The 72089-nt window shown below is 44.6% G+C and overlaps 1 protein-coding gene across 1 annotated transcript; it reads right to left on the bottom strand.

Moving 5' to 3' along the window:
- Positions 1-27003: 27003 nt before the first annotated feature.
- On the bottom strand, positions 27004-55353 carry LOC127238494 (NACHT, LRR and PYD domains-containing protein 4C). The gene is made up of 11 exons (XM_051207112.1): positions 55069-55353; positions 49735-51307; positions 46943-47101; positions 46389-46556; positions 44040-44207; positions 41133-41303; positions 38318-38488; positions 36765-36935; positions 32676-32765; positions 29995-30155; positions 27004-27242 (listed from the first exon to the last, which is right to left on the bottom strand). The coding sequence occupies exons 1-11, from the start codon at positions 55343-55345 to the stop codon at positions 27004-27006; spliced, it is 3348 nt and encodes a 1115-aa protein (XP_051063069.1). The 5' UTR covers positions 55346-55353.
- Positions 55354-72089: the final 16736 nt, after the last annotated feature.

Below are 72089 nucleotides of genomic sequence, written 5' to 3'. Positions count from 1 at the left end.
AAGGAAATAAAATAAACAAATAAATATAGTCACTATATATGGAAACGGGCTGCATCTGAGCCAACTATGCCTGATCTGATGATGAGACCTATACTAGACTATGTTTTTTATTTCTGGTGTTTAACACTCTGTAAATAAACCATATGAAACTCATGGTTCATCGAATTAGACTGAAGTAGAATCTGTACTGTGTTCCATCACCATTTTATTACCTGGGAAGAGTAGTGTGTAAGAGAAAGTTTTGTCACACAGCAAGATCTGACAGATGGGAAATATTTTAACGTGTAATGAGTTTTTTAAATTATAGAGGCAGACAGATCTCTGTGAGTTCGAGGCCAGCCTGGTCTACTGAGCGAGTTCCAGGGCAGGCTCCAAAGCAATACAGAGAAACCCTGTCTTGAAAAACATATATATGTATGTATGTATGTATGTATATACAAGCACCCCTAACATGGCATGGTGACACACACACCTTTCATCCCGGAACTAGGGAGGCAGAGGCAGGAGGATCTCTGAGTTGTAAGTCTGTCTATTAAACAATGAGTGTTGCAGAAAAGCCAGGACTACACTGAGAACCCCATCTCATAAAACAAAGAATAAAATATTATGAAAATTCAAACTGGCTGGGTGTGTGGTACACGCCTTCAATCCCAACACTCAAGACTCAGGGGCAGGAGGATATCTGAAAGTCTTGCACAGCCTGGTCTACATAGAGGGACCCAGGACAGCCAGGACTATAGAGAGTGACCTAGCCTCAAAAACACATGAACAAAACACCTTCAGCATCTTTAGCTGTAAGATCAATGAAAATTAAAATCACTGTGAGAATTTAGTCTTCCACAGAAATGCCAAGATTAAAAAAAAACAACAACAACAACAGCTCATGCTGGTGAAGATGGGGTGGGGTACGATCACTAATTCATTGCTGTTGGAAGTTCAAAATGGTACAGCCATACAACCCCCACCATCTACGCAGAAGCCTTATTGGCCGACTTACCCTGGCTATCAGCAGGCTGTCCTGTCTTCACAAGATCACTGCTGTTGTTTGAAACTGCATTCCAAGGACCTGACCTTAAATCTCTTCTCTGTCTGGACCCCTCCTAGGTTCTCCATTTTTCAAAATCAACTCCAACAGACCCTCTCACTCACTGGCTCCGCTCAGTCTACAGCTTCACACTGTAGAGGGGGGCATAGTTGAGGATGTATTTCATTACTGAGCACATATACTCAGTGGTGGTATTTGGGGCACCTAAAACACTCACACATCCTTTGCCACACCCTCTTAGTTTTCTAAGCTTCGAGCTTGAGCCCAGTAGAATTTTGACCTTCATTAGGTGATGACCATCTCAGTGAATGAGCCTCAACCCAGGCTGCCGAAGTGACTTCTTGTGTCTTCTGATTGCCGTCACCCTTCCTTTGTTTCCTCTTTGAGACAGGGTTTCCCTGGGTAGCCCTGGCTGTCCTAGAACTCATTCCGTAAACCAAGCTGTCCTCAAAATCATATATTTGCCTGGATATTCCTCTGCCTCTGGAGTGTAGGGACTAAAGCTGTGTGCCACAATGTCCTGTCCCTTTTTTGACCCAGGGTTTCTCCTTATAGACCTGGATGCCCTGTATCTCACTATATAGACCATCTTGGCATGAGCCTCACAAGGATCTGTTGCTTCCGCATCCTTTTAGCTGGGATTAGACTGTGGGTCCACCACACCCATCTTGCTCACCACTTCTTGATGGAGAAGGACTGGTTCCACCTAAGAACTTCCTGGCCGTGACACTTTCCAGCCACGAGACTGCCATCACCCACCTCCAATGTTGGTCCACCCAGAGCCTCCTTCTTCACCCCAGGCCACTGGATGGGCTGAGGTCCCAGTTGTCCCTGTACAAACTGAATGAACAAGGCACAGTCCTGATGGTGGCTTCTCTGCTCCCAGATTGGCAGTTCAATGAATGGGTATTCTGTATAATTCCACTAGATGCATTTTTGTGAGAGAATGAACCAATTTCAGTCCACCCCTGGGATCTGTCACCTTAGTGCTTGGGTGCTTAGTCACTCCCACCTGCCGTGGTGCGGAAGGTATATGTGTGATCTTGACTCATTCTGGAAACCTGAGTGCGGGCAGAGCTCAGCTTGTGGGTTCAGCTCCCAGGAAATTTTCTTGACATGTACAGAGATTGAAACTAAGGACATTAAATTATTGCAAAAAAAATTAACCAAACAGGGCTTGATGGGGCACAGGGACTGAGCTCTTTTCCAGTTTTGGGGGAAATCCTCAGATAAACCCCCAATACTGAGTGGAATATAATCAAAAAAGAAAACAAATGTATTCAAAGAAATGTATTGCAATAAATATATATTGAAAAGCAAGCCTCTAGGCTGTGGCACCACACACTTTGAATAGTACTCAGGAGGCAGGTGTACCTGTGTGAGTTTGAGGCCAGCCTGGTCTACAGAATAAGTCCAAGATGCCCATGGCTACAGAGAGAAACCCTCTTTGTGTCCGTGTTTATATATTTTTATTTTGTGTATGTGCTCTAGACACACTGTTTCTGGGGCCCACATGTAGAGGTCAGAGGACAACATGTGTATGTTGCCATTACCTTTCCATCATCAGTGGCCTGGAGTCAAAAGTTAGGTTCACATATTTGATGGCAAATCCTTTACTAGCTAAGTCATCTCCCAGAACCCAGATCTTCCAATTCTTTCTGTTTTATCCCAATATTTCTTCCCATAGTTTTGTATTCTCCCCAAGGACAGAGCTTGACATGGGGTTTCTGTTGTTCAGGCAGGTCTCAAACTCATTACATGACAACAGAGGACCATGTGTTAACAGCTGACACCCCTGTCTCACACACACTGAGATTTCAGGTCCATAACCCTTGATTGTGTCTTTACCGCGCTCTTCAGCTGTTTCATCCTGTCCTAATTGTGTATTTATTCTGCTTCCTCTCTGAACACCTTTGTGCTACATGGTCATTTTATCCTGTTCCTTTTGCATCTGGGAAAACATTGGTCCTGCAGCTGCTCTTGGTATAAGCCAGAGAGAGGGGAGAGAAATATTGTTCTAGAAGATGTTATCAAAGTTCTATCTATTGGTACATTTTTTTAATCATTCCTTTCTTTTGAGAAAGGGCTTCTCTGAAGAGACCTGGCTGTTCTGGTACTCACTCTGTAGACCAGGCTGAAATTAAACTCCGAGATACACCTGTCTCTGCCCTGCAAGTGCTGGGATTAAAGGCGTGTCCCATCATTGCCCCAAAACTTTTTTAAAGATGAGGCTTCATGTCTCCTTAATTGGCCTTGAACATTCTTTCCATTTACTGGTGACCTATAGGAGTTAGGATCGCCCATTAGCAACATGACTCACCACACACGGGATTTGATGGATAGGGTGTCCCAATCTGCCCACTGAACTATACCTCATCCATTTGAAATCTGTTGTTTGCTAAAGCAAATTAACAGTCTACAACTCACACGGTCCTGTGATTGATGAGCCTCTGTCATGGTAGTATTAAAACTGTGAGCCATCATACCTGGCTCTTTTTTTTTTTTTTTTTTTTTTTTTTCATTCCACTGATTTTTATTCTGCCTTTGTAATCTCATTGAATACAAATTTAAATCAAGTATTTATTTCTTTCAGGCTCTAAGGACTGACTGTTCCAAATGTTAGGGACTTTACTCATTATGTATGGTATTCAAACTAGGACAGGTGGCCCATACCTATACTCATCATTTTGGGTCAAATTCAGGTGGATCCCTGTGAATTTAAAGTCATCCTGGTATACAAAATGAAGCAACCATTACAGTAGGAGGGAAGGGGTCCCAGAGTCAGAGCCACCTCCACCCCCACTGTTAGGAGTCCCACCAGAACAACAAGTTAGACAATTATAACATATATTCAGAGGACTTATCCTATTCTCTGACGGCTCTGTGATTGCCAGGAAAGGCTCTGTGAGCTCTTATGAGCCTTGGTTATTTTACTATGTGGAATACAAGACACTGTGTTTTTATGGTGTCTTTAACCACTCTGCCTCCTAAAATCCTACAAAGACGTGTTTGTTGCATCTCTACAGGAAAGGTTATGTCTCAGATCATAATCTGACAGTGGAGAAATAGATATACAACAAATATTTTTAGATGAACTGCAAAAACAGGTAGTCCCTGACACCTTATAGTAACACTTGGGAGGAACAGGCAAGTGGCTCTCTGGGACTTTGGGACACACTGGTCTACCTAAGGAATTACAGGAAAGCCAGTGATACAAAAAGAAACCATGTTAAAACAATGAATAAAAAAACCCTAGTATTCAATTTTTAAAATAGCATGTGGAAATAAAGACAGATTTTCAAGAGACAGAACACAGGGCTGGAGAGATGGCTCAGAGGTTAAGTGCATGGGCTGCATTTCCAGAGGTCCAGCAACCACATGGTGGCTCACAACCATGTGTAATGAGATCTGGTGCCCTATTCTGGCATTCAGACATCTATGCAGGCAGAACACTGCATACATAATAAATACATCCTTTAAAAAGTTCTCTTTGAGTAAAACCAGAGATAGATGCATGTCATCATTAAAGAGATTTTTCTTTATTTTTTTTTTAAAAAAGGAGTAACAGTGCTCTTTAAAAAGAAAAGAAAAAGAGAACACAGATGCTGTATCCCTAGTTTTGAACCATGTTAAATAGACTGGGTGTGGTGGCTCACTCCATAAATCCTAGCACTCAGGAGTCAGAGACAGGCAGATCTTTGTGAAGGTCAACCCAGACTGATCTACACAAATATGTCCAGGACAGCCAGACCTATTTGTTGAGAGACCTTGTCTCAAAACCAAACCAAAACAAACAAAAACTGAAAAAACAGGCTGGGCAGTGGTGGCTCATAACTTTCTTTCCAGCATTCAGCAGGTTAAGGCAAGCAGATCTCAGCGTTCACATCCAGTGAGTTTACCTGGTTTAAAATGTATCCAATGCTACACAGAGATACCATATTGCTGAATATATGTGTTTAGCTATCCGGGGTGACTAAGACAAAGTCATCTTACGGAGCTGAATATATGGCCAAAGAGAAACACTTATTTCTTCCTGGTGGGAGTACAAACTGGTATAGCCACCACAGAAACAGTGTGGATATTCCCAAAACCCTGAAACACATGGGGAGGGTTACCGGCCTGTGGCGCCAACCACTCTCAGAATGAGGCATCCAGACTGCAGTTCAGAGCTGTCTTTCCCTCTCATATCTGCACCACTATAGTGAGCTGAGTCCTGGAGCCACACGAGCTGAAATATACTTACATCTGTGGTATTTACAGAGCATTTACAGCATTTACATAGCATTTACAGAGTAGATATATCGCTTTGTATTAAGTGATTGCACGTTGTGCTGAAGTATAAGTGCACAAGGCGTAGGCAAAGAGAACAGATTATTCGAATGGAGTCTGTGTGTTGGGGGCTGTCGCAGGGGACTCCACACATGATTTAAAACCACCATCGCTCTATGGAACTGGAGAGAGGGAGAGAGAGCTCAGTGGGGGAGGGCACTTGCTGTTCTTGCACAGAACCCAGTTCAGCCCCAAACCCCAACCTGTGGGATCTCAATGCCACTTCCAACACAATACAAGCGTTCTGAACCAACCTGGTATGTAGAGAATTGATACGGGCCTGACCACTGAAAAGTTGCAAATAACAGGAAAGAACTGCAAAGAACTTTTAGTTGGATGTGACTACGGGCCATACATGTTTTAAGATTGTAGTTCAAATGAGAAGCCAGCTTCTGCTCTTCCTGGTGACATAACGGTTCAAGAGCTCTGAAGCTCGGGTGATAGCACACCAAATCACTTACCACCATGCCTGAGGACGCATGTTTGTAGCCATGGTTTACATGGTACCACCTCATGTAGGTGCTGGCAGGACCCATGACTACATACATATGGGACGCAAGACATGTAATATTGTTTTTTCAGTATTTTCCCTTGGTTTTCTTCTTTATTGTACCACTTCTCACTGCCTCTGGAGCCGCTGTTGAAGTTGTTCTGGATTCTGGAGGGTTTTTTTCTTTTTTTTAAAGTGTAGTGACAGTGTGGTGGTAACCCACCACTTAAAACATTGATTTCTGTTGAGTTTGAGAGGCTCTTTTGGTCCACATATCTAGTTCCAGGATATACAAGGCAATGCAGTGCTAAGAACTTGTCCCAACAAAATAAGGGTGAGAGGGAAATGGAATAGCAAAATATTTGAAAGAAAAGTAAAACTCAAAAACCTGCAGTAAGGTTTCTTGAGCCCAGTAAATACACATCTCTATAGCTCCATAAGTCACCAAAAGTGACCGTATCCCACAGACTCCCTCATTCTCCAAGCACATAGAAGAAGTAAGGGATGCTCAGAGAAATTCCAACCAGCCAAGTTCCCTGGAAGGAGCTCATATCACATGAGATACCAGGAAACGACACTTTGAAGAAATTCATTTAACTACGTGGAGATATATGTTTGCTTATGTTGTGGAATGTTAACTTTAAATTTGTTAACTATAAATGTGTCTGTTAGCTATGTAAAGATGTCTTGCGTTTCTACCTTGCCTACCTGAGGCACCCGTTCACTCTAATTAAAAAGCTCAGTGGCCAACTGCATTGGAGGAGGTATGGCCGAGAGAGAAAGTAGGAGGAGGAATTTAGGCTCTTGAAAAGGAAAACAAGATTCTAGGGGCCAGTCAGCTAGACATGGAGGAAGCAGGAAAGTAGGACATTCAGAGGGAAAGAAAGGGAAAGAGCCCCAATGCCAAACACAGTTGAACAGAACCAAGTTAAATGAAAACAGGAATTGGGACAAATCTGAGATAAAGTCAAGCATTAGCAAAAAATACTGAGTCCCCATGTGTTTATTTGGGAGATGACTGGCGGTCCAAAGAAAAGTTCAACTACAGGACACTCTTCAGCATGGTGTGAACTGCCTGTGGGCTACGCAGTGCTCTCCAGGTTTTCAACACTCACGAGGTGTCATCCTTGCTGATGTGGGCTTTGAATTTTGAGTGATTTCTGCTCTTGTGTGGAAAAAAAAAACATTTACTCGTGTTCCTGTATCTCCAAGAGAAATCATTGGAGAACCAAGTTAGCCTTTGGGGATATCTGCACTTTGGCCATCTCTCCCTACATGGGGTAGGAAAACATTTGTTCACATCTCCACTGGAAGAGTGTCACAAAGCACTCTGGGAAAACTACCCTAAGGATAAATTGTGACTCTTAAAACTTAGGACAACCAAGCAGCCATCTATTTGAACATAAGCTCTCAGAAATAAGGGAATTAATGCCTAGGTTCTATAAACCTAACCAGTGACCTGAAGCTACTGAGTTCATGGACCACAAATGAAGCTACTGTCGTTGTAGACAAAGAGATATCCTGGGCCCTCCTTTATGCACTGCCCCCTCTTATTTGTACACTAATGTCTTCCCAAGAACAAAATTGTTCCAACAAATAATCTTGAGATGTTTAGGGTTGGCCAAGTCAGAAAACAGTGTCTAGGGAGATGGCCATTCTCTAGAGGCCATGAACCCAGAAATTGCATGGGACTGCAGGATTCAGGTAAGCATTATGTCCTTGTGGAGCTGGGGTTGTGCCTGCAGGGTGCACGTTTGTTGGAGTTTGAGATGTAGGTGAATCTACAGTGGGAGAAGGGTACTAGACCTTTGGCTGAGACTGGATGTTATCACTGGAGCTGAGTCTATTATTTATTGAAATGCTACCAACTCTGCTCCATACTCCACCCAGAACCTGCATTCCCCCGCCCCTTGTCCTGCTGGGTCCACTGCTTTGGGTGAGCATTGGGCCAGAGTGCTGGTCCAATAACTGCCCCACCTCTGTGGAACTTCCTGGGACTGCTCTGAGCACATTGGACCCACCTGTCCACCCGGGACCACCTTGAGGCCACAGACACCTGATTTTGGACCCCATTTCCTCCAGCACTCTGCCAGAGGTGAGTCTGGGATCAGTTAAGGCCAAATCCACCACCACATCCTTCCATGGTAATACCCTTGGTTACCTCCGCATCTTGCTCCCCTCCCCCCGAATCCTGGCCCTGGATAATAAAGTCCTAGTACTCTACTCCTACTCCACCCAGAGCCTGCCTTCCCCCCCACATTTTTGTCCTGCTGGGCCTGCTGCTCTGGGTGAGCATTGGGCCAGAGTGCTGGTCCAACAATCCCTCCAACTCCTTGGGACATCCTGAGTCTTCTCTGAGCACTCAAAACACACCTATCCCTGCAGGACCACCTTAAGGATGCACTCGCCTGATCTTGGACCCCATCATCTGCCCTCTACCAGAGAAGAGACCTCCAAGAAAGCTTGGGTCACCCAAAGTTGCAGACATCAAACTCCTGGCCCACCTACACCCACTGGGAGAGCAGGATAGAGAGATAGAGACTCCACCTGCACCCACCGGAAGAAGCAATGGGAAAACGACAATACAAGAAAAAAAATAGAAAGACCAGTATGACACCACAAGAATCTAGGGACTCCACACCAAATAGACATAAACACACCAAAGTAGATGAAGCAGAAGAGAACGACATAAAAAAATAACTTCAGGAAATGGTAGAGGCCCTCAAAGAGAATGAGAAAATCTCTTAAAAATGGAAGAAAAAATAAACAAAAAATTTGATGGAAATAGAGGAAACCACCAAGCAAAAAATGGAAGAAATGAACAAACCTCTTAAAGAAAGTAAGGAAAACCAAGAAAAAAACAATCAAACAAATGAAAGAACAATTTAAACAGTTCAGGACCTGAAAACTGAAATAGATACAATAAAGAAAACACAGAGAGAATGCTGGAAATAGAAAAACTAGGTAAATGATCAGGGACTACAGATGCAAGCATAACAACCAGCATACAAGAGATCAAAGAAAGAATCTCAGGCACTGAAGATAAACTAGAGGAAATAAATTTATAGACCAAATAAAAACTAAAATCCAACAAGTCCTTAATACAAAACATAGTAAATGTGGAACACTGTGAAAAGGCCATAGCTAAGAATAATAGGCATAGAAGGCAAAGAAGCCCAGCTCAAAGGTACAGAAAACATATTCAACAAAATCATCCAAGAAAACTTCCCCAATCTGAAGAAGAATATGCCTATGAAAGTACAAGAAGCATACCATACGAAGCATACGAAGACAGAATCCATCCTTCTCCTGCATACAAGAAACACATCTAAGCACCAATGACAGACATTATCTCAGGGTGAAGAGCTGGGAAAAGATCTTCAAATCAAACAAATGAACCCAAGAAGCAAGCAAGTGTAGCTATCCTAATATCTAACAAGTTAGACTTCAAACCAAAATCAAAAGAGATAAAGATGTTCATTTCATATTCATCACAGTAGAAATCCATCAGCACAAGTCTCAATTCTGAACATCTATGCCCCAAATACAAAGGCACCCACATTCGTAAAAAGAAATGCTACTAAAACTCGAAGCTCACAAACTCATAGTGGGAGACTTCAACACCCCATTCTCACCTCTAGACAGGACCAGACAGAAACTGAACAAAGAAACAAAAGAGCTAACAGCAGTTATGTCCCAGTTGGGTTTAACACACATCCATGGAACATTCTATCCAAACACAAAAGAATATACCTTCTTCTCAACTCTAAATGGAACCTTCTCTAAATTTGACAACTTACAAGGCAACAAACAAACCTCAACAGATACCAAAAAAATGGAATTGCCACTTATATCTTATCAGACCACCATGCTTTAAAGTTGGAATTCAATAACAACACAAATTGCAGAAACCCTGCAAACTCATGGAAAGTGAACAATTCGCAATTGCACCATTCCTGGGTCAAGGAAGAAATAAAGAAATTAAAGATTTTCAGTGCAAAATTCTACCAGAAATAGAAGAGATAGTACCAATACTCCTCAAATTTTTCTACACAATAGAATCAGAAGGTTCGTAACCAAACTCTATTTGTGAGGCTACAATTACCTTGGTACCCAAGCCACAAAAAGACACCATTAAGAAAGAGAACTAAAGACTAATATCCTTAATGAACATTGATGCTAAAATACTGGCAAAACTAATCAAATAAAACATCAGAGAAATCAACAGGGATGCAGGGATGGTTCAATGTTATCCACCATATAAACCAACTGAGAAAGAAAAACCACATGATAATCTCTGGGTGCTGAAAAAGCCTTTGACAAAATCCAACACCCTTTAATGGCAAAGGTCTTGCAGAGATCAGATATGACAGGAACATACCTAAACATAATAAAAAGCAATATACAGTAAACCAACAGCCAATATCAATCTGAATGGAGAGAAGCTTAAGGTAATATTTCTGAAATCAGGAACAAGACAAGACTGCCCACTCTCTACATATCGCTTCAATATTGTACTTGACATTCTAGCTAAAGCAATAGGACAACAAAAGGAGATCAAAGGGATACAAATTGGAAAGGAAGAAGTCAAACTTTCACTATTTGCAGATGATATGATAGTTTACATAAGCGACCTGAAAAACTCTACCAGGAAACGCATACAGCTGATAAACACATTCAGCAAATTAGCAGGATACAATTATCTCAAAAAGTCAGTAGCTCTACTATATACAGATGAGAAAGGGCCTGAGAAAGAAATCAGAGAAACATCACCTGTTACAGTAGCCACAAACAACATAAAGTGTCTTGGGGTAACACCAAACAAGTGAAAGACCTATATTGAAAGAACTTAGTGTCTTTAAAGAAAGAAATTAAAGAAGATACCAGAAAATGGAAAGATCTCCCATGCTCTTGGATAGGTAGGATGGCAATCTTGCCAAAAAGCAATCTACAGATTCGATGCACTCCCCATCAGAATTCTAGCACAATTCCTCACTGAACTTGAAAGGATAATACTCAACTTTATATGGAAAAACAAAAGACCAAAGATAACCAACACCCTGTACAATAAAGGAAATTTGGGAGGCATCACCATTCCTGACTTCTAGCTCTACTATAGAGCTATAGTCTTGAAAAAGCTTGGCACTGGCACAAAAATAGACAGGTAGACCAATGGAATTGAATCGAAAATTCTGATATTAACCCACACACCTATGAGCACCTGATTTTTGACAAAAAAGCTAAAAGTATACAATGTGAGAAGGAAAGTATTTTCAACAAATGGTGCTGGCACAACTGGATGATGGTGAGTAGAAGACTGCAGATAGACCCATGTCTATCGCCATGCACAAAACTCAACTCCAAATGGATCAAAGACCTCAACATAAATCCAGCACACTGAACCTCTTAGAAGAGAAAGTGGGAGGTACCCTTGAACAAATTGGTACAGGAGACCACTTCCTGAACATACTCCGGGGCACAGACACTGAGATCAACAATTATTAAATGGGACCCCCTGAAACTGAGAAGCTTCTGTAAAGGACACAGCTGACAAGACCAAATGGCAGCCCACAGATTAGGAAAGGATCTTCAGCAATCTGACGGAAGGCTAATCTCCAAAATATACAAAGAACTCAAGAAACTAGTCACCAAAACAACAAATAACACTATTAAAAAGTGGGGTACAGAACTGAAGAGAGAATTCTCAATAGATGAATAAAAATGGCTGAAAGACATTTAAGAAAGTGCTCAACATCTTAGGGAAATGCAAATCAAAACAAGTCTGAGATAGCATCTTACTCCTGTCAGAATGGCTAAAATTAGAAACACCAATGACAGCTTATGCTGGAGGGGATGTGAAAAAAACGGGAACACTCCTCCACTGTTGGTGGGATTGCAAACTTGTACGGCCATTTTGGAGATCAGTATGACGGTTCCTCAGGAAAATGGGAATCAGTCTACCACAGGACCCTGCAATCCCCCTCTTAGGCAAATACCCAAATGATCCACATCCATGCAACAAAGACATGTGTTCAACTATGTCCGTAGCAGCATTATTTGTAATAGCAAGAACCTGGAATCAACCTAGATGCCCATCAACTGAAGAATGATTAAAGATGTGGCACATTTACACAATGGAATACTACTCTGCTGAAAAAAAATGGAATCTTGAAAAATGGAATCAGGGAAATGGACGGAACTTGAAGAAACCATCCTGAATGAGGTAACCCAGTCACAAAAAGAGGAACATGGTATATCCTCACTCATATATGGATTTTAGACATAGAGCAAAGGATCACCAGCCTGTAATTCAAACTGCCAGTGAAATTAGGATACAAGGAGGAACCTATACAAGGTCCCTCATAGACAGGGAAATGAACAAGATCTCCTGAGCATATTGGGAGTGGGTGGGGAGGCAGTGAGTGTAGAGGGAGCTAGGCAAGAGAAGGGGAGGAGAGGAGAGCTAGGAAGGTTGAGTCGGGGGAGGAATAGACAAGAGAAAAAAGAGAGATAACAAAAGAGGGAGCCAGTATAGGTTTGAAGAGAAAACTGACTCTAGAGAAATGTCCAGAGACCTACAAGGATGACCCCAACTAACAATCTGAGCAACAGTGGAAAGGCTACCTTAAATACCCTTCCCTGATAATGAGATTGATAATTTATATGCCCTCATCTAGTAGCTGATGGAAACAGAAGCAGACACCCACAGCTGAACACTGAGCTGAACTCCTGGAATCCAAGTGCAGAGAGGGGTAGGACTGATGAGCAAAGGGTCAAGACCAGGCTAAGAAACCCACAGATACCTGACCAACGGTGAGCTAATGGGCCCCCACACTCATAGCTGGGAAACCAGCATAGGACCTTCTCGGACCCCATGAACATGGGTCTCAGTCAGAAGGCCTGGGCAGTCTAAGCTACTTCTGACAGTGGAACCAGGATGTGTTCCTGGTGCATGAAAGGAGTTTGGGAGCACATTCCCCATGGAGGGATACTCCCTTAACCTAGAGGCAGGAGGGAGGGCCTAGCCCCTACTCCAAATGACTTGAGAGATTTTGATGATCCCTCCTGAAAGGCCTCACCCTCCCTGTGGAGTGTGGGGTGGGATGGGAGGGGGGGTCAAGGGTCATGGGAGGGAGGAAGAGGGACCTGTGATCCATATGTAAAATAAGAAAAAATAATAAACATTTATTTTTTATTTATTCACATATATACATATATATATATATGTATATGTAAAGAAAAAATGCTACCAATTGAAGTAGGTCTGCAGATTTTCCTGATGGAAATGGGCCAGAGGTTGCTACAGCTGGGGCTTGGCCAATAAGTACCACACCAAAGATTTCCACAGAAGCCATATCCAGATGGGAGAAGTAGGGGGGCGAGGAGCTATTAGTGGACATGGATTCAGGACATGGATTCAGGAAAACAGCTAACATAGGTCTGGTCACACGCGACTACAAGTGGCAGCGGCATCGATGGGAACTGAGTGCCTGTTCTGATGCACTGACAGCCAGCTCCTCCTCAGTTCCCTGGCTTTGTCTTTTCTAGATGTTCGCGGGATTATCCCAAGAGTGTCTAGCCATCCGGTTCCTCAGCAGCAGCTGGAGGGGCAGAGAAAAAGTGTCAAGGTCAGAGAGAGTGGAATCACATCACACAATATTCTATGCCCCATATATGAAGCTTCCCAGCTGGGGTTGAACTGGGCAATGTAGCTCACAGTAGATGTTTTGAAGAGATGAACTCTACATAGCAGAGGCAAGGACAGAAAAGTTAGCATGGGATTAGGTTCACCCAGAAACAGCTTTACCATTTCCTGTTGACTCTGGTACTTCTTTAATAGTCTGTGATGCCATCCTTTTGTTCTTAGCACGTTGGTTCTTAAACCAGATCTAAAAAAAAACAAAACAAAAATGTCAGAAGGACACCTGTGGCTATGGTGAACATGCAGGATGGAAAACTCTAGGAACTACTACTTAATCACAAAGTTCTGTGTACATAAAGAGGTATGTTCTATGATCTCACAGAAAAGGACTAGGTAGTTTGTAGCTAGAATTTCTTGGGTTGTACAAGAGTATCCGATGTCTATGTACCCAAGACCCTGACAGGGTAATAATATGGCTGCATAACCTTACACCTATTGAAGAATAGCCAGATCCATCTATAGATTCACAAAGGTCCACATTACACAATGGTCCCAAAATACCCCAACCATTTAGGAATCAAGGACAGTATGGGGTTCTGCTTATTGTACTGTTACCATGGCTATTCTGACAGCAGGAGAGGGGAACAACAGAGAGACAGACCTTAATCTCGTACTCGGTTACACCAATCTTTAGTGCCAGCTCTAAGCGCTGATCAAAACTTGGGTACATGCATTCATCAAAATGTTCTTGGAGGAGTTGCTTTTGTGCCTTGGAATACACAGTGCGTTCCTTTCGTTGATTACTTGGAGGTTCAGGGTGAACTTTCTTGTTCCCATATTGGTTTGATGGTATCATAGGGCCTAGGGAACCCTCTGAACCAGAACTGGCTGAGGAGCCTGGGGACCTCTGGCGACTATGGCGTACTACTTGTGTTCCCAGTGTTGGGAAACTTGTATCCATTGTGAAACTTTGTCTCATTGAATCTTCAGGGGACACTTGTGGACCTAAGTTTCTTTCAGAATCTGGAGCCCATTGGAGAGTAGGTTGCATTGAGACTCCTGGAGGAAATAGGGAACTTTGACACCTTTGCGGACTTAAGTTTGGTTGTTGAGGCACAGGGAAATCTATTTCCCTATTTGCATATTTTGGGAGACTTGGGTTCATTGGTTCTTGTGGGGACACTTGTGGATCTGGAGGCCACTGGTGAGTAGGTTGCGTTGAGACTCCTGGAGGAAATAGGGAACACTGACACCTTTTCAGACTTAAGTTTGGCTGCTGAGGTATTGGGAAATCTATGCCCATATGTGCACATTGACACAGTTGGTAATCTGGATAAGAGGGTGAGTCATACAGAGCATTTGGCTGTAAGGTTGTTGAAATGGATGGGTGATTAGGGGAACATCTATGCACTTGTGGACATGGAAGCATGCTGGGATGCGATCTTCCTGGGATAAGCTCATGGTCTGGAAAACCTGGAAAAAGAAAAGTAGATCAGACAAGCACCACAGATATGATATCTTACCCATGAAGAAGACTTTGGAGCATTTTCTCCAATGTTCTATGGAGCAGGAATCACTCCACAACCTTAACCTTTCATTCTACCTGTTTCATGTCTCCCATGCTTCTAAGTGTTGTCATCATAGGAATAAATTTACAAGATTGGCAATTGGGGAGGGACGTTAGGCAATTTTTGAAAGTTCCAGGTACACTTATCTACCTTTGGTTCCTTGTCTGCAAACAAGTGCTAAAGAGCACTGCCACATACAAACTCAAGGTACATCCCTCCCCACCCTCATGATGTATACAAGAGTCCTTGTAGCCACCTTACTCTGGGTATCTATCAGCAGGTCCAACCCATATAACCCAGATTCACAATGCTATTGAAGCTCTACTCCAAAGACATGGCCTTAAATTTATATCTGCCCTGGACCACACATTTCTATTATCCCCATGAATTAACTACACTTCCTTCACTGTATCTCACTCAGTCTGCAGCCTGACTCTACTGATCCCCTATCCCAAATCAGGATGACTTTCTCTATTGAGAACATATATGCACTGATAATTTTGTTGGAGTCTGGAAAACTAGCAGATGCTAGAATCCACCCTCTAGGGAAGCCTGCCCATCTGGAACTCTCGTACAAAACAAATTTGTCTTGCACCAGTCAGTGGTCATGTCAGGAAATGGGCCTCTAATTAGATTTTTGCCAAGTGACCCTTCCCCTTCCATCCAAGTTCCATCATCCCATAAAACATTCATTCATTCTCATTCTTTCCTTTTACTTGAGACAGAGTCCATCTACACAGCCTTAAATGTCCTGGATCTGACTTATAAACCAGGCTGGCTTCCAACTCACAGTGATCCCTATCCTCTGCCTTCTGAGAGCTGGGATGGAAAAGTTTATATGTGTGTTCATAGCATGGTTACCCCTTCTTGATGGAGGAGGGATTTCTCAGGCTTATAAGTTCATGGATGTCACTCTTTTAGCCATGATACCATCATACTTCCATGCCTATCCTGGAAACCTGGGGCCTCCCCAAATCCCCAAGGTCACTGGAAATGCCATCAGAAGAAACACCTCATACTATGGAATGCTGGGGATTAAGGTCAGAGGAACCCAACAATACCTACATCCTAAAGTGAAGATGTCTTGGTAGGAGACAGTACACAAAAGCATATTAGCAGGCCCTACACCAGTGGGACCAACTAGTATTCTTCCCCAGACTGCCCCAATCCCTGCACTTGACAGGTTCTTGGCACTCACATTGAAAGGATAATCTTGCAAACAGCTCCTGGTTTTATAGCTGACCCCTCTTCCCATATATAGGATTTACGGTAGGCCTCATCTTCCAAACACCCATACCCGTTCCAGAATGCTATGCAAGGATCTTCCTCCACTATGACCCTCTCCTCATACCACCACATACACACTGCATTCAGGTCAGCGACTTTTACCTAGAGACTACTGGTCTAGTGCACTTTGGACCCACTGTCTATGGGACTTCTACTCAAGAACATGTGCTTAAATACCTCTCCTTCAAACAGGAAACTCAGAGTTCCTCCAGTTCTTTGGCTCCTCCCATCCAGATTACACTGAGACCTGTTATCCTGACATACCATTTGGTGCCATTCAGGTTGCTGCCCCGGCCTTTACAAGCATGATCTCATTGATTTAATTATTCACTTTTTTGTTTTTGGTTTATCCAGGAAAGGGATTTCTGTGTATCTTTGGGTCCTCTCCTGGCACTCACTCTGTAGAACAGGTGATTATCAAATTCATGCACATCTTCCTGACTCTGCCTCCAGAGTGCTAGGACTAAAGGTGTGCACCACCACTGCCCAGCTGATGAGTCTCCCGTTTGTGCTTGTTTTTGAGTCAAGGTCTCTCATAGCCAAGGCTACTGTAAAACTCTGTATGATAACCAGGATGGCCTCACACCTCAGAGATTAACGAAATTAACTTGTCTCGGTTGTCTGAATGACGGAGAGTCACCAAGTTCTTCCAGGATTTAATGATGATTTACATAACATCTACAGACTGACAGGTTTGTGAAAAAATAAATACTGATGGGAGATGTCATTCTGTAAATATGTTTCTCTTATTGGTTAATGAATAAAGCCCTATTGTCCAATAAGAAAGCAAGATAGGCGGGACTAGAAGACAAGGAGGATTCAAAGAAGAGGTAGGAGATTCAACATGTAGAGACTTGAGGGAGGAGAAGGTCCAGACCATCTCTCTGGTAACATAAGACCACATGGAAATATTTAGATTAATAGAAATGGGTTAATATTTAAGACAGAGCTAGCCAGTAAGAAACGCGAGTAACAAGCCAACAGCTTTATATCTAATACAACGTCTCTGTGTTATTTGGGGCTGGTGTGGCTGTGGGACCAGGCTGGCAGGAAAACTGCCCATAACAGTAACAAAATATTAAGGGAAAATTGGCCTTGCAATCTTGAAGCTCCAGCCCAGAAAAAAATGGGACTCTACAGGTCAGGTAATGGACTTCTACTCAGCCTTCCTTTAGGAATCCTATTCAGTCCCTCCTCTGGCTTGGCTCCCCTTCTTACTGGTCCAGGGCTTGCTAAGTTTCTGACCTCTTTGTTTGCTGTAATTTCCAGCCACCCTCTCCATATTCGGGTCAGCCATAACATCTAACTGGTATCCTAGGTTTGTTCAGACCATGTGCTCTCTACACTGGGTGATAAAAATGAAAAATAGAAAACATTGAAAAATGTTAATAGATTTTTTTTTCTGTTTATGCATTTGATCAGGATCCTGCCAGAATATTTGTGGAAGCAGCAAGACAAAATATAGGTTTTCCCCTTCCACCTTGTGGCTTATTGAAGTAAAACTCAAGTTCTCGGGCTTGGTGGTAAGTCTTTTAGCTGAGCCATCTACCAAGCTTCAGGGTCTCCAGAGCTATTAATTAAACACTGACACCAGGTCTCTGTGGCACAGGCTGGTTTCAAACGCACTGTATGAATAAGAATGACCATGAACTTCTCATCACTCTACCTCACATACTATTCGGTCAGTGACCCAGATCCCTTGAGGTGCCTGTACCACCCACTTTTAGTTGCTGCTGAGTAGCTCATAGTGACATCCTGTCCTAAAGTGATGTTTATTGTGCTTCCTTTCTGTTCAATTTATCCTGCTTTCTTCAAATTCTGAAGTTTCCTAGTCCTAAATCTTCTCTCGCTATAATCTTGAGACAGGAGAGCAATGATGTTCTAGAAGATGGAGCTAATGGATGCTCTTTCGTAATTTTTTTTCAAAATATTTTCTTTAGTTAATTTAGTTAGAAAATGTGGTATCCTAAACTGAACTTGAGAACACTGTGTCTCATGATGACCTTGAAATGGTATGATTAAAGTTTAACCTCAAGGCTAGAGCAGGTATGTTTCTGAGGGTGGAGCCCACTCTGCCCAGTGGGCTGGGCCCCACCCTTGTGGATTTTGTCAGTCTTTTGCACAGTGGCCTGAGGTTTTCAGGTCTTGTCGGAGGTTCATTTTTGTACTTTGCATTTAAAGGTATTGGCCAAAGACCTAGATCACTGTGGCTTTTTAACTATTTTTATTCTGCTCGTGAAGTCTGACCTAGTGGCGTCCCTGGATGACTATTCCTGATGTCGTTTCACTTGGAGAACTTTACCGTTAATTGCCAGATTTTTGAAACTTGAACCAGGTTGGTAAAGCAGGCCCTCATTGCCTCTGAGGTGCAGAAAATTATCAGTAGGGGGTTTGTAAATCCAGCTTTAACAACAGATGGGAAAGAACTGAATACTGCCTGAACTACAGATAATAACTCAAAAAACCCAAACAAACAAATACAGACACACACAGAAACTTACAAAAATATTGGACTCCATAAAAGCCAACTATGCCTGCCCTGAACATGTGGCCTAAAATAGACTATGGTATTAATATCTGATGTTTATCCTTCTATAAGCAACCCCTACAATTCTTATCATGGTTCAACAAATTGAACATTGGTGGTGTAATTTGTTCTTTCATCAGTTTAGCATCTGAAGTCAGTAGACATGTATGGCATACAACACAGATCAGACAGATGGGTAATATGAACTGCACCAACAACCAACCCTGACAGGGTGTGATGACAAACACAACTTTAATCCCAGCACTAAGGGTGCAGAGTCAGGAGGATCCCTGAGTTGGGGGGAAGCCTAGTATACATTGTGAGTTATAGAACAGACTTGACTACACTTAGAAACCCTATCTCAAAATCAAAATATAATGGCTGTAGAGATGTCTTGAAAGGATGAAAATACATCCTAACTCTCCAATGACCACTGGAAGTTAGAAGTTTAAAAATATCCACCAGCATGTATTTAAAAATCATGCAAAGCTCAGAAAAAAAGGGAACACATGAAATGGCCCGGTCACAATGATGGTTTCTGGGCATTATTATTATTCATAACCACCTAGCTTCTGATGAATGTTGTTATTCTCAACAACAGTTTGGTTTCTGGAAATTTCTATGGGTCATCTTGTTCAAAAAGACATAACCACCCAAGTTTTGAACTGTCCCAAGGCCTTGCTTTCTAGCTGAATAAGGATGAATTGACCAGTTGCATATCTAACTTTAGTAAACTGCTTGCCGACCCCCCCCCCCAAATCCTAACTGTTAATTATCACTCCACCCAAGAGCCCACACCAATACAGCTATAGAAAAACAAAAATTGGTTTAAATTGACTGGCCTGCACCACGTGGGATCTTGACACTTTGGGATGATTGGTTTGGTGTGTGGGCTTTGTTACAAACCCTATAAAAGCTGTCTCAATTCTGCCTGAGGTCCTCAGTCCTCTAGACCGCTTCTCGTGAGTGATTTGGGGTGTCGCCTTTCCTGAGTCAGAGCGTGAAGGTCCACGCTCTGCGGGTCTTTCGGTCTCAGCAATTAAAAACGTTTGTATGTCTATTAGAGGTCCTGAGTTCAGTTCCCAGAACTACAGTGGTGGTTCACAACCATACATAATGAGATCTGATGCTCTGTTCTTCTGGCATGTAGTCCCTATGAGTAGATAGAGCACCATATGCACAAAATAAATAAATCTTAAAACAAAACAATAAATGAAACAAAATAAAGCTATCAAGCAGACTGGATGTGGTCACATTCCCTCCATCCTAGCACTCGGGATGCGGGAGGAAGATATCTATAAGGTCTTGTATGACCTGATCCATATGGAGAGCTCTGTGACAGCCAGGACAATATGGAGTGACCAGCCCTCATAAAAGCAAATGAATAAACAAAAATTCCTCAACAGCTTTAGCCATCAGGTCATTGCAAACTTAAAATCCTTTGAGATCTTAACCTAAGTCAGAATCTCCTACATGAATAAAAACAATAACAGTCTATTCTGATGAAGATGAGGAGAAAAAGTAACACTCATTGATGTTGGGAAAACAAAATGTTGCAGTCATTCCCACACCCACCAAGTACTCAGAAGCCTTAGAGCCAACTTACCCTGTGGATAAGCAGGCTCGCCCATGTTGACCAGCTCCTCCTCAGTGTTTGAAGCTATTGCAAGGAAATGGCTTTAAATATCTTTCCACCCAGGACCCTCCCAAGTCCTCCACCCGTTTTTCCATCTCATCCTACAGACCCTCCCACTGTCTGATCCCACTCTATCTACAGCCCCACCCTATGAAGGCGTGGCATAGTTGAGGGTATCTTTCATTATTGAGCAGATATTCTCTGCGCTGGTTTTCTTGGAACCTGAAAAACTAACACATCCATTGCTACCCTCTCTTAGTACACACGTTCCCTACGGGCTCCATCTAAGTGGAAATTTTCCTACAGGATGTCTTCCTCTTCATCCCTATTGCTCCGTTCTTCCATCCTTTTCTCTTTTGGACAAGCTTTCTCTGTGTATTCCTGGCTGTACTTTAAGTCACTCTGTAGACAAGGCTGACCTGGAACTCATAGATCTGCCTGCTTCTTTCTCCCAAGCGCTGGGATTAAAGGTGTGTCCCACATGCCCCACAACTTTTTTTAAGTTGGAGCCCTTAACTGGCCCTGAACTTTCTGTGTAGCTACACAGCTCATGCTGTCCTTTGGTTTGCAGTTGTTTTGATGAGCTTCTAGCATGCTAGCATTAAAACTGTGAGCCATCATGCCCAGCTTTTATTCTTATTCCCCAACTTTTTCCCCATGACCTTCATTCTTCATATAAAATTTTATGGAATGTAAACTTAAAACAAATATACTCTGCATGCTCTAACGACTGACAGTTCCCATGTGTTCCCATATTTTGGGGGACTAACAGTGAATTGACATTTTTTAAACATTATTGGATGTGCCTTTAATTCCAGCACAAAGGCAGGTAGGTGGATCTCTTGGAGATTGAGGTAAGCCTAGTGTACAAAATGAGTTCCAGAAGAGCCAGGCTGATACACAGAGAAGAACCCAATAGAACAGTTAGACACATGTAATGCATCTACACATCATCTCGGTGCAGCAAGCCCCTTTTGCCTGGTAGGTGGCAGAAAGATCAAGATTCACAGGCCAGTCTTGACTACCAAGCAGCTGCAATGCCTACTTAAGCTACAGAAGACCCTGTCTCAACAAGCAAGAAACCATCAAAAAAAAAAAAAAAACAGAAGAAAAGACGAGAGTTTCTAGGTTTTCAAGTGACAGGAATAATCAATCATGTACTCTTTATGTTATCAAAAGCTACATAACAGCCAGTAGTGGGATCACAGACCTGAAACCCTAGCTGTTTGGGAGCTGAGGAATGAGAATCGCAAGTTAGAGGGCAAGTTGGGATATAGAGTGACTTTGAGATCCACCAGGGATAATTGCCAAAACATTGTATTGTGCAATTCCCTTAATTCCAGGACATTGGTATAAGGTATCAGTCACAGAGATATGCCTAGTTCCAGGACAATAAGAGCATAGCATGAACAGATTTTTGTTTTGTTTTGCGAGACAGGGTTTATCTGTATTACTTTGGAGCATGTCGTGGAACACACTCCGTAGACCAGGCTGGCCTGGAACTCACAGAGATGCCCTTGTCTCTGCCTCCCAAGTGCTGGTATTAAAGGCGTGCCCCACCAACACACTACTGTTTTTATAATTTATTTTTATTTCATTTGTATTGGTATTTTGTATGCATATAGTTCTCTGGAAAGCTGCCACATCTTGGAGATACAGACAGGTGTGAGATGCCATGTGGGTGCTTGGGATTGAACCCAGGTCTACAGGTATAACAACCAGTGCTCTTAAATGCTCAGCTACTTCTCCAGATCCAACCATGATAATTAAGATGGATAGATAGGTGGAAAAAGGGAACCCGAGGGAAAGATTTGAGACAGAATGTCTTTACATAGTCAGTCCTGGCTATACTACAGCTCACCTTCCAAACCAAGTTGGCCTCAAACTCACAGAGCCCCTCTAGCCTCTGTGCTGGAATTAATGGCATGGCTTAATTTTTAGCCTGCTTCAGTCACAAATCCTTGCTTAATGCAAGGCATGAGCTACCACACTTTATCTCTGGTTTATTTCCCTTTAATTTGTATTTGTGTATGTCTGCATCATGTGTATGGAGGCCCTTAGTCTAGAAAAGGTTTTGTTTTTTTGTTTTTTTTTTAGTCCCTGGACATAGAGGTATAGGCAATTATGGCATTCAGGCTTTAAAAGGACAAGTAATATGTTCTTTTGTTTGGTGCATAATTTCTATTTTGCCAGTACATGTTTGTATACAAGATGGGCCTAGAAGACCAGAAGATGGACTTGGATGCCTAAGGTCTGTGCTACAAAATGAATTGTGAGCCAGCTGGTGGGAGCTGTGAACTGACCCACCCTTCCCTTGTGAAGGAAGAATTTCTCTGACCCATCTCTCCTGCCCCATAGCATGCAATCTTCAGAGACTGCCATCCGTACTGCAGGCTTTTTTTTTTTTTTTTTTTTTTTTTTTTTTTTTTAGAGACAAGACAAGATCTCTCTGTATAGCATTGGAGCCTGTAATGTTACTCACTATGTAGACCATGAGGGCCTCAAACTAACATAGTTTGGCCTTCCTCTGCCTCCTTGGTCCTGGGATTAAAGGAGTGTACCACCACAACAAAGGCTACTCCCACTACTTTTAAAGTTTTGATGTTTTGCAATGTGAAGTAGTAAAATACACATTAAATATACTTAACAAAAACATTTCATTTAATGAAAAACAATACATGATGAAAAGTTACACAAAGTCCACTATAATGCAGGCTTTTAGCACTCATCTAGAATCTCATCACTCTGGAAGTAGGATGCCTGAACCTGCTGGACACCCTCAGCTGCAAAAGAAAAATCATATGAATATTTTCTACACCACAAATTGACCCAGTAGAGTTGGACAAAGAAAATCCAGAGCCGGGTGGCAATAGCACACACCTTTAATCCCAACACTCAGGAGACAGACCCTGGGAGATCTCTGTGAGTTCAAAGCCAGCTTGGAGACAGAGCCTTGAAGAGCTTTATAAGTTCAAGGCCGGCCTGATTTATGAAGTGTGTTCAACAACAGCTAGAGCAGTTACTGAGAGGGGGGAGAGGGAGAGAGAGAGCATGAGAGAGAGAGAGAGAGAGACAGAGAGGGGGGGAGAGAGGAAGCAGAGAGGAAAGAAAACTCCATGAGGAAGTTCTTTCTCTATCTTTTATTCTCTCATCTACATCCTGACCGTAGTTTCCTATCCCTTCTCTCCTAGTCTCTTTGTGCTACCCTCACCTCTCTGTCTGATCCACTCCTCTTCTGCTTACCTTCAAGAAAGAGCATGCATCCCAGGGGTGACCACCAAATTTGGCATAACAAGCTACAGTACGTAGGCTCCTTGACTGTCAGGCCTGTCTCTGTGAGCCCCTGTGTGCCCTGTTATTTGAATCTGTGGACCATGTTCTTATGGTGTCCTAGATCCCTCTGCCTCCTACAACACTACTCCCCCATTATGCAGGAACTGCATATGGAATTTCTTTCTACTACTTTCTGTCCAAGATCCCCCTCAAACCTCTACTCACTTTACCCCCTCACATCCAGAAGACCCTCCCACACTGTGGCACCATCTTGGATCTGATTGGGGACCTCTTTCTTTATTGGACAGATGTATGGATGCTAGTTTCCTAAGGAGCTTATAAACTAACAGAGACTTGCCCAAAGCATGGGACTCTGGTACCTTTGGGGGCCGAACCCAGATAGAAATTGGCCTCCAGTTACTGCTGTCTTTTGCAGGAAATGCGGACTCAACTCAGCTTGTTGCCCAGGGGTCTTCCAAGCTCTTCTTAATGGCGTCAACCAGTCTTTCTATCATGTTTGTTTGCTTCTGTGACTTCCCTACTTCTTTATTCGTTTCTTTTTCTTCCTTGCTTGTTTGCTGACTCTCTTCTTCCTCTTATTTATTAATATCCTACACTTTTCATTGTGTAGTTAAGACAGGGTTTCTCTATATAGCCAAGGTTGTATGTTTTCTCACTCTGGAGATATGACAGGACTCCAACTCATAGAGATACCACTGCCTCCGCCTCCTTGGTGCTGAGATTGACCTCCCCATCTTGATTTTGAAGGGCCTGCTCAGACTCAGATGTTCTTGTCTGTCACTCCACACAGTCCATCAACCTGGGTCATATAAGGCCTCACCTCATTCTGGTAAACACATTTAATGGATTTCCAAGGAGTTGACCCCAAACTCCTGGGAAGATTACAAGCCTAGGCCTGGTGGTGGCTTAGGTTCTGTTCACAGGTTTCACCTCGCTAAAAGGATATTCAATAGACTGGGATGGTGCCTTTTTGTGAAGAACTGTCCTCCCTGTAATCAGTCCCATGTAAAATTCAGTGTGCTTACGGGGACCCAGCCACTCCCACATGTGGAAAAACAGAATCTCTGACTGTTCTTTGCTTGTTCATGAAGTCTGTGTCAGGGAGCACATTCCGGGAAGCATTCTTGCCATGGACAGGTGATTTAAATTAACTACTAAATCAAATGCAAATTCAAGCAGGCAGGGCCAGTTGAGGATCAGCGATTGTGTGTGTGTGTGTGTGTGTGTGTGTGTGTGTGTGTGTGTGTGTGTGTGTATAATCCTAAAATCAACCCCCAACATTGGGTGATAAAGAAGAAAATAATAGCAGGGAGGTGGTGGTCCACGCCTTTAATCCCAGCACTCTGGAAGCAGAGGCAGACAGATCTCTGTGAGTTCAAGGCCAGCCTGGTCTACAAGAGCTAGTTCCAGGACAGCCTGCAAAGCCACAGAGAAACCCTGTCTCAAAAAAAAGAACAAAACTGGAAATTAATTGACAATATTACTGCATATCTTTTGTTGTGTGTATTTGGTCACAAGCATGCCAGGGTAAGAGAAAACATGTGGAAACTGATTTTCACATTGTGAATCATGAAAATAAAACTCAAGTCCTCAGGATTGATGACAATGCCTTTAATTGTGCAATCTCCCAAGCTTCAGACCTCTTGAAGCGTTATGTCTCCAGGAAGAGTAGAGACGGATGCTGGGTTTCTCATTTGGACTACAAACTTAAAACATGTGGCCTGTAGGAACCTCCAAAATAATGTTTGTTATCTTTTGACCATGACAGTAGTTGGTCCCATTTAATGCTTCTACACAGGATGGTAAAGGATACATGTATTACCTTCAAAGTGTAGACAGGAGGATCAGGTCTTGAAGGACATCCCTGACTACACAACAGCTATAAAGACTGCCTGAATTTCAGGAGACCATGCTTCAAAATAAAAAAAAAATCAATAAACAACATACTAAATTTCTAGTGAGTATGAAAGGATGGAAAATACAGTCTAACTCTCCAATGACCCCAGCAAGCTAGAAGTTTAAAAATACTATGTAAAAAGCCCTAAAAACCTCAAATTCCAGACCCTGTCCTCTGCCAGTAAATAGGCAAGGTCACACTCTTTGCTGCTTAAGACATACAGGCCCTTGAATACGTAATCCTGGCCTACTGAGATAACAGAAAATGAGCTGACAAACCGCTTATCTGACGTCGGTAAACTGCTTGTGAAACCCTCACCCCCAGTGGCCTATGTGTGGGCTTTGTTGTAAACCCTATAAGAACTGTCTCAATTCTGCATTTGGAGTCCTCAGTCCTCTACCCCTGCGTGGCGTATGACTGTGGACCCCAGTGCACTTGGAATTAAAATTCCTCATGCTATTTGCATCAAGACCGCTTCTCGTGAGTGATTTGGGGAGTCACCTTTCCTGAGTGGGAGCGTGAAGGGCCACACTCTGCGAGTCTTTCATTTGGTGCATTGGCTGGGAAACTGCGACCACCCCTCACACCGGAGAACCAACTTGGAGGTAAGGGTATCCCCCCTGGTGCGTGCGTGCGTGCATGTGTGTGTGTGTGTGTGTGTGTGTGAGCCAGCGTCTCTGTTCTGAGAAAAGAAAACCCCATGAGGAATATTTTACTCCTTTTATTTTCTCTTCTCTCATCTACATCCCAACTGCAGTCTCTGCTCCCTCCTCTCCTCCCAGTCCCTTCACCCCACCTCACCTCTCTGCCTGATCCTCTTTGGTTTACCTTAAAAGGCAGCATGCCTCCCAGGCATAACAGCCAAACACAGGCTCCTTGCCTGTCAGTCGGGTCTCTATTAGCCCCTATGAGGCTTGTTTCTGAATCTGTGCACCAGGTTCTTACGGTGACCTTGACTGCTCTGCCTCCTACAGTCCTTCTCTCCCCATTCTCCAAGATTTGCATGTGGAATTTCTTTCTACTTGCTGTCCAAACCCTGAGTCATCAGGAGAACCCATTTCCATAATAGGTCATATTCAGCAATATCTTGGCCCTTGTCTGAATACCACCTCTTTTTTAATACACCAATTTCTTGACCTAAACCAAGGGTTCTTAATATAGGGATGAGGGGGGCTGGGTATGGCAAAGATGTATCACCAGGTAAATAAGAGTGACCAAACTTCAAGGACTCTTAGGCAGAGCTCCTCAGTAGAAGACCCTGAGCATTGAGCATCCTTTGGGAGTCAGACTACAGCGGACAGTCAGAACTGGAGCTTGGGTGGAGGCTGTACCGTCGGCTCCTGCTGAAAATCCCTTGTAGCTTCCACAACTTTGGTTTTGAAGTTGCTACTTCTATGGGCCTTGGCCATCCATAAGCTGCCTTGGGACTAAGTCTTGTACCCTCACAAGCCTGAACACCATGGAGAAACATTTCAAAGAGTTTGGGGATGGAATTCTTCTCCCTGGGTGTGATGGGACTCTCATAATCTACAATGGCAGACGCAGAGATAGATAAGCATCCTCCACTTATCTGGGGTGAGAGATATTCTGGAGTCAGGATATAACTAAAAGTCTGTTAGACAGCCTATGTGCCCAAATCCTCACAAATCCATTGCCAGACCTGCTCAAAAGTTGATATGAGCATTTTAAATCTTTTTTCCTTGGCCTTCAGCTGTGGTGTGAACTGGATCAAGCTTCCTGGCAGTATCTTGAGGCATCTGGAAACCTGTTTCCAAATGTGAACACAGTTGGAAATCTGGATTCAGTTTGGGAACCAGGGGGATATGGGGGATTAAGATCCTTGGATTTGACAATTTTTTTAAAGATATGTTTACTAATTTATGTATACACTCTTCCATCTGCATGTGTCCCTGTAGGCCAGAATAGCGTAACGGATCTCACTGCATATGAAACTTTTAAGTTTGAAGAGGTCCCATTTATTAATTGTCGATCTCAGTGTCTGTGCTACTGGTGTTACGTTCAGCAAGTGGTCTCCTGTTCCAATTTGTTCAAGGTTACCTCCCACTTTCTCTTCTAAGATGTTCAGTGTCTGGATTTATGTTGAGGTCTTTGACCCATTTGGACTTGAGTTTTGTGCATGGCGATAGATATGGGGTCTGTCTGCAGCTTCTGTAAGGCAAAGAACACAGTGAAGACCAAACGGCAGCCCACAGACAGGAATAAGATCTTCACCAACACTACATCTGACAGAGGGCTGATGTCCAAAATATACAAAGAACTCAAGAAACTAGTCACCAAAACACCAAATAACCCTATTAAAAATAGGGTACAGAACTGAAGAGAGAATTCTCAATAGAGGAAATAAAATAGGCTGAAAGAAATTTAAGAAAGTGCTCAACATCCTTAGCTATCAGGGAAATGCAAATCAAAACAACTTTGAGATAGCATCTTACTCCTGCCAGAATGACTAAAATTAGAAACACCAATGACAACTTATGCTGGAGAGAATGTGGAGAAAGGGACACTCCTCCACTGCTGGTAGGAGTGCAAACTTGTACAGCCATTTTGGAGATCAGTATGGCGGTTCCTCAGGAAAATGGGAATTAGTTTACCACAGGACTCGGCAATCCCCCTCTTAGGCATATACCCAAATGATCCACATCCATGCAACAAAGACATCTGTTCAACTTTATGCATAGCAGCATTATTTGTAATAGCAAGAATCTGGAAGCAACCTAGATGACCCTCAACTAAAGAATGGATAAAAAGGAGGTGGCACATTTACTCAATGGAATACTACTCAGCAGAAAAAAAAAAAAAAAAAAACAATGGAATCTTGAAATTCGCAGGCAAATGGATGGAACTCGAAAAAACCATCCTGAGTGAGGTAATCCAGTCACAAAAGGAGAAACATGGCATGTACTCACTCATATATGGATTTAGATATAGAGCAAAGGATCACCAGCCTATAATTACACCGCCAGAGAAACTAGGATACAAGGAGGAACTTAAGAGATTCATACAAACTCCCTCACAAAAGAGGAAAGGAACAAGATCTCATGAGCATATTTGGAGTGTGGGAGCAGTGAGTGGAGAGGGAGCTAGGAGAAAGAGAAGGGGAGGAGAGGAGAGCTTGTGGGACTAGGAAGATTGAGTCGGGGTGGAATAGATGAGAGAGAGAGAGAGATGCCATAAAAGAGGGAGCCATTAATTATAGGTTTGAAAAGGAAGGTGACCCTAGAAAAATGTCCAGAGACCTACAAGACAGACCCCCCACTAACAATCTGAGCAACAGAGGAAAGACTACCTTAAATGCCCCTCATTGATGATGAGATCAGAGAATGACTAACTTATACAGCATCGTGGAGCCCTCATCTAGTAGCTGATGGAAACAGAAGCAGACACCCACAGCTAAACACTGAGCCAAACTGGAATCCAGATGCAGAGAGGGAGGAAAAGACCAGGATACAGAAACACACAGAGAAAGCTGACTTGAACAAGGAGGAGCTAACGGCCCCCAGACTGATAGCTGGGAAACCAGCATTGGACAGACGTAGACCCCCTGAACATGGTTTCAGTTAGAATACCTGGGCAGCCTAAGGGACCTCTGACAGTGGAACCAGGATGTATCCCTGGTGCACGAAAGGACTTTGGGAGCACATTCCCCATGGAGGGATACTCCCTTAACCTAGAGGCAGGGGGGAGGGCCTAGTCCCTACTCCAAATGACTTGACAGATTTTGTTGACCCCTACTGGAAGGCATCACCCTCCCTGTGGAGTGGGGGGGGGAGACATGGGAGGGAGGGAGGAAGAAGGAACTGGGAACGATATGTAAATAAGCATAAATAAATAAATAAATAAATACTGCAGCTGAGTTGCCTGCAAAAGAATGGCACAAGCTGAAGCCAGTCAAAAGCCAGCACGGTGGGCTGGGGACAGGGCTCCATAAGCCTTATTCCTATCGATAAGGCTCTCTCCGAAGCTCTTGGTGACTGACAGCTGCTGACGGAGAGAGTTGCTTTCCTTTGGGAAAAGGGAGCTGTTGGTAAGTTGTTCATACCCGAGTGTACGGCTCTGCACTTATGCACACCTATACACACTTGGTCGGCACTAATTGGACTCGGAGATTATTATTCCTAATCATTAAAGGACCTGAAGTTCTGAAGGGGCTGTCGTCAACCTCTCTGTCAGCCCAATGTCCCAGGTGAAGTTCAGTGCCTCTAATCAGCGCACTGCACCCATGCTCAGAGGCCAGAAGATGTTGGGAGGTTTCTCTTACCACTCTCCACCATTGTGCTGAGACAGGATCTCTCTCCAATCCCCAAGTCCACTGTTTCTGCTAGACTGGATGGCCAGCGGGCTCCTGGGGAAGGGGCCCCAGCCCACCGGAGCTTGTGGCTCTGACAGGCCTTGCCCTTCTCCCCCATCCCCTCTGCCTTGCTAAAAGACCATCAGAATAATTCCTAAAGCTATCCGTCAAAGTCTAGTCCATTATTTGGCTGCTTCCTCCTCCCGAGGCTGACTGCCAAGGTCCAGCTGTGGAAGTATTGAAGTCCAGCAATCAAAAGTCCCCCTTTGGCTCACCTAATTAACATGTCCAGTTAAAATTAAACACCTTGTCCTAACATGAGTTTCCCTGTCTGCCTTTGTAATCTGCCATTTGTGTATGGGCCACATCTGTCTCCTCTCTATCCAGTCCTTTGTCCCGCTGGGATTTATCCCTGCATCCTCTGCCTTGTTCCCCTTACCCTCTCCTTTGTCCCCTTTCCGTTGTTTGTCTTACTTATTCCCAGTTCTCTGTCCCTCTGGGTCAAATAAATGTCTGGTCTTGGCGCGTCCTGAGCCAATCCTTCTCCTTTCCCATGGTTCGTCTCCACTCCCTGGCTCTGTACACCATGCATGCCATGCCCAGATTTTTATCTGAGTGCCACAGATTTGAACTCACATTCTCTCATTTTCACACCACGTGCTATTACCCACCACTCCCTGGTGCCTGGTCCCTTTTCTATTGACCTCTGACTTAGGGTGCAGGTGGACAGGAACTTGTTGAAGAATGTTAACTGCTTCCTGCAGGGGTTGGTGTGGACATCCCATCAGGGCACCTGCCCATTCTTTCATTGCCCTCTGCCACTGCCATCCCCTAATATCCTATAATCTTCTTTTCTTGTCTTGAAAGATGCATAGTGTCTGTGTGTGTCTGTGTCTGTGCATGTCAAGTGTGATGCCCGAAGTGGCCAGAAGACGGCATCAGATCAGTGGAACTAGAGTTGTGAGACGCCTATTGTGGGTTCTGGGAATTTAACCCCCTCCATCCCTCGGTGGCTGAGTCATTTCTCCAGCCTCATTGGCTGTCTCTGTAACTGAATTAACTCTGTATCTTTAGTTACCTTAGGGAGACTCGTATCTGAGAAGATTGCAGGGCTGTAAACACCAGTGATATGCATAACGCCAAATACTGGATATAACCTAACCACTTGGAAAACAGGTATGAAAATCAAGTGTCTGGATTCATCTACATTCTGCACGTCAGGTCCAAAACCAGGGGAGGGGGTTAACACATGCATCAACCTTTTCCTCCTCTATTAGGGCTTTGAGTATTTTGTACAATGTATTTTGATCATACTTGCCCTCTCCCCTAACTCCTCCCAGGTCCAGCCCTCCCTTCCAGACTCTAAGTAGTTTCATCTGAAGCTAAAATCTGCCATCTTGGAGAGAATCTTCCTAAGACACCGGATGCAGAAGTGAGGTGTAAACAACAGGATTTTTAGGACAGGATTTTTCTAGGAAGTGAAACAAGAGTGTGTCCCAAGAGGAGCTGAAACCACTCCAGCCAGGAGGAATTCCTTAACATAGGAAGTGAATAACTCAAGATAGCTCCAGAAAGTCCCACCAAGCCAGGCAACTTCCTGTTGTCCACATACCATGTAGAACTGTCAGCTACCTCTCCAGCCTGATGTCTGCCCACTTGCCGCCATTTCCCATTAGGACACTGGACTGGATCTCTGAACCGTAAGCCAGCCACCCCGTTGAAATGTTTTCCTTTATAAGAGTGGCCGTGGCCATGGTGTCTCTTCACAGCAATAGGAACTCTAAGATGCTGCTCTTACAGAGGATGTAAGTTCAGTTCCCAGCACCCATGTGAGACAGCTCATGACTGCCTGTAACTCCAGCCCCATGGGATCACACACCTTCTTGTGGCCTTTGTAGGAATCTACACTCATGTGCACATACCCACCAACCCCCCCAACACACACATGCACACGGATATGCAAGGAAACACTCGCATATAAGCAAATGGGAATATGTAGATCAAATTCAGCTCTCACTCTGTTTTTGTAAATAATTTTTATTTCAAAACACACAAATATTTGTATAAAAGTACAAAATAACCAATGTATGCATTAACATTTGAGAATTGAAGCCAGTAGAATTGCTAAATGCGTAAATTATTATTTAATGCAAAACACAAACAGCAACAGTTTCTATTATGTGAGTGAGTGTCGGGTATAGGCCCTCCTGCTAAAGATGTCTTACACATAGCCAATTGAAATTTCCTCCAACAACCTTCTAGGGTTCCACTATTGCCTATATATCCATTATGTCTCCAGTAATCCACCAACAGGCAAATCTCATTTTAAGAGATTTCTGAAGCATTTAAAGATAAAATGCTTTCTTGGGTGCTTAACACACCAGTGACGGAAAATGTCATTATAACACAGTGATTTCTAGCATGTAGGTCTTTGAATGCTCTGCAAATAAAAAGTCACATCTATCTGATGAAACATCTGGATGGGAAAGGCACAAAGAAATCCTATCTCACTGGAATGTTAGCGATCTGTTAATATATACAAGAGGGTCAAAAATAAAAAACCATTCTTCTGGAGGTTGTTTGGGCTGGCTCAGAACACATCCATGTTTCTTGCACTGGGATGTCCACTCTCCTTTTCTGCTCCAGCTTACGCACTGCTTACGATGGTCAAGTAGGGATTTTTCTCCTCCTCAGCAAGCAGAAGCTCCTGGGTTTCCTTATCAAAGTCGGTAATTCGTAGCCTGGAAAGACATACAAAATGGACAGCTCTCAATTCGTTCCTCTAAACGTTGAAAGTTTTCTTATTTAAGTGTGTGCTGTGTGAATGTATGTGCAGTAGATGTGTGCCAGCACCTGGGGAGACGAGATAAGTTCATCGCATCCTCTGGAACCATGATTACAGCAATTGTGAGCTGCCCTGGTAGGTGCTGGGAACTGAAGCCGAGTCCTCTGTAAGAGCAGCAAATGCTCTTAACTGACGAGCCATTGCTCCAGCCTCTCACACGTCCTTCTTGTGCCTTCCAACGTCTCCTCTTCCCTCTACAACTTTTCTTTTCCAAGGTCAAGTTCAGGAGACCCTGATGTTGCCTCTAAATGGGGAGGCATGCCCACACTCTCCAGATTCCTCTACAAGAACGGATTGGGAACTGGACGGATGGCTCAGTGGTTAGGAGCACTGGCTGCTCTTGCAGAGGACCTGGGTTCAGTCCCATACAGGATGGCTGACAACCACCTCTAACTCCATTTCCAGGGGACCTGACACCACCTTCTTGCCTCCAAGCCTACTACTGCATGCATGCGGTACACAGACATACATACAGGCAAAATATCCACACACAGAAAAATAAAAAAGGGAAAAACTTTTTGTTGCCTGTGTTTGTGTGTGCACACGCACACCTGCCAGAGGTCAGTGTCAGGTGTCTTCAACTGTTTCTCTCCGTATCTTGTTGAGACACGCTCTCTGTCTGAACATGCCATTGGTGAACCAGCTGGCAGTGAGCTTCAGAGAGCCCCCTGCCTCCACCCTTCTCCCCAGCACTAAAGTTATAGACACATGAGACCATGTTCCGCTATTCAATGTACAGTTGACATCCAAACCCAGGTCCTCAAGCTTCTGCTTCAAGCAGTTTACTCTACTGAGCTTCCCATCAAAGCTCTTACCTTGGCCATTTCTGTGGTGTGAATTCAATGACCCAACTGTGGTCTGTTCCAATATGATGTCAACACCCAGAATAGTGGTAGGAAGCACTGATTGCATCTAAGCCTTGGGTTTTGGATAGCAGATGTGTGAAAGGCTTGAGGGTTTTTATTTCCTTCAAACCCAAAAGAACAACTCTTTCCATGATCTGAGTGTCTGGTCTTAGCCCTTTGGTTAACTGTTTCTCATGCATGTAAATGCACACACACACACACACACACACACACACACACACACACACACACACACACATATACATCCTGGTTATGGTCTTTGTTTTGCTTCTGTATTAATGACTTTTCTACTATTGTGACAAAACGCCATGACCAAAGCAATTACAGCAGGAAGGATCTATTTGGGCTGACAGTTCCAGAGCGGTAAGTGTCCATCACCATTGCGGCAGGGAGATTGGCAGCAGAGCAAGGAACTGAGTGCACATCTTGAACCAGGAGCGGGAAGCAGAGAAAGCATACTGGGAATGGTACAGAGCTTGGCAAGAACAGGGCCTGGCCCAGTGACACACCTCCTCAAGCAAGGCCACGCCTCCTAAACCTTCCCAAACAGCACCATCAACCAGGAACCAAGCATTCAAACATCTGAGCCTCTGGGACTTTCTCATTCAAAAACATCACATTTTGTGTATTTTACGTTTCAAGCGGCTTTGTAGGAGGCAACCATGTTCTTAGGGCATACATTAATTGCTGTACTAGTCTCTCTGAGACTTTCCCTGGTGGTGTAGGAGGGCACTACGAAGCAACAATGATCATGGCAGCACCACCTTACTTGGTTTTGTAATATTTACCACATTATCTGACACCTGTGTATTTCTGAATTTGTCAGGCCACGTAACGACTCTTACTTTACAGATCAAAGTCCGATACTCAGAGGAACTGGTGCCTTGCCCAGGGTGCAGCGTGAACAGGGCCGAACTGGTACCAAATGCAGAGCTGGGTGGCTCAGAAGACTGCAGATGACTCTCTCTTTCTACCTCATTAGACATCCACTCCAGCTTGGTACCTTCTCAACACATAGCCAAAACCAAGTGAAAAGAAATCTCAACCTACCCAGGGATGTGGGGGTATTTGCAAGACTAAGTCTTTTATTTTTCCAAGACTGATTCTCTGTGTAGCCCTGGTTGTATGGAACTGGCTTTGTAGACCAGGCTGGCCTCAAACTCACACAGATTTGCCTGTCTCATCCTCACAAATGATGGGATTAAAGGCGTGTGCCTACACTGCCCAACCGCAAGAGTAAATCTTAAGAAAGTGAGCCTGCATATTCACAGAAGAGATAGCCGGGGTTATAAGCATTTTAATCCAACACCTGGTAGGCATATTCAGCCTGGGGCCCATGAGCCAAAATTATATATTTACCCAAAATGGTTAGATTGTTTTTTTTTTTTTTTTTTTTTTTTTTTGTAAACCAACTGCAGTTTTTGAATGGTAACTGTGTATGTGTGGCTATATTGCCATGTCAAAAGGTTTGACACCCCATGAGGTTTTGATTTTTCTAAAAGAAATAGTGTAATAACAACTGAAAATGAACCTGATCTTGGGACCTGGGGAGTCAGCTTTCCCAGGAAAGTGTTTGCTATACAAACCCAAGGACCTGAGGTTAATCCTTAGCCCTCACATAAAAAGCTGTGAACACACAAACACGCCTGTGGTCCAAGAAGCAAGGAAGCAGACTGGCAGGTTCCTAGGTCGTGGCAGCCTACCACCTTAACAGAACTGGTTAGCCCCATGTCCCAGTGGATGGCGTGGGGTCTCCATGCTCACATATGCACAATCCCCACACACCTGAAACCCAAACTCACCTATATACTTTCACAAAAGATACCTTGATCTATATAGGATTGAAGACCATGAGGGGGAGAAATAAATCACAAACATAAATGCTGAGGATTATAACAAAAGAACATATCATATTTATAAATATCTTATGCTGATATAAAGTAGTCTGAATATATTTATTTGATATATATTTGTATGTTTACATCAAATGTTTACATGACAATATACACCTTTATGCTCAATATCATTAATATAATATAAACCTTTATGCTCAAGCAGACCATCCTAGCTCATTTAGTCTATCTTAAATATTCTCCGGGCACCCACGTTAATCTCCAGATAGGCAAAAAAATAAATAAATAAAACAAACAAAACAAAAACACCTTTGACATCACCCATCACAAAGCCCAGCTTATATTAAGACGTCGATTATCTCATGCAATGATCGCCTACCCTGATGAAAGAGGAAAATGAATGGCTGAAAGGGGATGCCTTCATATTGTGGAGCCGAAAAACTCAAGTCAGGTCTGCCTGCATAAATGTAAGTTATATCTACATTTATGTCGACGCGTTATTGCTTTAGTCATGATAGTAGCAAATTTCACCAGTTCTTGTCACTCACAAGTCACAGGACAAGGAGCAGCTTTACACTTAATCTACGACACCTGATACAACAGCCCCCAAGTGAGAGAACACTAGTTGAATTTGTTTTTGATTAGAATTTTTAAATTATTTCATGGCATCTCCTCCCCAGATAACAATTAACTGCCCAGTCCCTCAGTAGGAGTAGGGGTGCAAGACAAGATATGTCTACTGCTGTAACAGGGGCATGGTTCTCATCGGAGTGACCAAACACCGTGTGTGTGTGTGTGTGTGTGTGTGTGTGTGTGTGTGTGTGTGTGTGTGTGTGTGAACATGCAGACGACAGAGGTCCATGTCAGGTATTACTCTTGACTTTTGAGATGGAGAGGCCTCTCAATTGGCCTGGAACTCAACAATTTGACCAGACAGGATGGTCACTGAGCATTAAGGATCCTCCTTCCTATTACTTCCTTCTCTAATACCGAGATTACGGGTGTAAAACCCATGGTTATTTTCATGTAGCCCCTGGTAAGAAAATCCGGTCTTCATGCCTGTGTGGCAAGCACTCTATACACTGAGTCATCACCCCAGATGCACATTTCAGATCTCAGTCTAACCCTCCTCAGCCCCACAGCTCTTCCCATTAAGAAACACAGAGGCCAGCTCACCCAAGTACATGCAGCGTACACCTGTGATGTTTCACAGCCTCGCACAGCATAGCCAGCCCACGGCGGTCCAAGGCGTTCTGCCTCAGGTTGATTGCCCACAGGGTTTTATTCTGGCTAAAAATGGAAGCCAGGTCCTCACAACAGGCCCCAGTTAGCTCACAGCCTTCCAACCTGCAACAAAAAGAACAGTTCCACGTCACGGCTGAAGGCGGCATATAACGGGTGAGATGTAAGGTGGTCATTTAGCCGACACTCATTCCATACCCTCCATACCATCTCTTAAAAGCCCAGTGTCCATGGCATCACATCCCCTTCTCTGGCAGATGTGACCACACCTGCCCTTTCTCTATATCCATGTCTGTGGTGAATGAACTACCGTTCCACCAGGTCTGCTATCCCAGCCCTTGAACCTGGGGTGAAACTGTAGCTGGCACTGGGTAATACAGTGAAGGGTTGGTGAGCTCTGAGACTACACCTCAGGACACCTTAATACCTTTTGCTTTTAACCCTTGAAGACTCCTTTTGCTATGAACTAAACTATGTCCCTCAAAATGCATATGTTGAGGTGCGAAGCACCTGTGTCTCCTGGGACTGGATTCTGAGACAGGACCTTTACAGAAGAAACTACGTTGCAATGACGACAATAGGGTGGGATCTAATCTTGTACAACTGAAGCCTCAGGGAGAAGACAGCCATTTTCAGGTCAGTGAGGGGACTAGTCTTGGTCCCCTAAAGCCGCCCTGCTGAGGGCACAGCGTCATCTCATGTCTAGCCTCTGCAATAAATCTCTGCTGCAAGAGTCACTCGGTATGTGTTTGTCACTGCAGACAAAACAGTTGCCACATCAGTTAGTCCAGACACATAAGTCAAAGAGACATGGGCTAGTCACACTAGTCATCTCCAGTGGACATCTATCCATGCATCCACCCAACCACCTATGCATGCAGCCACCATCCATCTATGTTCCTGCCTTGTAATAGCTAACTATCCTATACATGCTTCAGTCCATGAATACCATACATCTATTCCTGCAGTCCTCAATCAGCCATCTATTTACCCACCTAACCACCCACCCAATCATCTATACACTAATACAGCCAAATATGCACCCATCCATATAATAACATCAACCCCATGCATGTAACCGTCAATCATTCCCCCATCTATGCAGTCATTCATCTACCCATCTTGGCATCTATCTGCACATCCATGTATCCATCTTGGCATCCATCTGGGTATCCATGTATCTATGCTGTCCATCTATACATCCATGCATGCACCATTCGCTTATCCTGCCTCCATTCCCAACAGAGAGGCTGCCCCACATCACACGCTTCTGGATGATCATGTTTTATAAGTACGTCCAGTTGAGATAAGTTTTATAAGAATGCCCAGGCTCATTGCTTCCAGTCTTGAGGTTTTGAAGTGCCTTATTAATACAACCACTGCTAACAGTATGCTGTCCCCACGGAGTTTTAATTTCTCTGTCTGCACGTTAATCTCCCACCTTTCATCACCCTCAAGGACACAGCTATGACCTTGATGACACCCACCCAATATTCTCTAAGTGGCAGTTGGGTTGTTTGATAGCATCGCACAGCAGCTTCACTCCAGCGTCTTGAAGCTTATTGTTGGAAATCTGGAGGCTTCTCAGGTTCTGGTTGATGCTGAGGACTTCAGCCAGGTCTTGGCAGCCACTAGTGGTGATGAGGCAACGTCGCAAACTGCAAGAGACAAGTCATAATACACTGGTTACTCCTTGACCCAAAGAGGAGGTCTTACACAAGACTCAGTGATGCCCAAAACTGCAGAAAGCAATGAGCCCTTCGGATAACATCATCTCCTTAATGGTCCACAGAGGACAACAAAGAAACCCAGGCATGCTAAGATACTAACAGTGATGGGGCAGATCAAATACAACACATTGTAATAAACGCTAAAACGGGACTGGAGAGATGGCTCAGAGGCTCAGAGCACACTGCTCTTGCAGAGGACCCAGGTTTGGATGCCTGAACCCATGTCAGGCAGCTCACAGCCACCTGTCACTCCAGTTCCAGGGGATCTGATTCCCTCTTCCAGCCTCCTTGGGTACTTTTACGCCCATGGCACACACATACATACACTCAGAAGTGCACACATAAAATGCAGTAAAGAAATCTTTTTAAAAGTTGGAATAAGGGGCTGGAGAGATGGCTCAGAGGTTAAGAGCACTGGCTGCTCTTCTAGAGGTCCTGAGTTCAATTCCCAGCAACCACATGGTGGCACACAATCACCTGTAATGAGATCCGGTGCCCTCTTCTGGCATGTGGGCAGACATGCAGGCAGAACACTATGCATAACTAATAAATAAATCTTGAATAAAGTAGAAGCTGGAACAATATTATATTAAATGATACTTTTGAGCAGTGATTGAGTATGGAAACGGAGCGGGTGTACTGACTATGGGTAACCCAAACCATGGATAAGGCGGGCGTGGGGGCGCCTACCGTGTGGCTTTCACGGTTCCTCCACACTCTGCATCAAGGGACGAAAGATGGCTGGCATTGGAGCCTTCGCCACCCACAGGGAAAGGTAGCTGACTAGGAACCCTTGCTGAAGCCTGCTGTTCCCTGAACCATCTTCCATCCACTTGTTTTTTATGAACCCCAAGGGGATGAGCTTGCTTCTGAGGGGCCCACTTCTGACTTCTCAAATTTCTGTGTGAATGGACCAGTTAAAAATAACTTCATCTGCAGGCTTTCACAGAGGCCAGCAGAGATGCTCAGAGCTCCTGGGGCTGGGGTTACAGATGGCTGTGAGCCGCAGGAATGGAAGGGACTACAGTCAACCTTGTTTTGGAATGGGGTGGAAATTTCATCTCTATCATTGAATGATTCATGTAATTATTTTATTCTGGTATTTGGGATTCAGGGTAGGACCTAGCGCATGGAAGGCAAACACTGTCACTGGGCTATTACCCTAACGTTCTTGTTACTTTTGAATTGGAGACGGGGTTCCCTAATACATTACAATTTTCTAGTCTACCCTTGAAATCTTCTCACGTCTCTTGGAATTTATGAGCCTCTCTCTCTCTCTCTCTCTCTCTCTCTCTCTCTCTCTCTCTCTCTCTCTCTCTCTCTCTCTCTTTCTCTTTCTTATTTTTTGAGACAATGTTGTTCCACGGACCTTTGGAGCCTATCCTTGTAAATCACTCTGTAGTCCAGGATGACCTTGAACTCAGATCCACATGTCTCTGCATCCTGAGTGCTGGGATTAACGGTGTGTGCCAATACCGCCCAGCTCTAGATACTTTTAAAATATATTGTATCTGACATTTTTCAGTGGTTTTTACTTTCTAAAAATAGCCAAAGTCATCATTAGAGGAAAACAATCCCCATGTTCCACTTTTATGTTTTCATTCTGTTCCTCAATCCTTTGTAGGGAGGATAAAAATGGGACTGAGGTGCCACAACAGAGTAAGTAAAACTGTTCTCCCAAGTCCCGCATGAAAGCCATTTGATCCTGGGACACTAATCCACGTGGCATGGTCAGAATAACAACCACTCTAAATTACCCCAACACCTCTCAGTTTTATAACCTGAAATGAGAGAGGTCTGCCACCTCTCTCCCCATTACTGTTTATCCCTCCCACATTAACCAGTCCACACAGGGTTCTGGGTCCCCTCTGCCCTGTCTTATTCTATCTTTGGGGTTGCGATGTCTCCCTATAGGCTCACTGTTTAAACACTGGGTCCCCAGGTGGGGGCGCTGTTTGGGGAGGTTATGGGGGCTGTGGAATACTGGGGTCTCACAGTTGGTTGTGGGCCACTGGGTGTGGGCTTAAGGGTCCTATCACTATCCCTGCTCTTGGTTCTACTCGATGCTTCCCAATCCACAAAGACGTGAAGGATTTTACACACTCCTGCCACCACCAGGACACTCTGCCGTGCTGTTTTTCTCCACCAGGAGAGATTAGAACATTCCATCCCATAACCTACAATGAACCCTGATTCCTTAAGTCCCTTCTGTTCAGTATTTTATCACAGTCATGGTGACAAGAAAAACTAAGAATACGACCTTCTATCCACAATTGGGGTCCAGGTTTCCACCTGATGATATTCATCTCCTAGCACCTGCTCCAAACATCTCAACCATCTCTTGGACACAAGTCATGATTCCTTTATTTCTCTCAGTCCCTTGTGTCTATATTCTGGGTGGCTGCCCACAATGTACCAAAACCTCGACACAGAGGTCAAGGTATCAAATTGTCCTTGGGAAAGGCTCATTAGGTACTTGAGGTGAGTAAGCCTAATCTCCATAATCTTGGTTACAGACAGATATTAAGGATCTCTAGACAGGGCCTCCAATGTCAAGCACAAAGAAACCTACAATAGTGACTTCAGGACACTGTCCGGGAGACTCAGAGCCTTGCAGAGAACCTTCAGTCCTTTGTCCTTAACGTCATTGGAGCTGATGTCTAGGTGAGTCAGGGTTTTGTTCCGTTTAAGAACATCAGAAAGGTAATCCCAGCATTTCTCACTGAGGGAGCAGTTGGCCAACCTGTGGGAGGGAAAGTCAGGCATGTGAATGTGTGTGTGTGTAACATTTCCACAACTTTACACACAGTTACAAAACATTCAAACAAGACAAGGAACTCCTAGCTTAACATTTCTTCTGACTCATATCAGCTCTAGTATCGAAACTGAGTAAAATTCACTGACAATGCTTGTCTGGAAGAACTTACCTGATGTTAACCTGTACCTTTTACATTATCAGTGCTTTGATCAACTGGTTTTAATGATACTTTTTATAATTACACAGTATTGTCACATAGACAACCACATCCATGTTGTCTTATATAGTGAAAAATATAAAAAAATATGTATTTTACTTTCATTTCTATTGCTATGACAAAAATAGCATTACAAAATAAAAAACCAACTTTGGGAGCTGGGCAGTGGTAGTGCATACCATTAATCCCAGCACTTAGGACAAAGACACAGGTGGATCTCTTTCAGTAAGTGGCCAGCCAGACCTACATAGCCAGTTCCAGGACAGGCTCTAAAGCTACACAACGAAACCCTGTCTTGAACAGTGGAACCAGGATGTATTCCTGGTGCACAAAAGGACCTTGCAGACAAATCCCCATGGAGGGATACTCCCTTAACCTAGAGACAGGAGAGACGTCCCAGTCCCTACTTCAAATGACTTGACAGATTACATGACTCCGCCTGGATGGCATAGCCCTCCATGTGGAATGGGGGGAGGGGTTGGGAGGGAAAGGTGGTCAGGGTTCATGTGAGGGGGCAGAGAGGGTAAGAGGGATGGAGGGAGGGAGAGAGAGGGAACTGGGATCTACATGTAAAATAAAAATAATAATAAAAGAAACCCTGTCTTGAAAAACAAAACAAACAAAGCAATTCCGGGAAGAGAGGCTCTATTCACTATTCCTGACTGCAGTCCCTCATTATGGGTTGTTGAGGGATGCACAAACTTTGAACAGCTGTTAGCATCATATCCAGGGTCCAGGGCATAATTTCTCAGTTCATGTTTCCTACTCTTATGTAATTCAGGACCTGAACAGAGGGAATGGTGCTGCCCATAGTGGGCTGGGCCTTCTCCCATCAATTTACAGAATGAAGACAGTCCTTCACAGACAAGCTCATGTGAGGCAGGAGGTTCCTCTTGCCCCGCCAGGTCCCACCACCCTTCACAGCCCCAAAGGAGCACACTGAGATGCTATATTGGTTATAAAACTTTTGGCTGATGGCTAGGGCTTCTTATTGGCTACCTCTGTCTTAATTATTAACCCAATTCCGTTCATCTATGTAGTGCCACAAGGCTGTGGCTTACCCACAGTCCATCGTGTTACTCCTTCAGCTACATAGCATCTATTCATGGCCTCCTTCTCCCTACCTTTCCCAGAATTCTCATCTCCTAGCCACACCTAACTTTCAGCCTGGGCAATCAGTGTTTTCTTCATCAACCAATAAGAGAAGCATATATACAGAAGGATATCCCCCATCACTCATGGGCCCATCTAATCTAGACAGTCCTTCACTGAGACATTTCTCAGGAGACTCTACATTGTGCCAAGTTGACACTTAACACTATCCCAATAGAAAATAAATTTTAATCGCTTGGTCCCCTCCAAAGCACCAAGCCATCTGTCTTTCTCCTCTATGTTCTATAGACCCTAGCTCTCTTCCATGTCAGTCTACCCAACCTCTCTGTGCACAACTACAGGAGAGGCTCATTCAGCACAAAATGAGTAAAGGGGCTCATGGGCATTCCACTATGACTGTGCAGGCTTAGAACCTACTCTGCATGCCAGAAACAAGTCACTGACAAAGGTCTGTGTGTCTGTTTAGGCACTGTAATCTAACCTAACACCTTTGGAAGTTTAGTGGATCTGTCTGTAAGAGTATGTGTGGGGAACCCGGGGAGGCCAGCAGAGTTGTTAGATTCCTTCAGTCCAGAGCTACAATCGGTGGTTAAATTGCTTGACACAGGTGTTGGGAAACAAGCGCATCTTCTGCAAGAGCAGTGTGTGCATTCTTAACCATGGAGCCATCTCCCCAAGTCCCTCAGCTTGTCTGCAGTCCTTAGGTTTAGGCTTGAAATTTCCACCCTGGGACTCTTTCAATGGGCAGATGTTAGAGTTAATTACTTTCTGTGTGGTGTGATAGAATGCCGTGGTTACTGGACAGGGTTCCTACAAATCCCTCTTTCTGGTAAATGGGTAAGCACAGAAAAGATATGACGACTCAAGGATAAAGAATGTGGAACTGTCCAGGCACCCCATGGTGCAATCTAAGGCTAAGGAAAGAAAGCACAAAGGACACTGTCCTGGCCCCTTATGGGAGCAAACATCACACTCACTCCACTCCTACAAAGAGTCACAGCTACCCACACAGCCACCCTTTCCCACAGGAGACTGTCTGTCCTTTGCAGCTTGGGAATAAGCAGTCTGCCCTGTCAAGATTAGCCTCTAGTTTCTCTTCTACCTTCCTTCTCTCTATGCTGCCTCAGGAATCTAGAGTCTGTGCTACATGTGCGCCCCGTGGAGGCCAGAGGCTGTTGCTGCTATCTTCCACAGTTGCTCCCTGCCCCGTTTTGACACTGGAGCTCACCAAAATGGCCGACCCTGGAGCTTTAGGAGCCACCTATCTCCCCCCTCAGCTCTGGGAAACAGAGAGTGCACTGCTGTTGCAGGCATGGCAAGGACTCTTCCCCACCGAGGCGTTCCCCTCCTCCCGTTTCTCCCCAGCGCCCCTCCCCACCACGAGCACTTACACTAAGTTCTTCAGAACACAGTCTGGGTGGCACAAAGCCTTGCAGAGCAAGTGTATCCCTTTGTCCAAGCTGTTGCATGCGACATTAAGATGCGTCAGCTTCTTGCTGCTGATCAGGATGGAGGCAAAATTCTTGCAGTCATCGGGGGAAAGCTGGCAGCCTGCTACCCTGCAGGGAAAGAAGAATGTCATGTGGCTTCGCAACATGTCCCCTTGCTGTCCCCATGAAGGACCTTTCAGGACTCGACACCGTTCTTTAAAAAACAAAGATTATTGTTAATGTATGTGCGCGTCTCTCTACATGTATGTATGTGCGTCACACGTGTGCCTGGTACCCACAAGACCGGAAGGGGCTGTCACATTCCCTAGAAGTAGAATTACCAGTGGTTGTAAGCCACTCATTCAGTGTGGATGCAGACACTTAAACCTGGGTGTCACCATGAGCAGCAAGAACTCTTAACCACTGAGCATCTTTCCAACCCAGATTTTAAAAAGTACATTTATTTATTAGTGTGTGTGTGTGTGTGTCTATGACTTGAATGCTCTTGAGTTAAAAGTTGTAATGTACACTATAATGGTAAAGTGTGATGTGCTGTTTAAGCTTGCTGAAACTGGAGTCTGGGAGTGAGGATGGTTTGCCTACCCCAGGATTCAGCATGTTTATTGCAAACACCCTCTAAGACTCCTTGTCCAGGGAAGGACTGACCCTTCTGGATCTATAACAGAGAGCGGAGAGAGCACTCACACAGTGTAAAAGATCTGTGCTCCTGGGTATGGCTGACGTTAATCCAGTACTAACCAAGGTTATTATGACTACCCCATAACATGATAAAGGCCTGCCCTGCGGTAGGAAAGGAAGGCAGAAGGGGGAGGGGACTCAGGGTGGAGAGAATGCTCAATCATTCAAAAGCAAAAGCATGGCTATCATAGAACCATAGAGAACTCCAGTATCCAGGGCAGAAAATTAGCACGAAACTGTACACGACTAGATCTGTTATCTTCCATACTCATCCCCAACCCCTGTTCGGTCACTAGCCCCAAACAAGGACACCTCCAATACCACAGTCTTGCCCATCTGCGGATGTTATGTGTGAAGCACACGATATCCTCTTTAACCAAATTCACCCCACCAACAATATCTGAGATTTCTCTACATGTGCTCCATAGCCATAGGGTTTCTCATCTAGCTGACCGTCAGTCAGAACTGCAATTTTTCAGATCTCAACACCCGCCATGCACGGTTCAGCAAGCACCTATCTTCCAGCAAGTGGAGTCTTGCAACCAGCAAACGTACATTACAGCAAGCGAGAGTTCTCAGTTCTAAGGTATGTCAGAGCCCACAAAGGCGAACAGAAGCAATGGTGTCCTGGGTGGTTACACCTACCTAGGCCATTTCACATTCCACAGTCAGTTTAATTAAGCAATCTAAAGTAGATTACTTACTTTCTCTTTCATGTGTGAGCGTTTTGCCTGCAGCACACGCATACCTGGTGCCTGCAGAGGCCAGGAGAAGGCATCAGATGCCCTGGAACTAGAGTTACAGATGGCTGTGAGCCACCACGTGGGTGCTGAGAACTGAACCCCCCGGGTCCTCTGGAAGAGCAACAAGTGCTCAGAACAGCCCAGAGTTTAAAGCTTTTAAAACTTACATGTACTTATTTGTTTGTATGCGTGTGCACAGGACGCACATGGAGCAAAAGAGGAGAGCTCATGGAGGTCGGCTCTGTCCTTTCTCCATGCGGGTCCTGTGGACAGAACCCAGGTTTTAAGGTTGGCAGCGAGCGCCTTACCACATGGATCCATCCAACTGGCAGCTGTGATCAGTTTTTAAGGTGACTAAGTTTGCAGGTGACAGGTGGGTGCACAGATTTTAAACTGTAGTCCTCCTGTGATGGTTTTAAGTGTCAACTTGACACAATCCACAATCGCATCGAAAGGGAGTCTCCATGGGGGATTCCCTAGATGGGGATGACCTGTGGGCAATTTCTTGATGACATTAACTAAGGTGGCCAGACCTGTCCCCTGTGGGTGGCACCATTCCTCAGAAAGGAGGGTCCTGGACTGTGCATGAGCAGAGAAAGTTAGCTGACACGAGCGTGCACACAGGAATCTACTATTCTTTGTTCTTGACTGTGGACAGCATGTGGCTGTCTGCTCCGAGTTTCTACCACCCTGACCTCTGACAGTGCTGCCCCATGACCGGGAATTGTGGGGGATTTTTTGTTTTGTTTTTTTGTTTTTGTTTTTGTTTTTTTTAAATCACAGCAAGATGGAGCATAAACCTTAAATCACAGCAAGATGGATGCCTGTTTTGATGGGAGCCAATGAGCTAGGCGAACAGAAAACTTACAGGAGCTTTTCTATGTTACACTCGTCCTGGTTCAGCATGTCACACAACACTTTCACGTCACTGCGGGAGAGGGAAGTGAGGCTGAGGTCCAAGTGTCTCAGGCTCTGTTTCTGATTCAGCAGCTCAAAGAACAGGTGGTTGTCACACGAGAAGGACACGTTGTTTACCCTGCAGAACAATGAGATCCATCAGTTCCCACACAGCCCAAGCTCTAATCTTTGACCATGCCCTGTGTCCCTGTAGTGACTACTCTAATCCGTGACCCAGCCACACACCTCACTGGTTCTGAAACCAGTTGATTTTTCTCTTCCATGTGGAACTCTGAGAAATGTTTGGAGACAAGGCTGGCAGTCACAAGAGGGAGCTGCTAGCATCCAGTGAGAGGAGCTCACACAGGCTCTCATCCTACAATTTCCGGGACAGCCCTTGTGGAGATGGTCAGCGACAGACATCAGTGGTGCCAAGCTGGCCAGACTCCATGTTCTCTGAGAGGTGGTGGGGGCTTAGCCCGTTACTTCTGTGATGTGGCTGAATCGAGTCCACCTTTCACTTACTCTAATATATGAGGGGTACAGCTGGGATGCTGCAGATGAGTATACAACACTAAGAAGGCCGACTCATCCAGATAAGTGTCTTTCACCTGGAGGATCTGCATTTGCTGACAGCTTACAAGCACAGAGCACACATCTTGCCAACAGATGAGCAGCTTTTCCCTGAAAGAGAGGAGAAAGACGGATATTCCATTGTTGACATGTTAATTCAAGGGGCTGCAGAGATGGCTCATTTGTCCAGAGCCATCTGCTGTTCTCACAGAAGACCCTTGTTGAGTTCCCAGTAGCTCACAACCATCCACAACTCCAATTTCAGGGCAATGACACCCTCTCCTGGCCATCATGGGCACTGTACACACATGGTGTTCATGAACAAACATAGGCAAAACATTCCTACACACAAAATAAATACAAATTGATGGGAGACTTCATTCTGTAAATATGTTTCTCTTATTGGTCAATGAATAAAGCACTGTTAGCCAATAGGAAAGCAAGATAGGCAGGACTAAGAGGAGAGTCAAGATGGAGGACAGAGAGAGAAGAACTCTAGCCCCCTCTATCCGGTAAGATGAGACCACGTGGAAATACTTAGATTAATATAAATTGGGTAATACTTAAGACAGAGCTAGCAGATAAGAAACTAGTAACTGGCCAACAGCATTATATCTAATACAGCGTCTCTGTGTGTTATCTGGGGCTGGAGTGGTGGTGGGACAAGACCAGCTGGCAGGAAAAACAACACCTAACAGTAAATGAATGGTAAAACCCGCCAGTGGTTTTACAGTCTATTCATTTACCAAACAGTTAAGACAAGCCATTCACCGCACACAAATGCAGCTGTAAACCGATTCCCTGACCAGAGCAAGGGTACTTAAGTTCATGATCACAGTTCACAGCCAGACACAGCACTCTGGTTATTACAATTGAGTGTAGAGGTACAGCGTATATCTATTGGGTAAAGGCAGGAGGTGTTTCTGAGAATCCTACACATTGGGAACCAGGTTTGTGTGGTGTGGTGATATCTTGCTTGTACAAATAAAGCCTGCCTGAAGGTCAGAGAACGGAGCTTAACCACAGAGGTGTGGAGGTCTGTACAGGCAGACAGGAGGTGGGGTAGCTGGCAGAGACAGAATATAAGCAGGGAGAAATAGGAATCCTGTCGTCTGCTGAGACAGAAGGAGGTAAGGTGTGCTGTGGCTTGCCTCTTCTCTCTGATCTCTCTTCCCTCCATATCTGACTCTGAGATTTTATTATCTAGGCCAATTGAGATTGCAGCCTGGGACTTTCACACGCGCTCCCTGCTCTCCCGGAAGGACAGACAACCAGGATGGTTTGGAGGGGCTGAGGTTGAGAAGACCTATCTCACAGATAACCTTGCTGGTTTTAGAATGAGAAGGAGGCAGGATGCCGGAGACGCCGGGTTAAAAGCTAGAGCAAGCATCTCCTGGGCCCAGGCTTGGCTGTGGCTACTTGCTTGGTGAATAATCTAATACAATATACTTGATTTCTCTACTCACTTTCCTAATCTCTAACAGGATAATGAAATTTGCCTTCTAACAGTTCTTACTGTTAGACCCTGAGTTTCTGATCAGGCTGGGGTTACAGGCATGTACCACTATGTGATACCGGGGAACAAATCCAGGGCCTGTGCAATACTACAGGCAATACTAAGCCAGCTGAGCCACTTCCTCAGACCCTGTGTATACAAGACAATACACCTCTGTCACTCTATAAATACACACAACTCACAATTAACAGAAAAAGCCAGGCACTGTGGGACATGCCTTTAACCCCAGGACTCTGGATGCAGGCAGATGGATATCTGAGTTCCAGACTTGCCACAGCTACTTGTCTCATAAAATTAAAGGTTTATTTATTATGTATACAGTGTTCTGCCTGCACACATGCATACATGCTAGAGGGCACCACTTTTCATTGAAGATGGTAGTGAGCCACCATGTAGTTGCTGGGAATTGAACTCCGAACCTCAGAATGAGCAGCCAGTGCACTTACCCTCTGAGACATCTCACCAGGCCCCTAAATAGCATATATTTAAGAGAGTCAATCCAGAGCTCCAAATGGAGCCTGTTGGACTAGAAACAGATCAGTGGTTAATTTAAGAATTGCTTATGTTTCTTAAGACCCAACATCTTAAGGCAGGATAAAAATCACCTGTAATTAGCCCTCTCCTGGCCACTGAAGCCATTTCCACATATGTGTATACCAACAAGCAGTCATAGACACAAGAAATAAAAATAAATCTTTAAAAACTGGAAGCAACTCACAAATCTGAATTTTTGTGGGTTTTTTGCCTCTTAGAAGTGATATTTTGTTTTATATTTTTAAAAATATGTTCAATTGAAATCCAAATATATCACTTTTCCTCTCCCATTGACATGCCCAAAACTCTCAAATTGATATCCTTTTTTTAAATACAGATATGCACAACCATACATACACATATGTATATATGTACAAACGTATATACATATTTGTATATGTGTGCACACATATACATACATATGCATACATACATATATGTGCACACACAAATATACACATATACACACATATATAATCACATATATATTCATATACAGACATATATATATATATATATACACACACAACCTGCTGGGCCTGTACCTGTAGTTTGTGTGTATGTGCAATCTGGGCTGGACACTCAGCACTGGACAGCCAGTTAGGGCAAGTACTGAATCGGGATTCTATAGGAATCAAACTACACAGGGGAGGATTCCGAGGAGCCAGAGGAGAAAGACAGTGAATGGACTCACAGATAGCTGTGTTCTCGCTCTTCCTGCAGGATGTCTTGGGTTGAAAAGGATATCGTCTTCAGGGTAGAACAGTACTTCAAGCAGTAGGAGGCCACAATCAGGTCAGAATAATCCTTGGCCACAAACTTGATCTGCTGCAGGAAGCTCATCGTCTGCATGACAAAAGCCTCATCCTCCATCTCAAACAGACAGTAAAACAGCTTCATGTCATCGACTTGTTCCCGAAGCTCTTCGTCGGCACTGATCTTCTCCAGGCTCTCACACAACTTCTGCTTTACCTCCTGGGACAACTGGTAGCCAAAAAACATCTCTAGCTTCTCTTGTTCCGATTTGTGCAGAAGGCCAAAGATGAAACAGCCCACGAAAATCCACTGCACCCTGACTTTCTTTAGAAACGTGAGCAGCAGTGCCTCTATCCCCTGAACGTCTTTACTATGGTGGTCGCTGTGGCTCTTCACCAGGTAAAACATGGCGGCACAGAACTCCTGGACGGATGGGTGGAGGAACGTGTACATATTCTTGGAGTCCTTGCTCTTCAGAAATATCCTCATGTTCAGCAGTGTGGAGATGTCTGAGGTGACAATCCCATTTTTCCCAAGGTCCTCCTGGTTAAATGCAAATTTGTCAGTCCACATACCCTCGGCAGCCAGGGAACACAGGCCCAGAAATAGGTTTTGGCTTTTTTTACTTGGATTTTGAGCACTTTTGGGAATGAACAAATTGAGGATAAAAGTGGTGTACACAGAGGTGGCACGTCTGCAGATGGAGGCCGGGTCTCCTCCCTTCTCCATTTCATTTTTTAGACAAGTAGCCACCAGCCAGCAGAGCAAAGGGACCTGACATATATTGAACACCTGTTCATTTTCCCTTACCAACCTGAAGACTTCTTGGGCTCTGTTCTTGTCTTGGAACAAGCCTTCGAAATACATCTTCCTACTGCTCTCATCAAAGCCCATCATTATTTTCATTTCTGTGTAGTGTATCCTGTCCTCCAACTTATCAAAAGTCTCTGGGGTAGCAGTGATGAGGAGAGAGGATTCTGGGAGTATCTTCCTCCTGAGCAGACTGCTCAGCAGTATATTCACTGGCCGCTTCTCCATCCAATTATCACACAGCTCCAATTCCGGTTCGGCCAAATCACAATTCAGCGCTTCTAAGCTGTCAATGATGAACAGGAGCTTCTCGGGTTCGGATACTATCTCCACTATGGGAGCTGAGGGGCTGGGCCACTCTCTGGAGATCAGGTCAGCCAGGCTCGCTGTCTTCAATGGCTTTATGTCATGGCAGCACAGGGAGAAGATGTAGGAGAATTTGTTCTGAAACACCTGGCCATCTGACCAGGCCAGCGTTAGCTTGGCCATCATCAGTGTCTTGCCAATCCCTGATACTCCTCTCAGGACCACTGTGTGTGGCTGCTTCTCAGTTGCCTTTGGTGTGAAAAGCTGCTCGAAACGGATGCATTCATCCAGGGTGAATTTCTGCTTCAGGAACTCCTGAATTGGGATGTTGAACTTTCTGGACCAATCCTGGCTCAGCTTCTTCTTCAAATGAGCTTGATACATCTTTGAGTGTCCTGAGTCAGAGAACAGAAGGGAAGACAAAAATCCACAACACATCAAAGTTAATCATTCACCCACATATGATCTGACTTCGATATTTTAATTCTTAGGATGTAACCTTAAAAACATTTGTTTTTAATCATGGTAAGTGTGTGTGTGTGTGTGTGTGTGTGTGTGTGTGTTTGTGTTAGTGGGTTCTTGTGGAGGCCAAAGGTGTTAAATCTCCTCTCCCCCTGGGAGCTGGAGTTACAGTTTTCCATAAGCCACCTCACATGGGTACTGGGAATTGAACTCGGGTCCTCTGCAGGAGCAGGGCATGCTCCTAACCACTGAGTCGTTCCTTCAGCCAGCTTACCATGTATGTTTTTAGGGATCTGTAAGCTGTAGGCCCAGAACAATGTTGGTTAATGTGAGATTTTCTCTGGCCCTTGAGCACAGCTTGCCTTTGTGTGTGTAATGAATGTCACTGTTAAACTGTCACACGCTATTTCAGAGGCTGGCACCAGAGCTGGGGTGTCCCCTCTTCCCACTTCAGGCCCTAACAAGTCGAGTGCCTTCTGTGGGTTCCTGTCTGGGAACAGACTGACACCTAACTCTGCAACAGGAAGGGAAGAGAATAACAGAGCTCGAGGGTAAAAACACCACGCACTGGAGAACGGCCAGAACGTGAACCCTTCCTAGCAATTATGGTGACTGCTTAGCCCATGATATACAAGTACCTGGAGTAGAGGAAACTGAGCCTGAACTAGAACCAGGGCAAACTCAGCCATGGAGCGACAACTCATTGGGAACCCCAACTGACTCCAACTTTCCTAGCTGGGCGCTGGGTGCACAGAGAGCAGGGTTTGACCACATAACCTTCCTACCACTATTTGCTCTTTTCTAAATCAATTTTTTAAAAATTTATTTTACATACCAACCACAGCAATGCCTCCTTATTATCCTCCCATTCCTTCCCCCACCTCCTTCCTACCCCCCCCACCCACTCATCAGAAAGGTGCAGGCCTCCCATGGGGAGGGGGTCAACAGGGCATGGCCTATCAAGTTGAGGCAGGACCAAGCTCCTCCCCTCTGCATGCCATCAGAGGGCATTGGCTCCAAAAAGCCAGCTCAAGCATCAGGGACAGATCCTAGTCCCACTACTAGGAGCCCCACACACAGACCAAGATACACAATGTCACCATCCACGTGTAGAGGGTTAAGTTGGTCCCATGCAGGCTCCCCAGCTGTCAGTCCTGACAGCTTGGGTAAGCTGTCTCTCTGGGTTTCCCCCATCAAATCTCATACAATCCTTCCTCCCTCTCTTCAGCTGGACTCCAGGAGCTTGGCCCAGTGCTTGGCTGTGGATCTCTGCATCTGCTTCCATCAGTTACTGGATAAAGACTCTCTGATGACAATTACAGTAGTCACCAATCTGAGTACAGTAGATGGCTAATCCAGGGACCCACTCCACTACTGCTAGGAGTCTTAGCTGGGGGTCACCCTGTGGGTTCCTGGGAGTTTCCCTGGCACCAGGTTTCTCCCTAAACCCATTATGGCACCCTCTGTCATGGGATGGAGAGGGAGAGCAATTATATCTGCTCTTTCAACCTAGAGGCTTGCTTGAGAGGATGCTCCCTGCTCTGCTGCAGACTCTCCCTGATTGGGAGCTCCAGATGGCTGTCTTAAAGAGCCTTCCCAGTCTACTTGGATTGGATGTTTTATGATGATTTTTTTTTTTTTGTGATTTACCCACCGATCACTCTCCTATCAAGTACATATCTATCTATCTCCCTACCTACCCATCCCTCCACCTATCACCTATCTGTTACTTATTCTTTTACTTTGAATTGCTATGCACTTAATGTAGCCATTCAAAACTAAAAGCATGGCATCCTAGATAATCCTCTGGACCACAGAGGACCCTGTGCTGTGTTTTCCTGTTCTCACTGACAAGAGAAAGACCATCTAGATGCGGCAGACTGCATGGACCCCAATCTTGCAAACCTGTGCAAAATTCACAAGTGCACACTCTAAGAGCGTATAATTGCACGCAGTTGCCATGACATCAATTAACTGTAAAAACTGTATTGCTACCAATGGAAGGTCGACACAAAAACAATTATGTAATTTCATAACACAATTTAAAAAAAGCAGATACTACACACCGATATTAAAAGTTTAGAATAAGCCAGTCAGTGGTGGCACATGCCTTTAATCTCAGCACTTGGGAGGCAGAGGCATGCAGATCTTTCTGAGTTCGAGATCAGGCTGGTGTACAACAGTTAGTTCGAGGTCAGGCTCCAACATTACCCAGAGAAACCATGTCTGGAAAAACCATTTTTCAAAAAAGTAGCGTAACAGGAAATGAAGGAAATGAGGATACTAGGAAACACAATGGAGCCTAAAGCACACACAGACTAAAAGATAAAGATATACACAAGACTCGGTATGATGCTTTAACACATGGGGGGGGGGGCAAGAGATGGCTCAGTGGTTAAAACACCCAGAACACCTGGGTTCATTTCCAAGCATCCACAGGGAGACATTCACAGGACTGTCCAGTACCAGAAGACCTAAACACCCTCTTCTGCCTCCAGGGCAGAGTACACACATGGTACACATACATACATCAGCCTCTTCATCCTCCAGGGCAGAGTACACACATGGTACACATACATACATACATGCAGGCACTCTCACATACACGGAAGGCAGTTACTAGCTGTTCTCATACACTTTGATCCTAAATTAAAGATATTTAATATATAGAAAGTACAGCACAGAGACATTTTTAAAACAACAAACAAAAGACTGAGGGATAAAGAACCTGATGTAGCCACAGACCTAAGATGATCAGTGAACTGAATCCGTGATACCTTGCACCAGGATAGATATGCATGTGACTCTTCAGACCACCTCGTTATGGAGCATGGCTTTTTTCATTATGCACGTTTGCTTATTAAAGATCAAAACAGGCCCAGCCAGGGCAAAGACAGAGAACTCTGATTTCACACTGGATTACACAGTTGTACGAATACATGTGTGACAGGTGTGCGGGTGGGCAAGTGGGGGGAGGGGGCACAGCACCCATGCACGTGCAGACCAGAGGCAAACGTTGGGTGTCTTCTTCAGGTGCTGATGCATGTGGGTGCTTTTGTCTGCATACATGCCTGTGTACCACATGCATGCAGTGCCCTCAGGAGACAGATGAAGGTGGCATTGGACTCCCTGACCTTGGGTTATATGAATAGCTGTGATGCACCACCTAGGTTTTAGAAACTGAGCCCAGGTCAGATGAAAGAGTAGCAGGTGTTCTTAACCACTGAGCAATCTCTCCAGCCCAGCCTCCACCTAATTTTTTGAGACAAGATTTATTTTCTTTTTGCAGCTGGCTTCGAGCATGCCATGCTGAAGGGCCAGCTTGCTACAGCGCCTGGTTTCTATGTGGTTTCTGAAGTCAGATTCTCATGTTTCCACAGACAGAGCCGTCTTCCTGCACCCCCAGGGGTTTGCTATTGCTGCCAGCCCAAATCCAGAGCTACCACTTCACTCTAGAGGTAAGTCTCCAGTCTCCACGAAAGAGTAAATTACCATGTCCTCGGCGCAAGTTTAACAATCTAGGTAAGTTAGGGCATGAAACCTTCACACATTTGTCTACACAGACCAGAGCTGACACATCTACCCGAATACAATAACCTCCACCATACCTGCTTGTCCTGTTGAAGTTGGGCATAAGAAGAGTTATCAAAACTATGACAGGAACCTCACAGCAAAGAAGCCTGGACCAACTCACCAGCAATCTCTCTTGCTGCCCTCTCACTGAGATCCTTCCTGTCGATATTCTGGAAGATTCTGAAGGTCATATCCCAGGCTTTCTTCTCCTCATAATGCTTCACCAGCAAGTTGGCAAGGTCTTCTCGTGACGCCTTCTTCACCTCAGTCCAAGGAATCTGCTGCAACCCATACTGCACCATCTCCTGCTTGAGGGCCTCCTTGAACTTCATGAACTCCTTCTTGTTTAGCTCTTCCAGGTACCACATAAGGCCAAAATCGGAAAAGAAAGACGCCATCCTGTCTTAAGGAAGAACAGACCGGTCTTCGGAGAGACAACCACCAGGAGGAAGAAACAGATGAGATCTGTGGGGAAATCAGGCAAGCAGCGTGTTATTTTAAAAGATGGGGCTGGGGAGGTGGGTGAGCTGGGGAAGTGTTTGCTGAGCAACTTGAAGGACCTGCGTTTGCATCCTGGGCACTTGTGTGAGAAGCAGGCTGTGGTGGCACAGCTCTAAGTGCAGCACTGGGAAGGCAGAGAGAGGAGGAACCCTGGGGCCTGCTGGCCATCTGGTCTACCCAAATTCGGTAAGCTCCAGGTTTACTGAGGGCCTGGGTACCTACACAGGTGTGTTGGTCAGGGGAGGGGCGTTCACAGCTGCCTGTAACTTTGGCTACCGAGGATCTGGCACTCTCAACAGACTCTACAGGCATGACACACATGTGGTGCACACACATACACTCAGGCACATCCCTACACAGGGTTGGAGAGATGGCTCAGTGGTTAGCAACAATTGGCTGCTCTTCCAGAGGACGGGTACTCAATTCCCAGCACCACATGGTGGCTTACCATGAGGGCAGGGGTGTAGCTCAGGGGTTAAGAGTGCCTGCTGAAGATGCAGAGATCCACAGCCAAGCTGAGCACCTGGAGTCCTCCTGAAGTAGAGGAGGAGGGATTGCATGAGCCAGGGGGTCAAGGTCATGATGGAGGAACACACAGAGACAGCTGACCTGAGCCCAATAGAGCTCATGGACTCTGCACCAACAGGGAGCTCTCTTCATGGGACCGACCTAGGCTCTCTGCTTGTGTGTGACAGTTGTGTAGCTTCGTCTGTTTGTAAGACTCCTTACAGTGAGATCAGGGAGGGCGCTTAGCTTGCTTTTGGGAACCTGTCCCCTTGCTGGATTCCTTGTCCAGCCTTTATGCAAGGGGAGGAGATCGGTCCTGCCTCAACTTGATGTGGCATGCTTTGTTCAAGCCCATGGGAGGCCTGCCCTTTCTGAGTGGTGATGGAGGATGGATGGGGAGGAGGGTAGGTGGGGATGGGAGGTGAGCCTGGAGGAGAGGAGGGAGGGAAAACTTCAGTCTGTAGGTAAAATAAATGAAAACGTTAATTTAAAAAGAGAGTACCCGCTGACCCTGTCACTCCAGTTCTAAAGCACCCGGAACCTTCTTCTGGCCTCCATGGGCACCAGGCCGCACAGACAAAACACTCATACACATAAATAATAGAGAAGACAGAAGCTTTAAAGTATATAAAAATGCAAAAGAGGGAAAGGTTATGGATCAGGGGCAGAGTGTGCAGTCTGTGCAACGTTCTAGTCATCAGGGCCTCAAAACCAAACCCCAAACCAAACAACAAAAATAAACCCAAACCAAAAAGCCAAGTGAGGCCCAGCCACGCCGGACCATCCAGAGCCTGCTCTCATCTCAGTCTAGTTCTGGGTCTTAAACCCCCTGTGCCCCCTGGCACACTGGACCATCGGAGCCTGCCCTCCATTTCAATCTTGGCCCCCTATGTCCTCTGCTTGAGTCCTGGCCCCCCTATGCCCTCTGTGTGAGAACTCCAAGAGAGCTCAGATCATCCAGAGTTACTGACATGGAAGTCCTGACCACGTACACCCACTGAGAGAGGAGGGGGGAGGGAGGGAGGGAGGGAGGGAGGAGAGAGACCCCACCTGCACCCTCTGGAAGAAGGGATGGGAATACTGCAGTACAAGAACATATCCAACAATAGAAAGACAGTATGACACCACCAGAATCTAGGGACTCTCCACCAACAAGACATGAACATAGCAATGCAGATAAAGCAAAAATGACCTTAAAACAACTTTATCACAACTGAGAAAGAGAACTACAGAACAATACCCCTCATGAACACTGATGCAAACACACTCAATACTGGCAAATCGAATCAGAGAAAACATCAGAGAAATCATCCACCATGACCAGGTAGGCTTCATCCCAGGGATGCAGGGATAGTTCAACATACGAAAAATCTATCAATGTGATCTACCATATAAACAAACTGAAAAAGAACAATCATATGATCATCTCACTAGACGTTGAAAAAGCCTTTGACAAAATCGAACATGCTTTTATGATAAAGGTCTTGGAGAGATCAGGGATAATCCCAGCACTAGAGGGCAGAGGCTGGAGGATCTCCGAGTTTGAGGCAGGTCAGGGCTACAAAGTGAGACCCTGTCTCCAAATAATAAATAAATCAAGAAATCAATCAATAAATCAATAACAGGCAGGCATGAAATAAACAAAGGAAACGGGAATGATAAATGAATAAGACCCATCATCCAGCTACCGGAAACACATGCCCTGCAGGTATCAGGAGCAGAGGGCGTCACAATTCACAATCCAATCAAACGATGGTTTTTCTCCAACATACAGGTTCTCAAAACACAACAGCCCTCACATTCTTTTGGTTCCAGCTTTGGAGATCAGTCCCAGGGCCTTGAGCACGCCAGGCAAGCATCCTCAACACTAAGATCCTCACTCTTAAACCCCTGATGGAGAGGGTGAAGCCTAACTTTTATAACAGGTGAAACAAATTCTTCCTGAGGACTCTGGATTCCAACATGGTCATCAGTAAGCTGGGTCAAAACAGAGTCACCTTGGGCCACCAGGAACTTATTTTACACCCATACCCATGCACACAAACCCATACATATACTCACACAAAACACGCACTCCCACACACAGAGTAATGTGGTGAGCTAGCATACAACTGAGTGTCAGAGTACCAACTGTTTGAGGCAGAGGCTGTGTGCCAGACGTGTTAATATTTTGTGTAAAAACGCTTATGAAAACACACCTAAATATTTAAAACAAACTATAAACATTAAGTGTTTCTTTTTTCTTGTCTTTTTTTTTTTGAGTCAGAGTCTCACTATGTAGCCCTGACAGGACAGACAAACGGACAGACACACACACACACACACACACACACACACACACACACACACACACACAGTCTTCTGAGACAGGGTTTCCCTGCATAGCCCAGGCTGGCTTTGAACTCAGAGATCAGCCTGACTCTGCCTCCCTAGTGCTGGGATTAAAGGTGTGACCACCACTGCCAGGCCATCCTTCCTTCCCTTTTACCTCCACTATTTTATCTGGTTTTGGGTGCTGGGATCAAGGGCATACACCACAATGTCAGGCTAAAATAAGGTGTTTATGTTGGCCACGGTACGCTGCTACTGTTACTTTTCCTGACATTGATATACTGTGGTTCTGGAAACCAGCATTTTTATTTTCAGAACATAAACCCTGAAGTATTTGTGGTGAATATCTGAGGTAGACTTTCATGGGTCTCTGTAACAAAATGATGTAAACTAAGTGGTTTAAAACTACAGGAATTCGGTTATACTGCTTCTACATGTGGGTTGATTGGTATTGTGCTTGCTTGGTCCTGTCCCATCCCCAGCAACACAGAAAATGAGGTGTGGTGCTGCACACCTGTAATCCCAGGACCTGGAGGGGGATGCAGGGGGCTAGAAATTCTGGGTTGTACCTTGACTACAGTGTGATTTGGGGGCTAGCCCACAGTGTTTGACACCCTATCTAAAAAACAAACAAAGAAACAAACAAAAAAAAAACCCACAACTCCAACAACAACAAAACCTGTAAGAATTGTATTGCCTCCCTTGTGTGGGGCTTGAGCTTCCCAGTCAGGGTCAATGGGTTCACCCTCCCTCCCACAGGGAACCCCTGGTCTGTCTTCTGAGCTCCTGGTTAATTGAAAATTCATTATTTTCTCTTTCCTTGCAGCTCCTTAATTCCCATATCTGCCTTGATTATCGCATTGCGTTCTCCCCGTGGAGAGATGCAGTGAGTCTTCACATGGTACCCTTGGGACAGCTAATTGAACCCACAGCAACCCCCTTTTTTGGCCACTTTTTGAGGTATTAGAAGTCAGGTGTGTTTGTTTAGCCCAGGAGTTACAAGTCAACATTCCAGCTAACAGTAAAGGCCAGCTTTTATTGATATGCAAAGGCAGTCTTTGCACAAGTATTTGCATAGTAGCCAAAATAAAAGAAGGTGGGGGGGGGGGCACACGGACAAAAAACAACCCGAGTCTTTGAAGGATTAAACCGCGCAGATGGAACAAAGAGCTCTCTGCCCTGAGAACTCATGTGAACCAGTTAGACACACTGCCTCGGCTTCTCTATGGGTTCTCCTCGGCCTCGGCCTCACAGGCATGAATGCAAATAATATAAAACCTCCACCCTCTAAATTCTCAGGAATCCAACCTGCAGGATGCCTGCACACGCCATTAATTTTCTTTTTGTATCTGGGAGGCCTCTCGAGCACCCCCCCCCCAGCTCCTCCGAGATCCCCAGGCCGGCTAAACAACCTTCTCTACTTACTTCCAAGTCCGAAAAAGCTGGATTAAAGTCGGCAGGATTGGCTGTGGATCCAGCCGGAGCAAGTGCTGGAGGATTCGGTCTAGTAGCGAGTTTTGGTATTTTTTCTTTAAAAAAAAAAAAAGTTAAATATAAGTGCTGCAAAGTGTCTTGGCCACTCTGCTAAAGTATGACCAAATAGCCACGGTACAGGACGCCAACCGGTGCCGGGGCGGTCAGGGCATGAGGGAGTTTTGAAAAAGGAGAGAAAAAAAAAAAATCGAGGTGCGCGCGTGTGCGCGCACACACACACACCGCCTCAAACAGAAGAAAATAAATGCAAGCGAGAGAAAAGCTGCAGACAGAATTTGCTGACTCACTCACTGCCTCGGGGCTGCTGGGTTAGTCCTCGATATTCTGCAGCTGGAAATGGGCAGAAAATGTCTACGGTGCCATGTGATTGGCCAATGTGTCACTCCCTCTCATTGGTCCAGGGGGCTTTCGGCGGAAGGAAGGAGAGGGTGATTGATGTTGGATGCTGGGTGTGGCTCTGAGCCCTGGGTTGCTGGTGTTCTGCAGGGCTGTGGATCCTGAGTCCGGGTGTAGGTTCCCGGGTGCGCCCCGGATATGGAGTCCCCGGGACTCCTGACTGTCCAGAACCCCTCTAGCATCTCCCAAAGTGGAGCCGAGAGGACTGACTCCCTTCATCACCCTTGTGTGCTGTTACCCTGTTATATGTGTGCCATCACTATCGAGCATTTGGGAGGAGCTCTTTTCCACCCCCACCCTACCCCCCCCATGTAGACCAGGCTGGCCTTGAACTGGGGATCCTTCTGCCTCAGCCTCCTGTATGCTAGGATTGAGGGTGTGTGCATCCACTTGCGGCTACATTTCAGGTTCTAACTATGATTACCGGCGGCCTTCTCTGGCTTAGGCTACATCAACTGAGGTTTGAACATATTAAGTGCTGGAGAAGGGACAGCAGCGGGATGGCTCAGCAGATGGCACCTGATGTCAGGCCTCGAAGATGTGGGTTCAATCCCCGAGACACACGCGATGGAAGGAGAAAACTAACTTCTGCCAGTTGTCCTCTGATCCAGTCACCCAGGCACAATAGATAGATGAATAAATAAATGTACATTAAAATAATTAAATGGTAAATCCCGTAGATAACTCGTTAGTATTAAAATGACCGCACTGTGTACAGTTACTGTTGCTCTGTTTTATTATGTTATTATTAATCATTCGTAATGCCTAAATGTATAGATTAAGTTCTATAGGTGTTTATATGGAAGAAACATACAGGGTTCCATTTTACCGGAGTTTCGCTCATGCACTGAGCAGCTCTGAATGGACTATATGTGTACATATATACATGTATATATAGTCCATTTTTTCTTTCTATCCTTTTCAAATTAACTTTTATTTGAAATTATTCTTCCCCACACGTATTTTAGGATTCTATACCGTACAATGACCCATGAAACAAATAACCCAATACCAAAATTTCTAACAGCAAGTTATATAGCTGTTCTAGGTAATAAAGGTTGTCCTTCAGTGATTAAGGGAATACTTAAGTTTCTGTAAATTTAACACAATTTAAGTTTATAAGGTTTAACATGTAGCTTCAAACATAACATGTTTTATAGGAATCTGCAAGCTTTTATTTAATTCCTGAACGGTGACTTAAATTCTTAGGTTCAAAGTTACATTCTTTATATAGCTTCAGGCTTTCTACACTCAACTCTGACTGTTCCACGCCACCACGGCACTCGGGACAAACTTGACATGACTGATCTAAAGTGTTATTTATCTTCCCCCAAAGAAGGTTAAAAAGCAGTTTGTCTTAACTGCAGATTTCTTGTAATAGGACGTCTACTACACTATCCATCACAAAAGGTAGGGAGTTAATCCCCGGTAAAGGCAAAGGCAAAGACAAACCACAAAGTGTAGCCGTGGTTTAACTAAGATGCTGAACGAATTAAATGGCAATTACACCTTTAAGAGTTTGACAAAGCGTGGGAACAGCAATACAACGGGCCACACTATAGATCAGATAAGCCAAGGGGGTTTTGTTCTGGGGTATTTATATTATGGGAAGACAGTCGGGTTTTTATATTAACTTCATATTGATCAAAGATGTCTTATAACATCATGCCGGGTCCCAGAGCCTTCATCCAGTAGCTGATGGAAGCAGAAGCAGACACCCACAGCTAAGCACTGAGCCGAACTCCTGGAATCCAGATGCAGAGAGAGAGGAGTGATGGACTAAGGAGTCAAGACCAGGCTGGAGAAACCCACAGAATCAGCTGACCTGAGCAAGGAAGCTCATGGGCCCCAGCCTGATAGCTGGGAAACCAGCACAGGACCGAACTAGGCCCCATCAATGTGGGCCCTCCTCGTTACTTAGCCTCTCTGGGTCTGTGGATTGTAGCATGATTATCATTGACTTAACAGCTAATATCCACTTATGAGTGAGTACATACCATGCTTGTTTCCAAGTCTGGATTACCTCACTCAGGATGGATTTTAATAGTCCCATCCATTTGTCTGCAAATTACACAATGTCATGATTTTTTTTTTCTAACAGCTGAGTAATCCTCCATTGTGTAGATGTACTACACTTTCCTTATCTGCTCTTCTGTTGAGGGACATCTAGGTTGTTTCTAATTTCTTGCCATTATGAATAAAGCTGTAATGAACATTATTGAATGGAGTGTCTTTTGAGTATATGTCCAAAAGTGGTATAGCTGGGTCTTGAGGTAGATCAATTCCCAATTTTCTGAGGAACCCCTGTGATGATATAGTGTTTATGATTTAATAAAGCTAGCCTGGGGATCAGAATGCAAAGCCAGCCACACTAGCAAGCCGTAGAAGCCGGGTAGTGGCGGCATGCACCTTTAATCCCAGGACTCAGGGGACAGGAGGCAGATGGATCTCTGTGAGTTCCATACCTCTTTTAACTTTAGTGTGTGTAGAATTTCTAGTCCTGTTCCTCCCATTATTCCCAAGACCATGTAATCACTGTCTTTAGTTCTCTACTTTTTATGCCTCCTCCCCATCCCCCCTTTTGGTTTTAGCTACATTTATCACATTCGTCTTTTAAAATGTTTTGTGTTTCTGTTTGTCCGTAAGTTGTCTCAAGGCAGGCTCTCATGTGTCTCAGGCTGGTCTTGAACTCTTTGCATAGCTAAAGATGACTTTGAAGTCTTGGCTCTCTTTCCCCTCATTAACTGCTGGGATTGCAGATGTTCACCACCACACCTTGCTCATGCAGCACTGGGGCTTTGAACTCAGGACCTCATGAATACTTACTGGGCCAGCGCTATACTGAGCTGCGCTGAAGTTCCTCGGCGTTTGTTTTACTTATTCGCTATTTTCTCTTTTTTATTTATTTTCCCTCTCATATATTACATTCCAACAGCAGTTTCCTCTTCTCCTTTCTCCAAGATCCACTCCTCCTCCAATTCCCTTCAGAAAAGAGCCGGCCTCCTAGGAATGCCAACCAAACATGGTATAAAGGTTATAAGAAGACTTGGCACATCCCCTCGTATAAAGGTTGGATGAAGCAACCCAGTAAGAGGAATAGGGTCCCAAGAGTAGGGAAAAGATTCAGAGACAGCCCTGGATCCTCCTGTTAGGAGTCCTACAAGAAGACCAAGCTACACAACCATAATGTATATATAGGGAGGGCCTAGGTCAGACCCACACAGGCTCCCTGATTGTCCATTCAGTCTGTGAGTCCTGATTGGCCTAGTCGATGCGTTTTCTTTTGCTGTCCTTGACCCTTCTGGCTCCTGCACACCCTCCTCCCACTCGTCTGTAAATTCCCTGAGATCTGGTCTCTCCATCTGCTCCCATCAGTTGCTGATTATACTAGGCTCCCGTTTGCAGGTGCAGCAGAATATCATCGAGGACCATTTCATTAGCTTTATCTCCTCCGGTCATGTTGGGTCCTATCCTAGGCCTTTGGGATTGTCCAGCGCCTGGCTCCTGGCCCTCCATGCAGCATCCCTCTTCCTGTCATGGGTCTCAAGTCAGACCAGCCATTGGTTGGATACTCCAAAAATGTATATGTGCTATTAACTTCTTTTTTAAAATATCTGTCTATCTGTCTGTCTATATTATTTGACTATTAAAATAATTTTCATTGTTATGTCCATTGTACATGGCTGTGTTACAAAGGAACATTTTCATGCAAGCATATAATACATCAAACATATCCTCTCCCATACCACCTTACCCTATCCTTTATTGCCTCTCCCCTATTTTTTTTTTTAAGTGTCTTTCAATTATTTTTGAGTTCTTAAAATTTTACGGGCATGGCTATTTCTCCTGTCTCAGCCCTCCTTGCATGCAGTTCCTGTAGAAACCACAAGAGAGCATTGGAATTTGTGAGACTGCCCGGAGCTTCGTGTATGGTTTGTAAGGTGTCTTGTGGGGGGTCTGGGATTTGAATCCTGGCCCTCCGGGAAAGCAGTGAATGCTCTTAACCCCCGAACCAACTCTCCAGCCCCGGGAGGTTTTTTGATGGTTTGTTCTGTGTTGTACTGTATTGTATAGGGTTTATTTTTAATATTTGTGCGTATGCGTGCGGTATTTGAGCACTTGTATCTGGGTGTCTGCAGTGGCTAGAAGACACTGTTGAATCCCCTGCAGCTGCTCTTACCGGTGGTTGTGAGCGGCCCAAGATGGATTGCATTTATTTGTTTTGGATTTTGGAGACAAGGTTTCTCTGTAGGTTTGGAGCCTTTGCAGGAACTCACTCTGTAGACCAGGCTGGCCTCAAACTCACAGATCCTCCTGCCTCAGCATCCCTAGGGCTGGGGGATCCAAGGTGTGCGAAGCCACCACCCTGCGCGAGATGGGTTTTGAGAGCTGAACCCTGCTGCTCTTGCAAGAACATCGGTGCTCTTAACTTCTGAGCCTTCTCGCCAGACCTTTAAAGCGGATGTTTTAGTTAGCATTCAAATAATGGGGTGTGTTACGGCATTTTATACACGTTTGTTGTGAAACTTTGTTTTGTTCGTCTCTCTCCCCAAACCCTCCTCCCTGCCCCGTGCTGCCTCCTTCGGATCGCTGCACTTCATCCAGAGAATGCCTCCTTCTGCTTGCTTGCCGCACAAAGCATATTCTGATTGTGTTTTCTCCTCCCTATACTCCTCCCAACTCCCTCCCACCTGGATCCACTCTGTCTCTCATTAGAAAAAAGAAGCCAGTCTTTTAAAGAATAAAAATATTTTTAAAAAAATAAAATATAATAAGGTTTTTAAAAAAAATCAAAGACGGGCGTTGGTGGTGCACGCCTTTAATCCCAGCACTTGGGAGGCAGAGGCAGGTGATTCTCTGTGAGTTCGAGGCCAGCCTGGTCTGCAGAGCTAGTCCCAGGACAGGTTCCAAAACCACAGAGAAATCCTGTCTCGAAAAACAAACAAAAACAAAACAAGAACAAAAAAAAAAAAAAAAAAAAACACCAGAGCTGTTACGTGGAGAAACCATGTTTTGAAAAATAGAAAAATAAAAAGAGACATCCTGTAAGATGGGACAATGGCGGCTCGGAACTTGTGGGAGTGGCCAACCAATGATTGGTTTAAGAACCAGGGACTGGATAGCCCAGAGCAGAGACCTGGGGTAGACACGAACAGGACCGGAAAAAAAAAAAATCAATGATTCCTGATGACATTCTGCTAATACTCATAGATCAGTGCCTCGTCCACTCGTCATCAGAGGGGCTTCCTCTGGCAGAGGATGGGGAAATAATAACACTTTTTAAAAAGTGACAGATAGATGGATGGAACCAGGAAAAAACTCATTCTGAGTTGGATAACCCAGACAAAAAGATAAATAGGGTATGCATTCAGTTAAGTGTGGATATTAGCTGATAAGTCAATGATAAACTGGCCACACTCAGTAGAACCACAGAAATTAGGCATAGAGTGGGGGTCTAGGTGATACAGCTGGGTCTCATCAGGAACGGGAAATAGGTTATGGATTGATGTGGGGCTGGAGTGAGAGGGGGATAGAGAAAAGAAACAGCTAAAATAAAGGCTATGGAGGGGTATGGAAACCTCCTACTGTAGAAACTTCCTAAAATACATACATATATGAAGAGGACCTAAATAAGATCAAGTCATGGGAGAGGCAGAGTCCCAACTGGCCATCTCTCATCACAAGTGAAGCTTCCAGTCCTGGGATTGGGTTACAGCTAGTTAAGTTGCTGTTCAAAGTTGTCCTATGGGAATACCCAGACAACCCAGGCTGTCGCAAGGCAATAGGATGCTCTCTACAAACTGGTGGCCCGGCCATTGCTGAAGACAATACCTGCATATCTCAATGAATACCAGAGGCCAAGTTACTGCCCACATAGAGCCTTCACCTCTGTGTTCTATTGTCTTTGGGACAGGAAGGTACTCTGCATACTACCAAAAGAAAAACATAAACAGCCAAGCCAGGCAGGAACCCTCTGGTCTACAGTGGTGTTGTGCCTGCAAGATATGCTATGGCAATGGTGTCTGTCACACCAAATCCAGTAGATTCTGTGTGACAAGTTCCACAGACTGAGGCGGTAACTTCTAAAGAAGGAGGTCTCCTGGAAACGGTTGTGAAAATTCTCGGCCGGAGAAAAACATTGGGCTGTGATTCTCGTGGCAATTTCTGTTTGCTCTTCTATTTTTTTTTTTTTTTTTTTTTTTTCGCGTTTAATGAAATGTTCCTGAAAGCCTACGCTACGCTGATACTTAAAGCAAGAGATATAGACAAGAAACCATCCCCTGAGGTGGGGTCACTAGCCATGACCTCATCTCAGGAAAAACCAGGGCCTTCCAAATCACTCACGTCATTCATATAAGCACAAATAGTAAAAACTTTCCCAACAATAAAATTTCATATGGCTGTTCATCTGTCATCAAGAGTGGGCTTAAGTGTCTGGTAATGAACGCTTTTAATAAGAAAGAGTTGAAGTAGTTCAAATAGCTCGATATTTTTAAAACAAACTCACAAGAACTAGGTAATAGATGTTAAACAATAACTGAACATAAAAATATATTAATTTGATTTAAGAAATATGCAGTTAGCCTTGGATGATTCTATGTTAGCCAAGGACAGTTCTATGTTTTGATTAACAGGACAATTTCGTGTGATTTCATGTTTTGGATTCCTGTGTCACTGTGCCAAGTAACAATAATGTCATATGTTTGGGTTTGTTTAACAAAAACATCCTGGTGGGGGGGAATCTTGCTTGAGAATTGCAAAATACACTCAGATTCATACTGCCTCTGTGTTTGTTTGTTTGTAACTGCCGAATCTTTACCCACTTAGTCTTCTAGAACCCTCATCCCAGGGACCCCATACCCGACTGGGATAGTCCGTGGCAGATGACTGCCAAGTTTGTAGGGTAACCAACCAATATCTGATTGACTTAAGGCCTGCTCCATAAGATGGAACTTATGCTTCGCTCAGCTTGGGTGACTGAGTACTTAAGACTAAAGAGCTTGGCAGCCTAGGATAAAGCCAAATAATAGGAGCCCAAAAGAATTACTTTTTTCTATTTTTATATTTTATATAATTAATAAAACAGTGCTTGTATAAAAATTCACACAAAGTTGCTAAAGAGCATATAGTTTCCAAAAATGTCCTGGGTTTGTGTTACATTCAGTGCACTCAAAAACAAAATTACTTCCAATGACATGCTACCATACTCATCGATGAATGCCTTGCTCAGCCATCATCAGAGAAGTTTCCTACCATAGCAGAAGGAAATAAATGCAGAGACCCATGGCTAGATATTATGTAGAGAGTGAGAGACCTTGCAACACTCTGCCTCATGTGGGATGGGCTCTATTAGATCCCTCAGCCCCACCCCATATTAGTGAATATGTGCTGTGTTTATCATTCTGAGTCTGGGTTACTTCACTCAGGGTGGTTTTTTTCCTAGTTTCATCCATTTTCTTGCAAATGTCATAATGTCATTGTTTTTTACAGCTAAGTAATTCTCCATTGTGTAAATGTACCACATTTTCTTTATCAGTTCTTCAGTTGAGGGGCATCTAGGTTGTTTCCATGTCCTGGTTATTATAATGCTGCTATGAACATTGTTGAGCAAGTGTCCTTGTGGTATGACTAAGCATCCTGTGGGTGTATGCCCAAGAATGGTATTGCTGGGTCTTGAGATAGATTGAGTCTCAGTTTTCTGAGAAACCACCATACTGATTTTCAAGTTTGTACTCCAACCAGCTCTAGAGTCAAGTTTGAAGTAAGGGATGGTGATGCCTCCAGAAGTCCCTTTATTGTACAGAATCATTTTTTGGGTTTGCTTATGAAGTTGAGTATTGTTCTTTCAAGTTCCGTGAAGAATTGTGCTGTGATCTGATGTGGATTGTGTTGAATCTGTAGATTGCTTTTGGCAAGACTGCCGTTTTTATTATGATGATCCTACCTATCAAAACGCACTGGAAATCTTTACATTTCCTGATATCCTCTTCAATTTCTTTCTTTAGGGCTTAACCTTCTTGTCCCACAGGTCTTTCATTTGTTTGGTTAGAGTGACCCCAAGATATTTTACATGTGTGTGCATTGTGACGTTTGATGTTTCTCTGAGTGTCCAGGATTTTAATTTTCTCAAAGTTGTGGCACATTTTGAAGTATTAAGGGAGATATGTGGGATTTGATTGAAATCACTGTTCTATTTAAAGTTAAGGTATGAATAACTCAATGGATTAATACAATTCTCTAATCCATGGAGAGATGCTCATGGGGGGGTGCCATTAGCTCATACTGAGAATCTCATAACTCAGTGAGCAGAAAGCGTATAGCCAGAATATAAAGGCCAGCCTGAACTACAGGAAGAAATGCTGTCTCAAAATATCTGCACAATTTTTACATATTGTATACACATATTAAACAGTTAACTCTGAAAAGAAATAAAAACAACAAGAAATACAGTCGCTGAAAAATTAATATTCTCACATCCAAATTCTTAGCCACAAATTGTAATAGCAGACTTGTGGGATGGGAAGCAGATAATTCTCTGAACAGTAAAGGCAAGCCTGGGCTACGCAGAGTTAAAGATTTGTCTCAGCAAAGAAAACCTAACTGTGTGGTGGCAACTGCCTGAGAGCCCTATACTGTGGTAGTCGAAGGCAGGAGTGTCAAGACCATCAGCATCGAGAGTTCTTAGAATACAGGAAGCAGTGAGAAGTGCTAAATAAAAAAAAAAGTCAGGTTGGCTGCATGGGACCAGACTAGGCCCTCAGAATGTGTGTGACAGTTATGTGGCTTCATCTGTTGTGGGGGGCCCTGGCAGTGGCCCCAGGACCTATTTAGGTACATGAACTGGCTTTTTGGAACCCATTCCCTATGGCAGGTTACCTTGTTCAGGAAGGGCTTGGTCCTGCCTCAGCTTGGTATGCCAGCTTTGTTGAATCCCCTAGGAGTGGATGTGGGGTGGGAAGGAGGGAGGTGGAAGGCAGGAGACTGGGAGGAGGGGGAACTGGGGTTGGTATGTATAATGAAAAATAGTTTTTTAGGAAAAAAAAACAAAACAAAAACTTTGGTTGGGATACTTGATTTAGAAAAGTATCCAATTCACAGTTCAATCAGAAGCTAGACCCAGATGGCAGTGGACTTGTGACCATCATCTGAGGATGGAATGGTGTAGCTGATTTAGTCTCCTTTACTTTTCCAGTAGATTTGTTGGCAGTCTCTGAGCTGCTGCTGGAGCTGTGCTGGATTCTGGAGCTTGTGTGGAGTCTGCTTCTTGGACTGGAGCTGGGTGAGCAGATGATACGCAAGTTGCTGACCGACCTGTCTCTTGCTGTTGGGCAGTGCATGCATCCATACAGGTATTTGAACATACAAAAAATTGCAAAGAGAAAGTCATTAAAAAAAACAGACATTCTAGGAAGAACAAGTGTTAAAAAAAACTGCTTGCAGAAAGTATTTTCTACTTTTATCAAACTAACACTAAGAAACAATACTTAATATTTTAATTTGTTTTGAAACAATCTCAGTGTATGGACCACAGTGGTATGAAACTAACACACATTAGCCTGCATCAGTCTCCCAAATCCTGAGGTTAAGGGCATGACCACCACACCTCACTCACTTCAAAGCCCTCATGGCCTATACAGGTCCAGTGTGAGAGGTATTGTCAGGTCATTTTGTAACTCCAAGTCTGTGTATCTAGATCCTCTTGTATCCATTGCTAGAGATCCTCAGAAGTTGGCTGTAGATGTTGAGCAACATCTGGGACTCTGACAACATCTGTGGTTGGAATTGGAGCTTTGACTGAGGCTTGACCTTCAGCCACTACTGGGTCATACTGTGGTATGACCAAGGTAGGAAGCCACAGTAGGGGCTTGAAGGTCAAGTAGGTCCTCCTGGGGCTAAACCTGGCATCCTGTATGCCTTGATCATCATGAAGAGTAGCTAGGGTTGAGTTTGGGAATGGAGCAAAAAGTGTATGTACCTGGAGACATGGTCTTTACATTGGAAGAGGCAAATACAGGTAAGTGGCATAGGAATGGGTGGATGTGGAAAAGCCTTTAGAGTGTTCACTTGCCTCCGGCAGTCCTTCTGGAACATTCTAGTGATTCTTTCATTTGTTCTTAGGCATTGGATCCTGAACCAGATCTGGAACGACAAAAAAGAAAGAAAGAGAGGGGGGTTGGGAGAGAGGGAGGGAGGGAGGGAGGGGGAGGGAGGAAGAAACCAGAAGACCTGGGAGCCAGACAGCCATAATGTGAAGATCCTCGATGGAAAACAGGGATACAGGATCACCCAGTGACACACGCCTTCACATGGAGAGAGACCTGAACCTGGTACTCTCTTAATGAAAACTTTTCCAAAAGTCCCACACGTTTCTCCAGGCTTGGTTACATGCACTGATCAAAATAGTCTTGGAATACATTATCCTACTTCAACTCTTTCCCAGAAGCCTCAGGGCAAACTTGCCAAGAGCAGCATTTGTCTGTGGGCACTAGAGAGCCTATGGAGCCCTGCCAGCCAAAATGTCCTGAATGACAAGACAGCATTTGGAGACAGGGGTCATTGTGTAGCTTCCCAGTGTTTGGGGACCTGAGGACACTGGGGACATGGTTGCACTCAGAGACTTTGTCTTCGTAGTACTCCTGGGGCCACTCTTGACCTGGGTACCTTTGGGTCTAGATGGAGGTGGAGGCTTGACTGCACTGGGGATAGTGGAAGCACCTGAGGACTTCGGACATTTGGAGGCATAAATTCCTTGCAGGCTCTAGAGGCGTGCCTATGAGCACATTTGGTGACATGCATGCAATGGGGACCTGGGGGGGGGCATTTAAGCAACACAAGTTTCATGGGCATGATGGCTCTATTGGGGGAACCCCAGGCACCGTGCATGTGGAAGCAAACCGGGATGGTATTGGTGTACTGTCCTCTACTGGACAACCTGGGAGGAGGGAAATGGATAGATAGCTCCACACTCCCCAGGTTCTACTCATCCAGTCTTCCCAGCATTTGGCAATTAGTTCCACCTTTGCTGTGTAGCTGGGATGACCCTGTCGCCTCATCCCATCTCTCTGTCACTCTGTTTCCTTTGGCTCTAAGTTTTCTAAAGAGAAAAAAAAATCACACAAATAGCTCCTGGGTAATTACAAGACTGTCAGCCCAATGATGCTGGCAATGGAGAGGAAGCTCACCCAGAATTTACGATCCTAGGTCCCCTATCATCCCTGGGGTGCTGTTTATAATAAGGTGTGAAGAAGGCATGGGGCAGGCAATCTCAGTCAGATCCTCAACACACTAGCCTTTGTGACCGCCTCACTCTGGATATCAGTAGGCTCTCCCATCTTGACCTGATCTGTCCTGGTGTTTGATACTCAGCCTTAAATGTCTTTCCCATCCAGGACTCTCACATCCAGCAGACCCTCACCTGTGGCCACAACCCTGTGGATATCGTTGATCTTTCTTTATTGGGTAGATATGGAAACGTACAAACTAACCGGTCTTTGAACAAAGCGCTGGACTCTACTGTCCTCTTGGTTCTCCAGCCCAGGGGGAAAAAATTGGTCTCCTCTTGCTGCTGTCCTTTTCAGGAAATGTGACCAGGCATTCTCCACTTCCTTCCCATTGCTGCCATCTGATCTTTCTTTATGTCTTGATTGCTTCCTTGCTTTCCTTGTCTCTGTATTTTATTTCTGTTTTGCTGGCTGGCTGGCTTTCTAGTTTTCCTTATTTAATACTTTCTTCTTTTTTCTCTTTTAATGAAAACAGGTTTTCTCTATATAGCAATGTTTCCTTGTATCTCATTCTGTATGTATTGCTGGGCTCCATCTCAGAGATTCCACCGCATCTGCCTCCTCTGTGCTGAGATTGGCCATCCCCAGTTGATGGTGGAGGCTCAGCCTGAGACCTCCTTGTTGGTCTCTA

Source organism: Phodopus roborovskii, unplaced genomic scaffold, assembly GCF_943737965.1.
Source record: "Phodopus roborovskii unplaced genomic scaffold, PHOROB, whole genome shotgun sequence".
NCBI classification, from domain to species: domain Eukaryota; kingdom Metazoa; phylum Chordata; class Mammalia; order Rodentia; family Cricetidae; genus Phodopus; species Phodopus roborovskii.
Note: the sequence above shows the minus strand (reverse complement) of the source record. Positions and strands in the feature narration are given on the sequence as shown.

What these genes read in the sequence shown, in the direction of transcription:
- LOC127238494 (XM_051207112.1), bottom strand. Translation starts at nt 55,345, where the DNA reads ATGGCGTCTTTCTTTTCCGATTTTGGCCTTATGTGGTACCTGGAAGAG. An exon ending in GAGCGAGAACACAGCTATCT is followed by an intron (nt 47,102 to 49,734) that starts GTGAGTCCATTC and finishes CCTCTCTTTCAG; the next exon opens with GGAAAAGCTGCTCATCTGTT. An exon ending in TGTAACATAGAAAAGCTCCT is followed by an intron (nt 44,208 to 46,388) that starts GTAAGTTTTCTG and finishes CTTTCCCTGCAG; the next exon opens with GGTAGCAGGCTGCCAGCTTT.